At 42.5% G+C, this 72,089-nt stretch overlaps 1 protein-coding gene and 1 long non-coding RNA gene across 2 annotated transcripts; one reads left to right on the top strand and one right to left on the bottom strand.

The window, feature by feature from the left end:
- Positions 1 to 22,065: 22,065 nt before the first annotated feature.
- LOC109945540 (uncharacterized) lies at positions 22,066 to 23,030 on the bottom strand. The gene is made up of 2 exons (XR_002268755.1): positions 22,580 to 23,030; positions 22,066 to 22,461 (listed from the first exon to the last, which is right to left on the bottom strand). It is a non-coding gene; the product is annotated as an uncharacterized lncRNA (long non-coding RNA).
- A 1,217-nt stretch (positions 23,031 to 24,247) lies between these two features.
- LOC103655431 (uncharacterized) lies at positions 24,248 to 41,903 on the top strand. Its single transcript, XM_020552131.1, has 5 exons — positions 24,248 to 24,283; positions 24,776 to 24,868; positions 24,962 to 25,072; positions 25,154 to 25,378; positions 41,862 to 41,903. Exons 1-5 carry the CDS (start codon positions 24,248 to 24,250, stop codon positions 41,901 to 41,903), a joined length of 507 nt encoding a protein of 168 aa, XP_020407720.1.
- The last annotated feature ends 30,186 nt before the right edge of the window (positions 41,904 to 72,089 follow it).

Below are 72,089 nucleotides of genomic sequence, written 5' to 3'. Positions count from 1 at the left end.
TGCACAGACGTCCCCTCGATCACACAAAATCTCCTCAAAAGCTTCGGCTTCACCACTGATCTACTCGATAACGCCCTCAGGGTCGCCTCGTATGAAGTTGTCTTCGCTTGAGTAGGCTAGCCTTCATATTTTTCACGCACTCCACAGATTTTTCAAAACACCTTTCTTTGGATGCACGAAGCTCTACAACTGTCTTTTGAAAATAATTTTTCCAGTATTCGCTGGCACCTCGATCAGCTTCAGCAACAACGCATTTTACTTTGGCTTCAGCCAATTGTCTCTGAAGGTCTTCAATTTCACTCTTTTGGGCCTCGGATTGATTTTTGAAGCTAACTTCATCCTCCTTTACTTTATCCACCAATGAAAGTAGAATCTTGTCTTTTTCCGTGGCCTCGTTTCTCAACTTGATAACCTCTGATCGAAGGTTATTGAGAGCTATAGTGCAACTTTCATCTTCATCATTCTTTTGCGCCCTTAGAGCGTTGCTAAGTATTAAGCCCTGCGAAGACAAAATAAAGGATTAACATCAGAAAAAACTCCATTGTAGAGTCCACAAGCTTCAAAGTTCACAACTTTTGTACCTTCAGACTGTTGTATGCAAGACTATCTGCGAGATCGCCCTTCGTCATGGCATAAAGGCCAGCTTCGAGCTTCGGAAAGCCCATACTTCTAGCCATCTCTCGGCAGACGGATAATTCTTCGTTGTCCAGGAGGCAGTACAAGAAATCATCTTCATCCGTACCGTTAAACACCAAGGCCCCTTCGGGTACTTCAGTTCTCGGGCATAGTGTTTAGCTTCAAAATTTTCTTCTTCGGATAATTTCTTTCCCGAAGCATGTCGAATGACATAACCAAGATCTTCGGAGAGTGTTTCAGGAGCAAGGGATTCGACCTCTTTGGCCGCACTCTTCTCAAAACATATATTAATATCTGGAGTTATTCCTTCGGCCTTCTGCTCGGTGGCGGCAAGCTTCGTCTCAGTAGGCAATGTGGGCTCTGCCTCGGCTTCAGCCTGGGTTATTGTAGTCTCGACTTCTATTTGCATAGTATCAGCTTTGGGTTGCGTTTTGTCAACTTCAGCAACCTTCTTCAAAGGAGCAGGGCATTTGGAATCCGATGTGTCCAAAATATCTAATACATTGACCATCCTTTTTCTCCTAGGCGTTGTGACAGAACTTTTTTCTGTCTTCGACACTGCTACTTCTACCGAAGGGCTTAAAATTTCTAACATTTTTGTTCCTTCAATTTTCGGCTCTTCAGCCTTATCTTTATCGGTCTTTGACTCAACAACCTTGGATGAAGGTATCTTCGGCATTATAGTCGGATCTTCAGCCTCCTACGTAGGAGGAATGGGCTCCTTTGGTTCAATAGCTGAAGAAGTCTCCCCGCCAAATTCAGACACCACGGCCGGCTCAATATAACGTGGCCGGTGGGTAAGGACCTTCAACTTCTTGCTCTTCGGTGCAGGCTCATCTAGAGTGGCCGAAGCAGCAGGCTTGGCCGAGGCAGCAGTCTTGGTTGAAGCAGCAGTTTTCCTCTTCTTTCCTCGTCCCTGCAGCGGGTAGCAGTAGTCGGGGTAAACAAAACCAATGGCATCGAAAACTCTATTCAATCTCTTTTTCCCCGGCCACCAAAGGATGCGGATAATGCATTATCTTCTGCTTTGGAATATGGCCCAAGTAGTTCATCACTTGTAGCTTCGATACATTTTAGCCAGTCATCATTCGGTTCATCAAATTTATCTCCGTACCTCAAGGTGTATTTCAGTCGAACTAGCTCACCTTCGCCAGACTTGGTGACAGTTTCCTTCGGCATTTCCCAGTTCTCTACAAGTGGCCATACTCTGAAGGCTATATGCTCCTGGATTAAATCTCTTGTACCAATAAAAAAGCAGACAGTACCAAAAGCTTTTTGGCATGCTTCGGCGGCTTCGTCAATCTTAACCTTTGGCCTTCGAAGGCCGAAGCGGAACAAATGGGGCGCATAATAACTTCTTTGATATCTTCTCTTGCCTTCAAGTCATTCTTCACGTAAAACCATTCTTCCATCCACGCTCCAGGCCACCTTTTTCAGTATGTTGGCACTGGATAACTTGTGTTGGGGCGGGCAGTAAATCCATAACAGCCAAAGTTATTGTGATATTGTTCCTTGCCCATGGCCTTCGTCTCATATGCAAGTTCATGCATGCTGCAAAAACATTTCGCGCTTGGCTCCACTCCCTGGCTTCTCACAGCCCAAACAAAAATTCCCATTCTAATAATAGCTTCGGGAGTTATCTGATGAAGGAAGATCTGATAAATTTTCAACACTTCGACCACAAACCTCCTCAATGGAAACCGAAGCCCAGCTTTGAAGAAGCTTCGGTAAATCATAACTTCGTCTTCCTCAAGGGCAGGGACGTTGTTGTCTCCGCCAGCTCTTACAATAGACATATCCCGCAAGTATCTTCCTCTCATGCTCTCAAGATGATTTTGCTTGATGGTCGATTTTCCGAAAATCGAATGACTTGGCCTCCAAGGCCGGTCCTCAGAATCTTCACCCCCACTTTCAGCATCATAACTATCACTATCACCAGTATCTTCAGACAGGCCTTCCAATATCTCTTTTGTAATCTTCTCTGTATTTGATTTTGCCATTGATTCTAAAAACCCAACTATATAATCATTAACAGCCTTCTTCTGCTCAAAGAGCTTCTCCTCTTCGGTGAGCTTCGTCTCAGCAGCAACTTTCTTGTCTTGAGACGTCTTTTCTTCAAAAATGACGAAAATGTGTCCTTCAAACCAAAGCTTAGAAAGCTTGAGAAAATAAGCAAGCGTTGGTGAGCAAGAGCTATAAAATTGAGCAAACAAAGCAAGTGGCAAAAACAGCGTACCAAATGTGGTCAGGGTGAGTTCTTATTTATACGCTCGGCGCGTTCCAAATTGAAGGGTCCCATCTGTCATTGACTGTTGCTATTCTAGCAAAGGGAAGGTGTTTTTTCGGACCTTCGGCTTAAGGCCTTTGTCCATGTCGCAGTCTGAATTCGTTATCCTAAAACAAATCAATACTGTGAGGGGCTACTATTGGGCCTTCGTCCTCCGAAGGTCCTCAAAAATGTAATTTAACAGTGTTTGTCAAGCATGATTTATAAACAGGTACCTTCGTATTCAAGATTAAAGGCATATACGATGAGGACATGATCGTGACGAAGGTTGCCGCTACTTAGAAGCTATGCACAAAGGAGCTTCGGCTCAATCTCGGGAAAAGGAACCGACTTAAAGGGGAAAAGGCTATCTAGTCCTCATAGATTTTTATATAAGCCAATAGTAAATGTAAAGGGCATGACTGTAATTTCTCATAGGCTGTGCCATGTGCCTATAAATAGGTGAAAAGTACCCTCGTACTGTTCACGCTGACTTGTACCTGCTTTTTGCGTCACGCTTATACTTTCTTGCCTTCTGTCGAGCCGAAGGTACTTTTTGTAATTCAGTATTGTTTCTGTCTTTCCACGATTATATAATTAAGAATGATTCAATAATATTATATGATTGTTTATGTTGTTTCTTATATGTAATATGCTTCTTCTTATATTTAACATATACTGCAATAATGAAGGTATGTCCTTCATGACCTTCGTCTGAAGATCATTATATCCTAAGGGAGATAATGTTTCGAAGGACGAAGGGTTTTGATATTTAATATTTTGTGTTGCCTTGTTCTTAATTCATAGTATTTGAGAACAAGTCCCCAACAAATATATTACAAGTTATTGACAAATTTGCAGAGCATTGTTTGATTTCTAAATTACAATATTTTTACAAGGATAATCCAAAAAATTCTCTAGGGCTCTTTTGCAGCAGATTCATCACTTCATCATTACTCATTAAGCTTCGGCTTACTGATCTTCGGCTTCGTCATCCTGTACATAACAAAGCGGTATAAGGAAAGTGCAAATTTCAAGGAGAAGGTAAAGCAGCAGGCACAAGTTTATTACCGGTTTGAGGTGGCTTCGAGCTTTGTCACCAGCCAAGTTTCGCCCGCCCTTTGCCGAGATTTGAGTAACGAATCTGTTTCCGATGCTTCGGGCCAGGTCGGGGATGTCATCCAAGTCTGCTGGTGACATGTTGAAGTTTGGTCTGTTTACAATATTTCCATGTGTACAGCCAGCCTTCATGAAAGCAACATTTGTGCCTCGAGAAGCTAGCAGAGCATTAAAGTCACCATGTCCAGCTATAACTTCGTCGAGAGCATCAACTTCACCTTCAATATGATCAAATGTGCCCGACAGGTCTTTAACCGAAGGTTTAAACTTTTCAGAACTGGCTCCAACTGAGTTGAAGACCTGCTTCAGCCGTTGAATGCACCGGGTGCTGAAGCCTAAACATCTTTCTTGAAGATCTTTCACTGATTTCTGCAGATTTGAACTTTTTTCAACTTCAGCTTCGAGTTTTGTTTCGAAATCTTTCTTCTCTTGCTCAAAGCTTTTTGACTTCATAGAAAGTTCACTGTTCAATCTGGTGATCTCGGCTCGAGCTTCTGCCAGTGAACCTTCCATTGTTTGAAGCACGAAGTCTTTCTTTTCTAGGGCAACTTCATGATCTTTAATCTTGTTCTCTAAGCCCTCAATTATAACTTCGTTTTTCTTGTCCTCGAGGTCTTGTTGCATCCTCAAGGTTTTGCTTAGTAGTAGGCTCTAACAAAATAACCTTCATTAGAAAACATCTTCACATCAAAACAATAAAAAAGTTAAGGGAAGAATTTTTACCTTAAAGTTAGAATAAAACAAGCTACCGACGTTATGCTGTCGTCGGTATCTGCTGAGATCGGTTTCAAGCTTTGGGAAACCAACACTTTTCGATAAAGTGCTGACAACTTTCGCCCCAGTCCGGTCTCGAAGGCAACCTAAGCTCTCTTCGTCTATACCACTGAAGAGCAGCGCCCCTGGATAATACCCGCAAGATATAGCATAGTCCTTCAACTCTTCTTTTTCAGCTTTAGACAAATCTTGCCCAATTATGTTTTGAAAGTTGAAATTTCTTTCTTCCGAAGCATCTTCGGCAAGCTCCTTCTCTTTTCCAGGCATCTTCTCCCTTTTTTCAGGCACTGCAGTCGGGGTTTCCTCAGCAGCTGCAGCAGTTTCTTCCTCAGCCATATTCAAAATCATTTCATCAATGTCAGAAAGTGTGTTTTCCAAATTTGTGGCTTCGGCTGCTGCAGCTTCGGAAGTAGAAGCTTCGGCAGGAGCAGCTTCGGCTGCTGTTGCTTTCGGCACTGAGGCCGACGGCAGTGTTTCTTCAATAGCCTCAATGACAGTAATAATCCTTCGCTTTTTTGGTTCAGCGGGCTTCTCGGCAACCGAAGGCTCCTTCTTCTATAAAAGCTTCATCAGTTCTGGTCCCAGCGGACTTAGCTTATTTGGTAGAGATTCGGTCATTACCTTTAAAATTTCTTCTGTGTCAGCGACAGAAGGTGTTGAGGGAATTTCTTCTTCCAAATCAGCTTCTGGCTTTGGTGCTGTAGCTTTTCTTTTCTTCGAAATGGCCACCTTCGGCTCAGGGCTGGATTTTTTCTTTTTTGCTAAATTTTCATCTTCTTTGCATAACACTGACCGCTCTTTTTCATTTTGGCCCTTTGGCACCTTTGCTTAACCGTTCATAGTCTGGGTATTCAAATTTCAGAGTGTCCATTACTCGGTTCAGCATTCGTTTCGGTCGGGTGTCGAAGGCTACCGTCATTAATTGATCTTCTTTCTTCGTATAATTGCCCAAGATTTCATTGCACATAGCTTCAATCGTATCCAACCATTCTTGGCAGGGTTCTTTGAAGTGTTTCTTGAACTTAAAATGATAGGGCAGTTGAACAAGTTCATTCTTTTTCTTCTCTCCCTTAAGCTTTGGCATACTCCATTCCTTTAACGTTGGGAATACTCTATTGGCTAAGTATTCCTGAACCAAATCCCTAGTATCGATATGCTCAGACACAACTCTAAATTCGCCCACAGCATCTGGGCATGATGACCCCGGCGTCATGCAGCACTGGGGCCTAGTTAACCCGAAGGTTAGGTCCAGTGGGCTTTCAACTAGCTTCTCCTTTTTCTCATCAACCTTAACATAAAACCATTCAGTTTTCCAACCGGTTGGCCATTTGGTGTGGTAGCTAACCACCGGTGTCTTCATGTCTTTGCGGTAGGCAAAATTATAGCAGTCGAAGTTCTCGTCTAGCCCATCTTCCCTAGCCTTCGTCTGATAGTGAAGCTCGTGCACCCGGCAAAAAGCTTCGGCAAGCGGTTCCACTCCTTGGCTTTGGAGAGCCCAGATAAAGACGCTAAGCCTAACGATAGCGTTAGGAGTCAGCTGATGAAGATAAATTTTGAAATTTTCCAAAACATCCGCAATCATCCCATGCAGAGGAAACCTCAATCCTGCTTTAAAGAAACTTCTGAAAACTACCACCTCATCATTTTTTGGCTTCGGAGTGGTTTCTTCTTTGCCAAAACGAATCAGCTTCTTCTCGGCTTCCCCGAAGTAGCCTAACTTTGTCATCATGGGCATATCAGCCTCGGAGACAGTAGACTTTCCAAATTCCAGGTGGCTGGGTTTAGATGGCATGACAGAATAATCTATCTCTTCATCAGCCTCACCTTCTTCAATGTCAGCCTGCTCAGCTTCGGCAGCAGGTGCACCTTCGTCAGAAGCACCCTCTGACATAACCAGGCCTGATTGTCTCATTACTTCGGAGATTGGGGCAGTCTCGGCAGCTTCGGCCTCCTCCCCGTCGCGTGTGACTCTAGTAGTTGAACGCACCCTGGCCATTTGATGCTGAATTTCTTGCGGTTTTGACGAAGTTGATTACTTTTTGATTTTGCCAAAGCTCCCTCTTATGACGAAGCTAAAAAAACAAGATGATGCTCTAATTGAGAATACGAAGAGCAAGCTTCGGCTATGGTCAAATTTTTCAGCAGCACAACAGTACGATAGTAATGAATGCTGTGGTAACTTCACACCTACCCGTCTGTTCATATAGTGCTGCAGGTGGGAAGGTGAATCGTTAAGCCACCTGCACCCGCCGAACTGTCGCTCGCATTCACTGAACGGTGGACCGCAGGGCGCGAGAGGGAGAATCACCAGATCGTGTGTACCCGTCCTATGGTGGGACCACCTCGCACTCAGAATATTTAAATCGTTTCTCGACAACGAGCTCAGGGAAGGTGTTTTTCGGACCTTCGGCATTCTGAAGCCTAAAAGATTTTTTCACGGGTCGAGCTCGTTACGAAAAACGATCTAGCACAGTGAAGGGGCTAATGTTGGGGGTTTGCTTCGTCGCCGAAGGTCCTATGAGAAGACACACCTTCAGAGGGCCAGAACAGGAACAATGCCGAAGCTACCAATTAGGGAGCTTCGTAGCGTAGTTCCAGATATACCGACTTAAAGATGAAATGACCAATTGGCCCATGATAACCTATGTTATGATTGTAATTATTTGTAGAGGCCATGAATGTAAATTCACACAGGCTGTGCCCTGTGCCTATAAATAGGTGAACAGTACCCCCATACTGTTCACGCTTTTCGCATCTTACTTTTGTCTTGGCCTTCTGTCAAGCTCAAGGTACAAATGTAATTAGATATTGCTTTCATGTACTCATGATTATTTAATAATAGATATTTATATTATGATGTCATATAATTGTTTATGTTGTTTTCCTATGTTTCATAAGCTTCATCGTCTGTTCATATATGTCATACTTATGAAGGTATGTCCTTCATAACCTTCGTCCGAAGATCATTATGCCCTAAGGGAAATAATGCTTTGAAGGACGAAGGGTCTTAACCTTTAACATTTTGTGTTGCCTTGTTCTTAATTCGTAGCAATTGAGAACAAGTCCCCAACATGCCCCAAGAAAGTTTTTGTCGACAACAATATTATACAACATCTGTGCTAAAGAAAGGTTTTTTCTTTACGAAGCATGAAAAGAAGGGAAGGTGTTTTTTCGCCGAAGGCTCAAAAATGGTATGTACACAAATTTTATGCATCGCAAAGAAATATATTACATTAATATACACATAGATATACAATGTTTAACTCATGTACGAATATTACATTCTCCAAATACTACATTTCTTAAGTACACAAAAATCTAGTCTTCTTTTAAGATCTTCTCTGCAGCTTCGTTTAGAAGTTTGTTGACAGCTTCATCAACAGCTTCTTCGACAATTCTTATTGTTTCTAGTGCCGCTTTCAAGGCTGGATCGGCCTCAGGATCATATGGCTTGGGTGGCGATGAAAGTTCAGCTGCAGTAAAGTAGCGCGTTGTTAATCCGAAGCCAGGAAAAATACCGAAGCTAAGATTCAATAAAAATACCTATACACCTTGCACGCTCAACAACCTCTTCGGTTCGCTTGGCTTCTTCTCAGGCTTCATGGGATTCTTTTTCGTTCTTCTTTATAGCTTCGTCGGCTATCTCACGGTCGCCCTTCATCCAAACGTTGGAATAGAATTTCCCGCCCATCAGAGTAGCCTTAGCCGAAGGATCCTTTGTGTTGTCTACAGAGAAGATGGTTTCCGTCTGGGTTGCAGCTTTAAGATGTTCACAGCCAGATTTCTCTAAAATTGCTGCAACCCTTGTGACACTGGCAAAGGCGCAAAAATCTCCATGGTCGCTAAGTATTTCGTCGAAAGCTTTAGCTTCTTCGCTGATCCATTCGATGATTCCTTTGGGATCGCCTCTAATAAATTTTTGCTCAGATGAGTATGCACCCACCTTTGCAAAACTATCGTTCAATTTCTTAGCACAATCCAAGGACTTTTTGTAATAACTCTCCTTCAATTCCCGAAGCTCGTCTACATTCTTTTGCAATCTTGCTCTAGTCCATTTACTTATTTCCTGTTTTGCTTTAGCCACTTCAAAATCTTCATTCTTCTCGGCAAGCTTTTTCTTTAAGTTTTCAATTTCGACTCTATAAGCTTCGGACTGTGCAGCAAGATTGGCTTCGCTAGCCTTTACTCTGTCTACCAGGGAAAGCAGATTTTTATCCTTCTGTGCGGCTTCATTCCTCAGTTTGATAACCTCTGACCGAAGGTTCCCGAGGGCCATTTGGCAGCTTTCATCCTCAGCATTTTTTTGTGTCCTTAAAGCATTGCTCAAGATTAAGCCCTACAAATAAGGGGGAGGAGGATCAGCACAATGGTAAAAGATAAAAAAATAATCTGCTCATAAGTCAAAACATCTGTACCTTCAGACTGTTGTAAGCGAGGCTGTCTGCAAGGTCATCCTTCGACATGGCAGAGAGGCCAACTTCGAGCTTCGGAAACCCTATGTTCCTCGCCATCTCTCGACAAATAGATATTTCCTTGTTGTCAGAAGGCAGTACAGAAAGTCATCTTCATTAGTGCCATTATACACCAAGTATCCTTTTGGGTACTTTAGTTCCCTGGCATAGTGTTTAGCTTCGGCAATCTCCTCTTCCGACAACTATTTACCCGAAGCGTGTCGAATGATAAAGTCTACCTCTTCAGTAGACGCTTCGGGAGTAGGCGATTTAACCTTCTTGGGTGCGCTTTCTTTTTCCAAGACCAGAGCGGCATCCAAAGGTCTTTGTTCAGAATCCTTTTCAATAGTTTCAACGGGCCCTGGTTCGGCGGGAACTGAGGGCCCAGCTTCGACTTCAACACGAGTTGTAGCAGCTTCGGCGGCCTCCTTTGCAGAGGCAGGAGTTGGTGCCCTTGTCAACTCCAAGACAGTGTCCATCACGCTAGCCATCCTTTTCCTCTTGGGAGTTATTGCAGGAGCTTTGGACACCTTCGGCAACTCCGGCTCTAGTGGCAGGCTCAGGATTTTTGGCAATCCTGTCAACTCCTCTACCTCTAGCTCTTCGACCAATTTTTCTTTGGCTTCAGCGCTTCGGCCGACTCGGCTTTCTCCTGTCCCATTACTTTTGGCACTTCAGCCGATTCTCCCTTGGCACCGGGGTTTTCCGGCTCAGCGACGGAAGAAGACCCATTAGCAAGCTTCGGCACCCTGGCCGTTTTAATGTACCTAGGCCGGTGCGTCAAAACCTTGATCTTTTTACCCTTCGGCGTAGCAGAGATAGCTGAAGTAGCAGCTTTTCTTTTCATTCCCTGCTTTCACGAGGGATAGCAATAGTCTCGGTATACGAAACCAATTACATCGAAGACTCTGTTTAATATTTTCTTGCCTCGTCCTCCTAAGGCTAAGGTCATGTCATCATCTTTGGCCCTTGTGTAGGCCCCAAGCAACTCATCATTAGTTGCCTCAATACAGTTCAGCCAGTCATCATTCGGCTCATCAAACTCATCTATGTATCTGAAGGTGTATTTCAGATAAACCAAGTCTCCTTGACTGGACCCGGCAGCAGTCTCTTTCGGCATCTCCCAGTCATTCACAAGAGGCCACACTCTGTAAGCAATGTGCTCTTGGACTAGGTCTCTTGTGCCAATAAAGGTGCATACACTATTAAAAGCCTTCTGGCATGCTTCGATATCATTTTCAAGAGCAGTGGCTGGCCTTCTGATGCCGAAGCGAGACCAAATAGGGCGTTGGATGATCCTCTTTATATCTTCTCTTTCAATCAAGTTGTTCTTTACATAAAACCATTCTTCCATCCAAGCTCCTGGCCACCTCTTCCGAAAAGTCCGAACTGGATAGCTCATATCAGAGCGAGGCACGAAGCCGTAACAACCAAAATTATTGTGATACTGCTCCTTGCTAGTAGCATTTGTCTCATAGGATAGCTTATGCATGTTGCAGAAGCATTTTGCACTCGGCTCTAGTCCATGGCTCCTCACGGCCCAAACAAAATTCCCTATCCTGATGATAGCTTTGGGTGTAATCTGATGAAGGAAAATCTCAAAAGTCTTCAGGACCTCTACTAAAAATTTTCTCAAGGGAAACCGAAGCCCTGCCTTCTTGAAACTCATGTAGACAACAACCTTGTCTACTTCGGGTGCAGAGGCAGCGTTATCTCCTCCAGCCCTCACAATGGAAATATAGTGCAAATATCTCCCTTTCGTAGCATCAATCTGACTTTGCTTGATGGATGACTTTCTGAAGATGGTATGACTTGGCCGCCAGGACCGATCTTCGGCATCTTTGTTTCCACTTTCCAAATCAAAACTTTCGCTATTGCTAGAATCTTCAAACAATCTAGCTAGCATTTCATTAGTGATCTTCTCTGTGTTCGTCTTTTCCATAGCCTCGTAAAACCTAGCTAGTGCAGGGTCAACAACCTTATTCCCTTCAGCCATTTAGTCAGCACTTGTGCAAATGTCGAAGCTCACAAATCAATCAAAATCTGGTAGAGCAAGAAAATCCAAGCTCGAAAAGATAGCACAAGCAGTTGAAATGGTACATCAAACGATATCAATGTGACCCCCTATTTATACGCCCAGCACACCACAACTTGGTGGGCCCTATATGTCAGTGTCTTTCGCTATTCTAGCGAAGGGAAGGTGTTTTTTTGGACCTTCGGCTAAATGCCTTCGTTCACGTCGCAGTCTGAATTTGTTAATATAAAAACAAATTTATACTGCGAGGGGCTACTATTGTGGACCTTCCTCTTCCGAAGGTCCTCAAAAACGTGACTAACATGATTTTCAGTATAACATAGACTGTTACAGGAGGCTTCGGCTTTGAAACGAAGGTATGCGTGACATGAAGGTATGATCTGAAGATAGGATGAACGAGCACCGAAGTTGTGGCTGAAGGAGCTTCGGTTTAGTATGATGATGAAGGTGGAAGATGAAACCGACCTAAAAGGGAAAATACTACTCAGTCCTTGATAGCTCGCCTTATGATTAGCAGTAAATGTCAGAGATATGTATGTAATTTTGCCCGGGTTGTATCCCATGCCTATAAATAGATGAATAGTAATATCGTACTGTTCACGCTGCATTGTAATCGCTCTCACGTCACTCACATTTTCACCTTCTGACAAGCCGAAGGTATCAATGTAATACAAAAATTGTGAATATTTACTCACATTTATGAAATAAGAATGTAAATAATTTGTCCTTATGTCATCATTATTCACATTCTTTCGTATTTTATGCACCTGCATTTGTATTTATTTACTGAGATGATGTAGGTATGCCCTTCATTCCCTTCGTCGAAGGATCATTATACCCGAAAGGAGATAATTTTTTGAAAGATGAAGGTTTTTAATCATTAACAATTGTGTTGCTTTGTTCTTGATGTATAGCATCTGAGAACAAGGACCAACAGCCGGTGCCCGAGGGGTTGCAGCAGTTTTGGAGAAAACTGGCTGTGAACATGTTAAAGTTGTAGCCCAGGCAAAAGTTACCTTCTCTATAGATGATACAAAGGAACCTTCAGTCGAAGCTACTCTGATGGGTGGGAAATTTTATTCCGATGTTTGGATGAAGGGCGGCCACGATATAGCCGACGAAGCAATAAAGAAAAATGAAAAAGAATCCCATGATGCCCGAGTAGAAGCAAAGGAAGCTGAAGAAGCTGTCGAACGTGCATTGATTATAGGTACTTATATTTAATGTCCTTTTGCTTTATTATTCGTTTATGGCTTCGAATCCCTAACTATCATATACTTTGCTACAGCCGGCCTTTCGCCACCTCCGGAGCCATTCAATCCTGAGGCTAACCCCGTCAGAAAAGAAGCCTTGGATGTGATGGAGGTCGCCAATACAATCGTTGATGAAGTTGTTGACAGGCTACTGAATGAAGCTGCCGATAGAATACTCAAAGAAGACTAGATTCTTGTTAGCTAGGAGATGTAATAATGATATATGGGTCAAACATCAGACATTTGTATATATATATATATGAATGTATTTTCTTTGCGATGTATGAAATTTGTGTACATACCACTTTTGAGCCTTCGGCGAAAAAACACATTCCCTTCTTTTCATGCTTCGCAAAGAATTAAAACTTCTATGCCATAGCTGTTGTTCAATATCGTTGTTGACGAAGATTTCCTTGGTGTGTAACTGTTGTGTAAATTTATGTCTGTCGAAGGTATACTTCATGCTTCAACACATTGTTTCGTAATCGACATATCTTCATAGGATCATTTTCCCTTTCCACAATTTTCTTGATGATGCAATATGATGTATGATGTAATGTTATCCAAAATGATGTTATGGTATGATGCAGCATGATGTTTATGCCGATAGCACACACCCACACAAGAACACATCCAGACTCTGCATTCCCTTAGGAACGACTTTGGAGTCTCTTCACCTTTACTTAGGTGGTATTTCAGCTCTGCATCCCCTTAGGAACGACTTTGGAGCTAAGCTCTGCATCCCCGTAGGAACGACTTTGGAGCTTCTTCACCTCTGATTTAGGTGGTATTTTAGCTCTACATACCTTAGGAACGACTTTGGAGCTAAGCTTTGCATCCCCGTAGGAACGACTTTGGAGCTTCTTCACCTCTAATTTAGGTGGTATTTTTGTGGCAGAACCGCCCGAATTATTCTAGCTTAAGTGCCTAAGTCACGCCTCAGGGGCTGTAACACACTTAAATCGGAATAACCCGTCAGTTCCTCAGATCTAGTCTGATAAAGCCACTTAACCAGGATCAAATACCACAATCTCACACGAAGGTGAGTCACAGCTGAAACACAATAAAACAGGAAACCTCAAATTAAGCACTGAATTATTACATAGATCGAAGTTTTTCAAGTAGCGAATAAAAGTTCTCAAAATAAAATGCAGCGGATAATCGATGTCGTCGATAGCGAGGAAATGGGCAAGGCCTAGCCCACTACTCCTCCTGCTCCTCTCCCGTGGAAGCAGCATCCCACTCAACCGTCCAACCCGGTGGCAGGGTGGTAGGCCAAGTCACACCATCAACCATCCTGCAATGTACCTGCAAAATTATGCCACAAGCAAGGCTGAGTATACTAATACTCAGCTAGACTTACCCGGTGTGAGGAAACTACTCCTCTACCACTAGGCCATGCAGCTGTTTGGCTGAGAGGTTTGGTTTGCCAAAAGCACTAGCTGAGTCTAAATTCAAGTTTTAGCTTTTCAATTTCTAGCATCATTAGCTTTACTAAGTTTGCTCCTTCTAAGCATACATGGTAGCAAGCATTTAGTACAATCAACAAATTATCTCATGTAACCTTCTTTAACTTCTTATTCAATGTAGTACAAGGGGTCAAGCAGTCTCTTTAGCTGCGAGAAGCAGACGATTCGAATCGAGTTTTTATCCTTGCAAGGTAAACCTAAACACACGACATGTCAAGGTACTCCGACCCCTACATGTCAACCGTCCCCATCGATTCCCCGTTTGCGGCCAGGGCTCACCGCCTTGGCATACAATGCTCCACTGACTCCGGCTGCCGTCGTGCAGTGACCGCACTTGTACCCACCATAGCTACCATGGGAGACCCAGTCTCAGGACGAGTGAGGGATAAAGTCTGTGCGCGGCTTCACTCAGGTACTAGGTTTACCGGTTACCATATTTCCCGACATGTGCTTAGTACGTTCAAATGCTTGACTCAGGTATCCACACATTAATCCTTAATTCTTTTTCCCGTCTCATGGACAAGGCATCCTCCCTGGATCCAAGTCCATAGACTAACATAGATCCCGTTATCAAGATGAATACAATCAATTCCTGACCTCGCGCGAGTGCTAGAAAAATCACTCGACTTCTACCGAGATCTTGATTAGCAAAGCAGCTACTCGATCTAGCATACTAGTATCCATCTCAAAAAGGAATCCTAAGTTCATGCAACTAGAGGTTTCAGGCAACTCCTACACTTAAGTGCACATTAAAATCCTACAAGCATTAAGTGTAGTAAAGTAGCGTATATAAATACGGTTATGCATAAAAATCGGTGCTTGCCTTCAAAAGCTGAGGCTGCGGGGACACTACACCACGACACAATTTTAGTGTCAAACATCTGACGGTAAAAATAGATGTTTGGCAACAACGAGTATGTCACAAAATAATACCATCACAATATCTGTCGGTAATTATTGCGTTGGCGTCAACAAATCTGTCGGCAATAATATCGAGCTATTGTGACGATTTATCCGTCGGTATAAATGATTATGCGTGGCACACCGACTGTCAGGAAAACATAGCATCAGATCATCTGTCGGTACATGAATGTCTTGAGTAATTAATAAATTTCAACTAAAATATTTATATAAGTGTATATGCTGTCCAAGCCCACGCACGCTGCAAGCCTATAAGGCAATAAAAAGAAAGCGACACTAGGATTCGAACCTAGCACAATTAGTTCTGAAGCAATGACTCAAACCAGTTGAGCTACGTTTGTGTTATATTGCCAAGAAACATGTTTTAGAAGTAAGATCTATAGGAAAAAATTGATGAATCGTTTTTCCTGGCCGAAGCGCTCTCTCTTATTCCAGTACGCGCGTCTTCTCCGATTCGACATTCTTCACATCCGCCGTGCACTGCCAAAAACCTAAATCACCACGCCGCCACCCCCGACGCCGTCTGTGCTGTGGTGCGCTGCCGCCCCCGACGCCGTCTATGTTGTGGTGCGCCGCCGCCCCCGACACCGTCTGTCCTGTGGTGCGCCGCTACCCCCAACGTCGTCTGATCCATGAGATTCCTTCATATCGCCCCTGTACTTGCCCCTTGAGACTCGGACCTCTAGTCGCCTGTCCTGTGGTGCGTAGACATGTTCTTGTTGCTCGGCTAATCGAAAGAAGCGCCGCCATCTCTAGGCTTCGACCACAGGTCACTGCGGACGCCCTACGCCGACGCGTCCTCCTCAGGTCCCTCCCCCATCGACCACCGCAGCACCGCCCAACGCTGTGCCTTGTGACCGTGCGGTGGTGTAGTCTGCTGCTGGTGACCAAGACTAAATAAAGGTAGTTCAGGTTTCAGAATGTTTATTAGTGCCATTGTAAATTTGTGATAAAAAAATTATGGTGAAGAACTGAAGATATTTATTTGTGTTTGGCATAAGTCTGTTGTTGCTGCTCGTGAGGACGAGGGTGGGCGCCAGACCACTAGAAGGAGAAGTGCGTGAACAACGCTTGGATGACATCCATTGAATAGTGGTAATCTTTACTTGTTACTTTTCCATCTCCTGTTGATTAGAACTATTTGCATCGGAAACAACTAATTAATTCAGCTTTTGTCTTTGATACTTGTAATGATTCCTCCTTTTCCACCCTTTTTGCACTTACATTATGAAGCTGTGAAGGATACATTTCATCTTATTATTTGTTAAGATACAACATGGATAAAAGGTGGATGAATGAACCTAGGTATATTTCTAACAATGTACTATAAACCATTATTTTGTAGTAATCACCTTTGACAAACATATCGTTTTGTACCTAATATTTATAGGCACACGAAGGTCTACATAGATGGGGTAGCTAGATTTATTGAGTTTGCGTTTAGAAATTCTATAGGTGGAAACAAAATTCTATGTCCATGTAGAAAATGTGTTAATTCTCTATGGAAAGATGAAAATGAAGTTCGTGCGCACTTGATATGTGATGGCTTTCAAGAGGGATACAAAAGGTGGACTTATCATGGAGAAAGAGACTCTGTGCCTATTAATAGTCATGACTACAGTGATATAGAGGTTGTAAACAATTCAGATGAAGATGACATAGCCAATTTGGTTCATGACTTAGCTGGTGGTCTAGATGATAAAGGGGATTTTGAAGTATCTGATGGTTCAGATGAAACTGATGTAGATTTAGAAGCCATCAATTAGTTAGCGATAGATAATACCCAAGAGCTATACCCAGGGTGTAAGAAGTTCTCAAAGTTGCATTTCTTAATAAGAATTCTTCACTTGAAATTGCTTGGAGGGTGGATAGATAAAAGTTTTGATATGCTACTAGATCTACTAATGGAGGCTTTCCCTGATGGCTTGGCATTGCCAAAATATTTCAATGAAGCAAAGAAAGTAATTAGGTGTCTAGGACTTGGGTATATCAAAATTGATGCATGTGAAAATGATTGTATTTTGTTTAGGAAGGAGTATGCTAAGTATGATGCATGTCCCACATGTGAAAGGTCACGCTGGAAATCAAAAAGGATAAGTTTAAATGGAAAACGTGTACACAAGGTTCCATGCAAAGTTCTTCGTTATTTTCCAATAAAAAGAAGGCTTCAGAGATTATTTCTGTCATCTAAGATAGCAAGTGACATGAGGTGGCATGATGAGGAGCGTATACAAGATGGATTACTAAGGCATTCTGCAGATTCACCTCTCTGGAAGGATTTTGACCAAAAGCACCCAGTGTTTGCTTCTGACAGTCGCAACATTAGACTTGCTTTAGCTACAGATGGTTTTAATCCGTTTAGGTCCATGAATGTTAGCTATAGCATTTGGCCTGTTATTCTCATCCCATATAACTTTGCACCATGGTTGTGTATGAAGCAAACAAATTTCATTATCTCATTGCTCATTCCGGGCCGTAGATCTCCTGGTAGTGATATAGATGTTTATTTTGAGCCACTAATTGATGATCTGCTAGATATGTTTGTTGAAGGGGTGAGAACTTACGATTCTGCAAAGCATGAGTATTTTCAATTACGTGCTGCAATAATATGGACCATATCTGATTATCCAGGCCTAGGGTACATTGCAGCATGTACTACATCAGGTGAAGTAGCATGTATTGAATGCCACTCATATACATGTTCTCTACAATTGAAACAAGGTACAAAAAACTGTTATATGGGACACCGTAGATTCCTGGGCCCAAACCATCCATATAGATTTGATCTAGATTCGTTTGATGGTAAAGTTGAGAACAGGCCAGCGCCTAGACCACTTTCTGGAGAGGAAGTTTTATTGCAAACAGAGAATATGCACACAGTGCATGGGAAAGGTTGCCAACATAAAAAGAAAGCAAAAAAGAAGGAAGGGGAGCCTACTATCATATGGAAAAGGAGGTCTATTTTTTTAGGCTTCCATATTGGAAGGATTTAATGTTACGACATAATTTAGATGTCATGCATATCGAGAAGAATGTGTGTGATAACATTGTCAACACCCTCCTAGGCATTCAACGAAAGTCCAAGGATAACTTGAAATATTGTTTGGATCTTCAGTCCCTAGGCATTCGAACTGAGCTTCATCCTATTCCAGTGGGTGACAAGTTATATTTACCACCAGCATCATATACAATGAGTGCGTCTGAGAAGACGTTATTTTGTGAGGCACTGAAAGGAGTAAAATTTCCAGATGGATATGCATCAGATATAAGAAACCATGTGGATATGAAGGAGAAGAAGCTTGTTGGGCTAAAGAGCCATGATAACCATGTTTTGATACAGTATTTACTCCCACTTGCTGTGAGAAGGATTTTACCAGAAATAGTTAGTGCTGCACTGATTCGTGTGAGCAATTTTTTCAAGCAAATATATTCGCCAGTTATTCGTATAAGCGATATGCATAAGCTAGAGTCAGAAATAGCTGAGACTCTAAGCATTCTTGAGACTATATTCTTGCCATCCTTTTTTGATATTATGGTACACTTAATGGTTCATCTCCCTACTCAAGTCAGAATTGCTGGCCCTGTTCAATTTCGTAATATGTACCCAGTGGAGAGGTAAATTTTAATATATTTTAGCAATAAATTAAACTTAGTTTTACTCAAAGGAAGGTTTAACATATATGCCATTTCTCCTTTATAGGTTTTTAATGAGATGTAAGGGGCCATGTTCGCACTAGGAGTCACCCAGAGGGGTCAATTGCAAAAAGTTATCTATTTAATGAGAGTCTCACATCCTGTTCTCGCTATTTACATGGTGAAACTAGATTTAACCGGAAAAAAAAAGAAATGATGATGGCTTGAATGTTGATTTAATCAATACCACCCCTTTCTTCCATAACATAGGTCGTGGATTGGTTGGTAAGCGTAGTGTCACATTAGACCACAAAACATGGCTTCAAGCACATAGATATGTCTTGTTCAACTATGACCATATAGAGCCTTACTTGAAGTAAGTTGAACATTATATTTTATAATCAGTATCATCCATTTATTTCATGATTACTAAATTATAATGTTTGTTTAGTAAACATATAGAATACATTTACTCTGTTGGTCATCAAAATCAAAGAGCAATCAGTCGTTTACACTATGAGACTTTTCACGAGTGGTTTAAGTCACACGTAAGTATCTAGGAAAATGTTTATATAGAGTATAGTTCCACATTATTTTTTTAGTGCAATAACAATCTTCAATATCATCAGGTGGAAACAACGAGTGAGGAAGTACCTGAGGAGATAACAATATTAGCTAAGGAGCCTAACATGGTTGCACATTCTTATGATAGTTATTCTATAAATGGGATAAATTTCCATACACATTCTTATGATGTGGGTAGGTTAGTGCAGTGTAGTGGTGTAGCCCTAGTTGCACATGCAACAAGTTTTGATGGGACAAACAATAATAACCCAGTATCAATGAGCAAAACTTATTATGGTGTTATAAAAGACATTCTTGAGCTGAACTACCATCACCAGGGAAAAATAGTATTGTTCAAATGTGATTGGATTGATAACCGAGTACGAGACAAATGGGTCAAAATAGACAAGTTTGGGGTGACAATGGTCAACTTCAAGCATTTATTCAATACCAGTGACAAGGAATTAGATGAGCCATTTATTTTTGCATCTCAGGCAACTCAAGTTTACTATGTGCAAGATCCTATTGATGCTGATTGGTTTGCTGTTTTAAAGTCAAAACAATGTGACATGTATGATATGGAAGAAAGGCTAGACAATAGTACAGAAATAGGTTCTTTCTTGCCAGATTTGGATGCACACACACAAGTTAATGTATCTATTGGTGGTAGTTGTGTTAGGGCTGATATAGATGGAATAATGATTGCCAAAAACCAACCTAGCAAGTAAGATATGTTTATATCTGTTTACGCAAAAACGTTTCATTTTACGTTGTAATCTCTTTGTCTTGAATCTTGATTGTAATCTCTTTATGTCTTGATTCAGGAGGAAAGTTTGTAAGAGGAAGAGGAATGAGTAAAGAAACGGAGGTCAATGAATATGAACTACAAAGGGCTGCCAACATAAAAGAAAATTTGAAGAGGATGAGATCTCTTAATCTCCATGTACCTAGTACTATGGTTAATGAAGAAGCAAATGGATCACATCGAGCCAATAAGAAACATAAGGTTAATGTATTTCCCTATTTAATAAGTTCATGTTTTTTACATTTAATTTAATAGTACCACAATCTATCTCAATATATGCGGAACTAGAATTTTCTTTCTTGTAGAAGGAACTAGAATTATAGAAGGAACTAGAATTTTCTGCCATAGGCATATAAATTCACCTGTGCATTCTGCAGTCTCTACTTCTTGTACTGTTTTCAATATTTTAGTTTCAGACTTTCAGTTCTTGTACTGTTGTCTCTAGACCAGCACTAGTGAGCAGTGACGAAGAACAGTGACCAGCACCAGTTAGCATTACTGCTTGTAATTTCATTCTCAGTCGTCCATGCCAGTTAAAACTTAAGGTTCAGACTTTCATTTTGGTTCAGACTTTCATTTCATGCCAATTCCAAACCACCTCAAATTGGCTTGATATGTACCAAGAATATAATGTGCCTTTGCAGTTTTCAGTCTTGCATACTAATAATACTGAAAAAGATTACATCGGCTATATGAAGCCGTCCACCTCCCCCGTTGCACGTCGCCCCCCTTCATCGCCATATTTCTAGGATCAGCGACTAGGACTTGCTCCGGTCGTGATATACGGGATTCTTACTTAATTCTATTGCAGACTTGTTATCCACGAGCAAATTGGAGTAACAGTTGCTCAAAATTTGACTGTCAGGTGGTTGGTGACTTAGTTTATTCAGAACTGAAAGTCTGAAATCAATATTTTTAGTGCAGTTTTGAAGCTGTGTAGTGCCTGTTCTAGGTGGTTTTAAACCGAAGTTTCTGTAGCAAGTTTGAAGACCATGTGTTATAGAACAACTTCCTTTAAGTGAGTTGGGCTTGACCCCACACACAAAGTGGTGTAAAGACTACCCAAAGATGGACTCTCAGTTGCAGAGACTGAATTTCATTCAGCTGCCTGAAAACTGAATTTGTAGTGTGTGGTGTCAGTTTGGGGAACACTTTTGTGACCATTCCATCTGGTTTTAGATTAGGAACTATATAACAAAGTTGGATACCAAGTGATGAGGAACAAGTATCCTAAAGTGAGATGGACTTGGTGTTGTATAAACTTTGGAGTAAAATGCACCAATACCTCCTCTGTCAGGCTGTCTATGGGCTATTTCAGTTAACTGAAACAAATATTCAAGGAGCTGGGTTCATTTTGAGCCCATGCAGTTTCTGTTCTGGGTAATTTCGACCTAGGATTGTTGAAGCAACCTGATAGAACTATGTTTAGAGAATAACTTTAGAAAGGGAGATTGGTCTGTTGCCATATAAAATTGTGAGGTCCAAAGGCTTAAACAGGGAGGTGTGCAATGGGGCAGCAGGGCTGGTGCAAGTGATCAGTGTTGATGTAGGATTCTGAAGTAGGTCCCTATCTCCATGTTCTACTTCATATGGTAGTATAAATTGAGATAGAGTTGATGTGCCTAACTGAGGTCTATAAGCCTTACTCTCTATTGAAAATACCCAGGTTTTTGGACCGTTCTGTGGGCAGTGAATACTTGTCTGTTGGTCCCTTGACAGTATGAGCAAGAACAAATTCAGTGTTGGCCTGCAACCTGGAATAATATCCTAATGCACTATTAAATGGTTGTTGTTGTTGACCAGTGGGGTTGGGGATAACTGAAGACGTCTGTGGGGGTAAGGATAGAATTAAAGCTTTAAATATCTGAAACTAGAAGGGTCTGAAACCTATCCACAAGTGGAGACCACGTCTGTTTGGTTTACTATCTTCAAAACTGGACAAAAGGGATATGTGTGTTGAAGCATGAGCTGGAGAGATATGTGTGCATGTTTGCCGTGTGGGTCAGCCATGCACTGCTGGCACTTAATAGCTCCTCTCCACCACATGTTGAACTAATTCAGTTAACGGAACCTTGGATCATATTTGGGGTGCAGAAAACGTCTGGATCATGGAACTCACGAAAACTAGAACTTCTGAGATTAAATTGCCCTCAGAGTTAGTTCCATGCTTATTCAGAGTAAAACTTCAATAGACACAGCTTGTATAGATTCTGAAAAAGGAGCAAAATTCATCTGTAGAAAAATGAACCATACTAAGACAGGATTAATAAAAGATCGCCCGAGAAGAGGATGATCATCAAAGGTAATATTTTGCCCGCAAGGATAGTACAAAGTACACTACAGAACATTGTGAAACAAATGTGTGTGCACATAAACTCCTCAACTCAGCTTCTGCAGCGGTAGACAGCAGTATCTTCCCAATTTAGTGATGGTGAACTTGATCATAACGGAGACCACAGTACTTGCACACATTAGGTGCCTCCAAATCAAGGCAGATGTACTCGATTGGGTGGCCAAGTCCAACACCTTCAGAAGCTAAAATGATGCAGCAAGCATACGGGTAAGTCAGTTTTACATAAGATGTATGATATAGTCATCAGTTTGAGAATGTGCAAAACAAAATAGAGTATGCATATTCAGCTTTGGTGCCTACCCCTTCACAGACGGCAATGCGACCATCAACCTTGATTGGAGGTACCTCGTTGATCAGTTCCATTGGCGACTTCTTGCTCGTGTCCTAAAACAAATAAAATTAATGAAAGAAAAATAAGTTGGGAAGAAAAGTGATCCATATGAAAAGGGATAAAAAGAGAAAAGGTTTGCAACTCAGCAAACATCATAGCAACCAAAAAGCAAAAACTTTATCACGGTCTCTCAATGATAAACTGAATGAGGACTCAGGTAGTCAGGTGGCAAGACTCTTCTCATGTGTGCCTGGCCTAGGGTTGAAATCCTGGTTTTACTTTCCAATACAAACAAGAACAAATAACTGATGCTATCCACAAATCCTGAGGTAGTTCCAAGTTTCAAGGATATTTATTGAAAACTACAGAATTAATAAATCATTTCCAGTAGTCATTTTGTTTTTACTACCAAGAAACTTTGGTCTTCACTCAATAAATCATGTTAGGAACATTCAACCTTCAGGATAGTGCTTGATGTTAAGTCATCATAATACTAAATGAAAAACAAAATATGAGAGCCATGTTGAGAACCGGCTTGCTCTGCAACAACCACCAAGCTTTCCAAAGTGAAAAAACTTGTTTCACGTGATCAACAATGGAAACTCATCTCAACACACAAAAACATAATAACCTACAGGACATGTTAAACATGTGGCACTAAACTGTGCAGTTCAAACATTTGATGTTGAGCTCCCATTCATCAGCTGAAACCTATACACATTGCATCAAGATGATAGCTTCCTTAAGAACCGTCTAAATAAAACCTAAATCTCATCCAAGCATAACTAAAGTCTGCAAACCTATATAAAATAAATTACTTACTTCAGAAAACAGTATTTATATTTTATATTACCCAAAGGTGCACCCTTCGAATTCAGCTAAATAAAACTTAAACCTAAACCAAGCATAACTGAATTCAGGGGTTCGCATACTCTAACAATATAATGGTGCCTGATAAATCTAAAAGACAAGACCTACACATCTAACAAAGAAGAGACAGAAACGTCAACATGGAACAAGCACCTAGAAGCCTGATGATCAGGACTCATCACGCCAATTCAAGATGTCTCGACAACATCAAGACCTGCAATATAGTATTACTGTTGTCCTACTAGACAGCTATAGTGTATTGCTGTCCTGCAATATAGTATTACGGTTGTCCTGCTAGACAGGTATAGTGTATTGCTGTCATGCTACAGCTATATTATATTACAGCTATATTACTGCTTGAAATTTCTGCTGCTTCACTGGCAATTGGTTGACTGCTTTAATTTCTGAACCTTAAGTTTTAATGTTTTCATTTCTTTGAGTGTAGACAAGGATATTAGCAGCTTCAACTAATGGACCCACTTTGCGATCAAGGACTGAAAGGGATATTGTTGATGAAGAATCTAAAAATAGTTACGAAGAATCTGAAAATCCCATCAATGATGAAGGTAAAAATCAAACAAACTTTAAATTTATTGTAGCAATTTTGAAAATAGTTATGAACAAAGGTTTTCATCTGTTTTATCTCCTGTAATAAGCAGAGCAACCTATTGGGCATCAAAATATAAGGAAAGGAAGGGGCCCAACCTTGAAGAAGAACATATATTTAAGTAGTGGTGGGCCTAAAATCTGCATTACCCTTAATGAATATGGACAACCAGTTGGTAGGAACAGCAAAGAGTTTGGTAATTTCATAGGAACTTTGGTGAGGAAAAATATCCCTGTTTCTTGTGAGGATTGGAGACTAGTTGATTCTAAAAATAAGTTTGAGTTATGGACAAAAGTGAAGGTAATCTAATTTAGTGAGATAATTTGTCTTAGCCTATTGTCAGTAGATTTGGTAAGCAACTACATTTTTGTTGAAACAGGAATACTATGAAGTGGATGAATCTGGTATAGATTATGTTATAACATCTGCAGCAAAAAGTGGAGAGAGTTTAAGGCTGACCTAAAGAACAAATATTTTGATGAAACATTGAGTTTTGAAGAGCTTATTGCTAAAAGGGATGAAAGGGTGAAAGAATCTGATTGGGAGTGGTTGATAACTTATTGGATGTCTCTAGAAGCCGAGGTACATGCTAATGTTTTGAATTCTTTTTTGAGATATAAACCTTCATTAAACTATTGTATGAATGAATTTGTATTATTGTTTTGATATATTCATATTTATGTTGTAGGTTCGTACAAACAGAGGTAAAGATAATCGTTCAAAGCTGACTATGTCGCATGCAGCTGGCAGCAAGAGTTATGCTCGTGTGGGGCATGAACTGGTAAAAAAAATTATAATCACTAGTTTGTATAATCATTAGTTTAATTTATGAAAAATCTAGTCAATTACTGGACCAAATCATTTTTACTTGTAGGCCGAGCAACAAGGACGCCCTGCGAGAAGAGATGAAATATATGTTAGAACACACACGCGTAAGAACAAAGAAGGGGATATTGTGCCTCTACCTGGAGCAGAAATATTCATTGTGAGTACACACATATTTTTGATTTATGTAATAATTAAAATATAAGTGAATAAAATATAATATATATGCGGTCCTCTTAAGAATAAATTTGAAGAAGCTGTTGCTGAGAACCCAGAACTGAAGGACAGAAGTATTGAAGATGGTGATTTATATGCACATGTTTTTGGAGAGAAAGAACCAAGAGGTCGTATTCGTGGTTTAGGCTTAGGACCAACTCCACAAGATGTAGGCACCCCTGGAACTCAAATGAAAATATCAACAAAGCTTCAAATGGCTTTGCAAGCTCGCTGTCAGTCTGAGCAAGAGGTTAGAACCTTAAGACAGGATATGAATCAAATGAAAGAAAAAATGGATCAAATTTATCAAATGATGGTAGCAGCTCAAGGGGTGAAACATATAGAAAGCCCATCACAACATGGGTCTAATTCTCGACAGGTGATATAATATTGCATATGTTTAGTCAGTGTAGCATATATCGAGCAGTTCGCCGTCTATCCTGTTAATTAGGCTTGTTTCCTTTATCTCACTAACACTTTTTCCCTTTTTTATTTTTCTTTAGAACTCAAGGGTGCATCGGTCAGATGAGGTGGCACATGATTACAATGGTAATGACCATTCACAAAATATGGTTGAAGATGACTTGCAACTTACTAGGCGAGTTGCAAGCATTGTGGGTCGTCTAAGGAATCATGAAGATGTTAATACTATTGAAGAGCAAAGTCGCAGGCGAGACATTGCAACAATGGTACCTCAAAGAAATCATGGATCATCTCAAAATGCAGATGATAATCCTGTAAATTTCTCATCTATCACTTCATATTTATGTTTCATTATTTGTACATTGTAATCTTACTTCGCATATTTTATTAGGTTGGTAAAGAAGTGACATTATATTCTATGATGAGATCATAAGTTCCTGTTGCAATAGCAAATATTATCTCGACCGACCCAACCACTAAGGTGGGAGATGTTCCTCTTGGAAGGGAGTTCACACAGGTTTTTGTGACTCGCGTGCTAAAAAGGGAAAGTACTCTGCCATGACCATACTTAGGTGTAGAGAGTATGGGGGATGCTCTTTTTATGCCCGTTGCATGGCCAACAAATAAGGTAATACTACAACCTTGTATTTTATTTATGTAATTAATGGAACAAGCTTCTAATGTTCTATATTTTTAGATGGGTCGTAACAAAAAATCAACGTTGACCTAAGGTTCTACAGCAGCAGGTAAATATTTTCTTCATATATAGTTGTGTATAAGTGTAGAGTTGGATTAAAAACAGAGTGAATGGTACTACTGTGCATTCAAGCACCTACATGATTGCAATATAATTAGGTAGCATTTAGGTAGCATTTCAGCAGATTATGACAGTCTTCTACGATCTGTGTAAAGGAGAAAATAAGCAGTTATGCTCATGAATAAATTCAGAAGTCACAATAAGATTGAAAGAACAAAGAAAACACATAGCTTGATTATTAAGACAAATATATTGAGATGTGTGCTATGAGTAGTGTTGGAGACTTGTTCTCAAATGCTAAGAGTTAAGAACAAGGCAACATAAAAAGTGTTAAATGTTAGAGTCCTTCGTCCTTCAAGACATTATGTCCCTTCGGATATAATGAATTCCGGACGAAGGTTATGAAGGAAAAGACCTTCGTGACCTCGATAGATAATAAAGAAGAATACATGTATGAAATACGAATAATAATACAGATATTATCATCAACTTATTTTTATTTGCATTATTAAATTCATAATGACAAATTATAAATGTACCTTTGGATTGACGAAAAGTAAAGGTACAAGCGTGATGCGAAAAGCGAATGCCAAGTCAGCGTGAACAGTACGGGAGTACTGTTCACCTATTTATAGGCACGGGACACAGCCCGTGTAGAATTACATTAATGCCCTTTACATTTATCAATAACTCTATAGTAGTTCTTCAGGGTCTAATTTGGCTTTTCATCTTTAAGTCGGTTCCCCTTTTCTGCTGTCATGCCGAAGCTTTTCTATGCATAGCTTCGTGATCATCTTATCCTTCATCATGATCGCCTTCCATCCCACTCAAACTTCGTCTTGACCATACTCTTGTATACCCATGACCCGATTCCGAAGATACCTGTTCACATATTTCACTTAAAAAACATTGTCAAATCATGTTTTTGAGGACCTTCGGAAGCCGAAGGCCCCCAACAGTAGCCCCTCGCAATATTAATTTGCTGGAATGATAAATTCATATTGTGACATGGACGAAGGCTTTAAGCCGAAGGTCCGAAAAATCACCTTCCCTTTGCTAGAATAGCAACAATCTTTGACAAGCGGGACCCTCCAGTTTTCAACGCACTAGGTGTATAAATTAGAGCTCACCACGAGTTTATTTGGCACGCTCTCTTGCCATCTGCTCTTACTCACCCAACTTTTAGCCTATGCGCAACAACACTTGCTTGGCTTTTTAAATTTTTAAGCTTCGGTTTTGAGAGCACTTTCTCAGCGTTTGCGAAGATGTCTGAAGATAAGAAAGCTGTTGGTGATTCGAAGCTGAGCCTTTCTGAGGAGATGCATCTGGGCTTTCTTTAATCAATATCAAAGACTAATACAGAGAAGATTACTAAGGAGATTTTGGAGGGTTTATCTGAAGATACTGGTGAGAGTGATAGTTATGATGTGGATAGTGGTGGTGAAGACTCCGAAGATCGACCTTGGCGACCAAGCCATGCGGTTTTTGGTAAATCCAGTATTAAAGAAAGTCATCTTGTCAATATGAGGGGCAGATATTTTCGGGATTTGTCTGTTGTGAGGGCTGACGAAGGAGAGAAGACTTGCCCGACTCCCGAGGAAAATGAAGTCGTGATATTCCGAAGCTTCCTAAAAGCTGGACTGCGATTTCCCTTGAGCAGTTTTGTCGTGGAAATACTGAAGATATTTGAAATCTACCTTCATCAACTTACCCCCGAAGCAATCATAAGGATGGGCATCTTTGTGTGGGCCGTGAGGAGCCAAGGTTTAGAACCTAATGCAAAAAGTTTCTGCAACATACATGAGCTATTGTATGAGACAAAACCCTGGGGTAAAGAGCAGTATCACAACAATTTTGGCTGCTACAGCTTTGGTGCCCGGTCTGGGTCAAGCTGCCCCGTGCCAACCTTTCGAAAGAGGTGGCCCGACGACTGGATGACGGAATGGTTTTATGTGAAGAATGACTTGAAAACACGGGAGGATATTAAATATATCATAATGCGCCCTATCTGGCAACGCTTCGGCCTCCGGAGGACGAAGGTGGAAATGAATGAAGCAGCCGAAGAATGCCAGAGAGCCTTCGGCGTGGTTTGCTCTTTTATTGGAACAAGGGATTTGGTCCAAGAACACATTGCCTTCAGAGTATGGCCACTTGTAGAAAAGTGGGAAATGCCGAAGGAAACCGTTAAAGAAACTGACGAAGGTGGATTAGTTAAGCTAAAATACACATTCCAATATGGAGATAAATTCGTCGAGCCAGATGACGACTGGCTAAAAAGCATTGAGACCGTAAGTGATGAATTGCTTGGGGTATACTCAAAGGCCGAAGATACTGCATTATCAGCGGCCTTCGGAGGCCGAAAGAAGAAGAGACTTGTTGGAGACTTGTTCTCAAATGCTATGAATCAAGAACAAGGCAACATAAAATGTTAAATATTGAAGCCCTTCGTCCTTCAAATCATTATTTCCCTTCGGATATAACGAGTCTAGGACGAAGGTCATGAAGGACATACCTTCATGATCATGATAAAAGATGGAGAACATTCATATAAAGTACATAAAGTAACATAATTTCTGTAAACATTATTATTAATCTATTTCCATTTTATATTACTTATGTAAACAATGGTAAATTACAAATGTACCTTCGGCTTGAAGGAATGAGAATACAGGTGTGAGGCAAAAGCGAATGTCCAGTCAGCGTGAACAGTACGGGAATAATGTTCACCTATTTATAGGCACAGGTCGCAGCCCATGCAAAATTACATTAATGCCCTTTACACTTATCAATAACTCTATAGTAATTCTTCAAGGTCTAGTTTGGCTTTTCATCTTTAAGTCGGTTTCCCCTTCCCGCCATGATGCCGAAGCTCTTCTGCATATAGCTTCATGATCATCTTATCCTTCGTCGTGATCGCCGTCCTAGTCAAGCTTCGTCTTGACCATGCTTTTGCGTACCCGCAACCTGATTCCTGATTCCGAAGATACCTGATCGCATACTTAGAAAACATTGTCACATCACGTTTTTGAGGACCTTCGGAAGCCGAAGGCCCCCAACAGTAGCCCCTCGCAATATTAATTTGCTGTACTGATGAATTCATATTGCGATATGGACGAAGGCCTTAAGCCGAAGGTCCGAAAAAACACCTTCCCTTTGCTAGAATAGCAACCAGCCTTTGACAAGCGGGACCCTCCAGTTTTCAACGCTCTGGGCGTATAAATAAGAGTTCATCCCGAGTCATTTGGTACGCTCTCTTGCCAACCGTTTTTACTCACCCAACCTTTAGCCTACGCGTAACAACACTTGCTTGGCCTTTTAGATTTTAAAGCTTCGGTTTAGAGAGCGCTTTTCAGCGTTTGCAAAGATGTCTGAAGGTAAAAAAGTTGTTGGTGATTCGGGTGATTCGAAGCTAAGTCTTTCTGAGGAGATGCATCTGGGTTTTCTTCAATCAATGTCGAAGACTAATACAGAGAAGAATACAGCTTCGGCTCCCAGTCTGGGTCAAGCTGCCCAGTGCCGACCTTTCGAAAGAGGTGGCCTGGCGACTGGATGACAGAATGGTTTTACGTGAAGAATGACTTGATATCACGAGAAGATATAAAGAAGATCATTATGCGTCCCATCTGGCAACGCTTCGGCCTGTGGAGGCCGAAGGTGGAAATGACTGAAGCAGCCGAAGAATGCCAGAGAGCCTTCGGAGTTGTTTGCTCTTTTATTGGGACAAGGGACTTGGTCCAGGAACATATTGCCTTCAGAATATGGCCGCTTGTGGAAAAATGGGAAATGCCACAGGAAACCATTAAAGAGGCTGACGAAGGTGAACTAGTCAGGCTGAAGTACACCTTTAAGTTTGGAGATAAATTCGTTGAGCCAGATGATGACTGGCTAAAAAGCATTGAAACTGTAAGTGATGAGCTGCTTGGAGTATATTCAAAGGCCGAAGACACTGCAATGTCAGCAGCCTTCGGAGGCCGAAAAAAGAAAAGACTGAACCGAGTTTTTGATGCAATTGGGTTCGTGTACCCCGACTACCATTATCCAGTGCGGGGTCAAAAAAGGAAGAACACTTCTTCTGCGAAAGAACCTGCTTCAGCCGCTCCTAGTGAGCCAGTGCCGAAGAGGAAAAGGGTAAAGGTTCTTACACACCGGCCACGTTACATTGAACTGGCCACAGTGCCTGAGTTCACCGGTGAGACCTCTTCGGCCACCGAAGCCAAAGAACCAACCCTGTTGTTAGAAGTCAAAGAGTTGGCCGAAGTGCCAACAACAGGAAAGTTGGAAGAACCAAAGACTCTGCTGCCAGAAATCAAAGGGCTGGCCGAAGTGCCAGCAATAGAGAAGATGGAAGAACCAAGGACTGAAAAAGTAAAAACATCAGAGGTTTTAAGTCCTTCAGTAAAGATTGAGGCAGGAAAGAGCCAGAAAGGTCCAACCGTAACCCCAAAAAGAAAACGAATGGTTAATGTATTAGATGTTTTAGAAACAATTGAATCTTCGAGCATAACTCCAAAGAAAACTGTTGAAACTTCTGAGGTGTCTACTGAAGCCATTGGTGCTGAAGCTTCGAAGCAGCAATTTGAAACTGAAGCTGGGCCTTCAGAGCCCTCCAAAGAACAACCTTTGGAAACCGAAGAAACAACGGTTACAAAGGCAGCATTGGAAACCGAAAAAATAAAAATGACAGAGCCAATTTCGGTTGAAGAAATTGATACTGCTGCCCCCGAAGCACCTTCCGATATACAAGATTACATTGTGCGTCATGCTTCGGGGAAAAAACTATCTGAAGAAGAAATTTATGAAGCTAGTCACTATGCTAGAGAATTGAAATACCCGAAGGGGGCACTAGTGTTCAATGGAACAGACGAAGATGACTTCCTATACTGTCTTCCTGACAACAAAGAATTATCCGTCTGCCGGGAGATGGCTAGGAGTATGGGGTTTCCGAAGCTTGAAGCTGGATTATGCGCTATGACGAAGGAGGATCTTGCGGATAGCCTTGCATACAATAGCCTGAAGGTATGAGAACTGCATGCTTGGAAATTTTATAATTTGTAAATTATTCTTTTATTCTTATGCCAACTCTTTCTACATATAGGGTTTAATACTAAGCAACGCGTTAAGAGCGCAAAAGAATGTTGAAGACGAGAGCTATGATATTGCTTTCAACAACCTACGATCAGAGGTCATTAAGCTGAGAAACAAAGCTCTAGAAAAGGATAAAATTCTGCTTACACTGGTGGACAAGATAAAAGAGGACGAAGCTGCCTCAAAGGCCCAGGCTGAAGCCCAAAAACGCGAGATAAAGGATCTTCAGAAGCAGCTAGCTAGAGCTAAAGAGGAACGTATACTTGAAGAGACAAAACGAGAGCTTAGTGATCAATGGGCCAATCATTTAGAAATAAATGTTAAAGAGCTTCGTGCATCCCAGAGAAGATGCTATGTTAAATCCATAGAATGTGTTAAAAAGATAAAATCCAGCTTCGCCAATGTTGGCGCATTCTCTAGCGAAGAGAATTTCTCAAGGGGCAATCCTGAAGGTCCGATGGAATGGATCAGTCACGAAGCAGAGGCCTTCGAAGAAATCCTAAATAGCTGTGGTGACATATGCGCTTTTTCGGGTGCTAGAGGAATTGCTACTGTTTTGGAGAGGAAAGGTTGCGAACATGTGAAATCCTTAGCACAGTCCGAAGCTGCCTTGTCCTCCGAAGACATCAAAGACCCCTCAGCCGAAGCAAGCATGGTTGGCGGAAAATTCTTCACTGATATCTGGGACAATGGCGGCCGAGAAATGGCGCAAGAAATTATTCAAAAGAGTGATAAAGGCATCCACGATGCCAGGAAGGTGACAGAAGCTGCCGAGAAAAGTACAGAGCTCGAAGGGCAAATAGGTATTAATTAGTGGTTTTTACTGTGTTGTAATTTTTAATTCCAGACTCTGTTCGCGGTTTGTAATAGTAATATAGCCGTATCTTCTCTTCCCTCAAAACCTGCTGAGGCATCTCCGAGCCCCCACCCGAAGGGGGACGATGAAATTAGAAAAATGGCCGAAGCCATTATGGACAAGGTTGTCGACCAGCTACTAAACGAAGCTGCAGAGATAGTTCTCAAGGAGGATTAAACACTATTGTAGAAATATTTGGAACATAACATGTGTAATATATTGTATCTTTGAATGTAATATATAATCTATTTATAATTTAATTCTTTACGATGCATGAAATTATGCATACATACCAATTTTTTAGCCTTCGGCGAAAAAACACCTTCCCTTCTTTTCATGCTTCGTGAAGAAAATCTTTTCTATATCACAAAGTTTTGCATACTTCTCTGATGAAGATTATCCAAGCTTCGTGAAGAAAATCTCCGAAGTTATAAAAAAGTTTTGTGTTGCCTCTCCAATGAAGCCACACTTCATCTCGATTTATCTTGTGCCTTAGTATGATTTTCTCTTTTTCAAAATATTCTCCGAAGATCAACATTGTATTCCCTTCTTGTTCCACATGCAATATGCTGTATGATGCTTATGTTATGCAAAAATGATGTGATGATGTTATGTTATGCAAAATGATATTTGTGCTGCAGATACATGTCCCTGTAATAGAGCACACATACTTTTTATATCAGCGCTGACTTTTCGCTGTAAGCCTCCCTTAGGAGCTTCTTCGCCTTTTACTTTCAGCGGAATCAGCGTTTATTTTTCGTTGTAAGCCTCCCTTAGGAGCTTCTTCGCCTTTTACTTTCAGCGGAATCAGCGTTTATGTTTCGCTGTAAGCCTCCCTTAGGAGCTTCTTCGCCTTTTACTTTCAGCGGAATCAGCGTTTATTTTTCGCTGTAAGTTCAGAAAACTTACGCTGCGCTCCCTTAGGAACGACTTTTCACTGTTTTGAACAATTTGCACTGTGTCCGTTAAAACAATTTTTTGATAATACAAAGGTCCTTCATGCCACCATAAACTCGTATGCTTCGGCAACTCAAGCCTATGGAAAAGACATATTTTTATTATGGTAAAAGACGAAAGTGCTACAAGAAATTGGAAAACGATAAAAAACACTTAAACTTCTCATAATTGTTCCTTATTAACAAAAAGGTAATACTGAATGTAAAAAGGCAAAAAAATTGTTGTTGAGGTAGGATATTTATCAATAAATGTGCTTTGACTCTGGCACAGTGCTATTGACTGTGCGAGCTTCGGACTCCTCTCTGAAGTCTCTCTGAAGGTGATTGTTCTGACTCCCTTTTGGATGTTGTCCTCGCTGCGTCGGCGGTGGTGGTGGAGGGTGCTGCCAAGATGCTTGGGGTTGGCTTGTCGAAGCAACAGAAGCTGCGGGGTGGTTGCCTACATATTTTGGGATATAAGGCGAATGATACGAAGCAGTATGCATGACCTGCTTCGGCTGACTTTGTTGCGCAGCTGCTTCTGCTATCTCCTTCTGCTTCTGGATGGTAACATGACACATCCTGGTGGTATGGCCCTTGTCTTCACCACAGAATAGGCAATAAATTTTTCTTGGTTGATCTCCAAACCTTCCCCCGAAGCCCCTGGCGCCTCTGCCCCTTGGCGCTGGCGGCCGAAAAGAACTTTGCTGCTGGCCTGAAGCTTGTGAAGAGTATTGTGGCCTTTGCTGCTGACTCCCTCGATCATCAGTTTGAGTAGAGTTATGAATTGACCTAACGTGCCTCGGGTGAAATCTTCCTCTGAAGCCCCTGGTCATTTCAGAGAACCTGAATGCTTCCTCCCTTCTTTGGCGGAAGTCATTGTCAGCTCGAATGTATTCGTCCATCTTCTGGAGCAGCTTCTCCAACGTTTGTGGTGGCTTCCTGGCAAAGTACTGTGCTGAAGGTCCCGGCCGAAGCCCCTTAATCATGGCCTCAATGACAATTTCATTGGGCACTGTTGGCGCTTGTGCCCTCAGACGCAGAAACCTTCGGACGTACGCCTAGAGGTATTCTTCGTGGTCCTGGGTACACTGAAACAAAGCTTGAGCAGTGACTGGCTTCGTCTGAAACCCTTGGAAGCTAGTTATCAGCATATCCTTCAACTTCTGCCAAGAAGTGATTGTCCCTGGCCGAAGGGAAGAGTACCAGGTCTGAGCAACGCTCTTGACGGCCATGACAAAAGATTTTGCCATGACTGCAGTATTGCCACCATACGAAGATATGGTTGCCTCATAGCTCATCAAGAATTGCTTCGGGTCTGTGTGACCGTCATACATGGGGAGCTGGGGTGGCTTGTAAGACTGGGGCCATGGTGTAGCCTGCAATTCTGTTGAGAGAGGAGAAGCATCATCGAAAGCAAAGTTTCCATGATGAAAATCTTCATACCAGTCGTCCTCATTGTGGAAGCCTTCCTGATGGAGCTCTCTGCGTGGAGGCCTTCGGCTCTGATCATCTTGCACAAGATGGCGAACCTCTTCAGAAGCTTCGTCTATCTGTCTTTGAAGGTCAGCTAGACGAGCCATCTTCTCCTTCTTGCGCTGCACCTGTTGCTGAAGGATTTCCAGGTTTTGGATCTCCTGATCCAAGTCATCTTCCGGAGGTGTTGGACTAACAGCCTTCCTCTTCTGGCTTCGGGCCTCTCTAAGAGAAAGGACGTCCTGATTGGGGTCCAGCGGCTGTAAAGTACCAGCCCCTGTCGCTGAAGCTTTTTTCGGCGACATGACGAAGGTGATGCTTGCCGAAAGTATTCAAGACTCAAAAAATGGAAGTGAGTTCACCGGAGGTGGGCGCCAATGTTGGAGACTTGTTCTCAAATGCTATGAATCAAGAACAAGGCAACATAAAATGTTAAATATTGAAGCCCTTCGTCCTTCAAATCATTATTTCCCTTCGGATATAACGAGTCTAGGACGAAGGTCATGAAGGACATACCTTCATGATCATGATAAAAGATGGAAAACATTCATATAAAGTACATAAAATAACATAATTTCTGTAAACATTATTATTAATCTATTTCCATTTTATATTACTTATGTAAACAATGGTAAATTACAAATGTACCTTCGGCTTGAAGGAATGAGAATACAGGTGTGAGGCAAAAGCGAATGTCCAGTCAGCGTGAACAGTACGGGAATACTGTTCACCTATTTATAGGCACAGGTCGCAGCCCATGCAAAATTACATTAATGCCCTTTACATTTATCAATAACTCTATAGTAATTCTTCAAGGTCTAGTTTGGCTTTTCATCTTTAAGTCGGTTTCCCCTTCCCACCATGATGCCGAAGCTCTTCTGCATATAGCTTCATGATCATCTTATCCTTCGTCGTGATCGCCGTCCCAGTCAAGCTTCGTCTTGACCATGCTTTTGCGTACCCGCAACCTGATTCCTGATTCCGAAGATACCTGATCGCATACTTAGAAAACATTGTCACATCACGTTTTTTAGGACCTTCGGAAGCCGAAGGCCCCCAACAAGACTCAACCGAGTATTTGATGCAATTGGATTTGTCTACCCCGACTACCGTTATCCAACGCGGGGTCAGAAAAGAAAGAATACAACTTCTGCGAAGGAAACTGCTTCAGCCGCTCCTAGCGAGCCGGCGCCGAAGAGGAAAAGGGTAAAGGTTCTCACACACCGGCCACGTTATGTTGAACCGGCCACAGTGCCTGAGTACGTCGGTGAGACCTCTTCGGCCACCAAAGCTAAAGAGCCAACGCCCCTGCCAAATATTGAAGGGCTGGCCGAAGAGCCAGCGACGGAAAAAATAGAAGAACCGAGGGCTGAAGAAACAAAGACATCAGAAGTTTTAAGTCCCTCAACAAAAATTGAGGCAACAAAAAGTCGAAAGGGTCCAGCAGTGACCCCCAAAAGAAAAAGGATGGTTAATGTGCTAGATATATTGGAGACAATTAAGTCTTCAAGCACGACTCCGAAGAAAATTGTTGAAACTTTCGAGGTGCACACTGAAGCCTTTGTTGCCGAAGCTTCAAAGAACCAGGCAGAAACTGAAGCTGGGCCCTCCGAGCCCGCCAAGGTGAAACCCTTGGAAACCGAAGAAACAGAAACGACAGAACAAATTTTGGCCGAAGAAACTGGCACTGCTGCCCCCGAAGCATCTTCCGTAGTACTTGATTATATTGTACGCCATGCTTCGGGAAAAATATTATCTGAAGAAGAGATTTTTGAAGCTAATCACTATGCCCGAGAACTGAAGTATCCAAAGGGGGCCTTAGTATTCAATGGCACAGACGAAGATAATTTCTTATACTGTCTCCCAGACAAAAAAGAATTATCTGTCTGTCGGGAGATGGCTAGAAGTATGGGGTTCCCGAAGCTTGAAGCTGGCCTCTGCGCTATGACAAAGGACGATCTTGCAGATAGCCTTGCATATAAAAGCCTGAAGGTATGAAAATTGTATATTTGGAAATTTATAATTTTTGAATTGTTCTTTTATTCTTATACTAATTCTTTTAATATAGGGTTTAATACTTTGCAACGCTTTGAGAGCGCAAAAGAATGCTGAAGACGAGAGCTATAATATTGCTTTCAACAACCTACGAACAGAGGTTATTAAGCTGAGGAACGAAGCTTTGGAAAAAGATAAAATTCTGCTTACATTGGTGGATAAGATAAAGGAAGACGAAGCTACTTCTAAAGCTCAAGCTAAGGCTCAGAAGCGCGAAATCGAGGATCTTCGGAAACAGTTAGCCAGAGCTAAAGAAGAGCGCATACTTGAAGAGACGAAACGAGAACTTAGCGATCAGTGGGCAAATCATTTAGAAGGAAACGTTGAAGAGCTTCGAGCATCCAAGAAAAGGTGCTATGACAAATCTATAGAATGCGCTAAGAAAATAAAAACTAGCTTCGCCAGCGTTGGCGCATTCTCGAGCGAGGAAAACTTCACAAGGGGTAACCCCGAAGGCCCGATTGAATGGATCAGTCACGAAGCTGAGGCCTTTGAGGAAATTTTGAATAGCCGCGGAGACATTTGTGCTTTTTCGGGTGCCAGGGGGATTGCTACTATTTTGGAGAGGAAAGGTTGTGAGCATGTAAAATCTTTGGCACAATCCGAGACTGCCTTATCCTCCGAAGATATAAAAGACCCCTCGGCCGAAGCAAACCTGGTCGGTGGAAAATTTTTCACCGACATCTGGGACAATGGTGGCCGGGGAATGGCCCAAGAAATTATTCAAAAAAGCGAAAAAGGCATTCATGATGCTAGAAAAGTAGCAGAGGCCACTGAGAAAAGCGCAGAGCCCGAAGGGCAAATAGGTATTAACTAGTGGTTTTTGACTCTTTGTTGTAATTTTTTGATTTCGAACTTGTTCACGGTTTGTAATAGTGATAAATCCGTATCTACTCTTTCCTCAGAACCTGCTGAGCCATCTCCGGGCCCCCACACGAAGGGGGATGACGAAATTAGACAAATGGCCGAAGCCATCATGGATAAAGTTGTTGATCAGCTTCTAAACGAAGCTGCAGAAGTAATCCTAAGGGAAGATTAGATGCTGTTGTAAAAACATTTAGAATGTAATGTTTGTTGAGAATCATGTGTAATATTGTGTAACTTTGGATGTAATATATTAGCTGTTTATAGTTCTATTCTTTACGATGCATGAAACATCATATACATACCGTTTTTGAGCCTTCAGCGAAAAAACACCTTCCCTTCTTTTCATGCTTCGTAAATAATATCCGTGTTCTCATAAAATTAGTAACCAATCCTCGTAAAATCAATAATCAATAGATCTTTCCATTTCAGAGTTTGACGAAGATATAACTCTTCAATGGCTATTGTTTGTGCCGTGTCACTATTTCTTCAAAACGATCTTCAAAAATCAATATTGAGACCCCCCTTCTTGCGTTGTTGATGCACTATGATGTATGATGTTATGCTATGCAAATGATGTAATGATGTGATGTTATGCAAAATGATATTTGCCGAAGGTTGACATTTATTTTTCACTGTAAGCCTTCCTTAGGAGCTTCTTCGCCTTTTACTTCAGCGGAATCAGCGTTTATTTTTCGCTGTAAGCCTCCCTTAGGAGCTTCTTCGCCTTTTACTTTCAGCGGAATCAGCGTTTATTTTTCGCTGTAAGCCTCCCTTAGGAGCTTCTTCGCCTTTTACTTTCAGCGGAATCAGTGTTTATTTTTCGCTGTAAGCCTCCCTTAGGAGCTTCTTCGCCTTTTACTTTCAGCGGAATCAGCGCTTATTTTTCACTTTAAGCTCTGCATTCCCTTCGGAACGACTTTTGAGCAGAAAACTTACACTGCGCTCCCTTAGGAACGACTTTTTGCTGCTTCGAAGAAATTGCACTGCGTTCCTTAGAATAAATTTTTGATAATTCGAAGGTCCTTCGTGCCACCATAAATTCTCATTCTTCGGCAACTCAAGCCTATGGAAAAGATATATTTTCATATGGTAAAAAGAAACTATTACAAGAGATTGAAAAATGATAAAAAGCACTTAAACTTCTCATAATTGTTCCTTATTAAAAAGAAAGTAATACTGAATGCGAAAATGCGAAAAGCTGCTGTCGAGGTAGGATATTTGTCAGTAAATATGCTTCGACTCTAGCACAGTGCTATTGACTGTGCGAGCTTCGGACTCCTCTCTGAAGTCCCGCTGGAGGTGAGTGTGCTGACTCCCTTCTAGCTACTGACCTCGTTGTGTTGGTGGTGGCGGTGGAGGCTGTTGCCAAGATGCTTGGGGTTGACTTGCCAAAGCAACAGAAGCTGCAGGGTGATTGCCTACATATTCTGGAATGTAAGGCGAATGGTACGAAGCAGTATGCATGACTTGCTTCGGCTGACTCTGTTGCGCTGCAGCTTCTGCTATCTCCTTTTGCTTCTGGATGGTAACATGGCACATCCTGGTGGTATGGCCCTTGTCTTCACCACAGAATAGGCAGTAAATTTTTCTTGGCTGATCCCCAAATCTTCCCCCGAAGCCCCTGGCGCCTCTGCCCCTTGGCGCTGGCGGCTAGAAAGAGCTTTGCTGCTGCCCCAAAGCTTGCGAGGAGTACTGTGGCCTTTGCTGTTGACTCCCTCTATCATCACTTTGAGTAGAGTTGTGAATTGACCTGACGTGCCTCGGGTGAAATCTTCCTCCGAAGCCCCTGGTCATTTCAGAGAACCTGAATGCTTCCTCCCTTCTTTGGCGAAAGTCATTGTCAGCTCGAATATACTCGTCCATCTTCTGGAGCAGCTTCTCCAAAGTTTGAGGAGGCTTCCTGGCAAAGTATTGCGCTGAAGGTCCCGGCCGAAGTCCCTTAATCATGGCCTCAATGACAATTTCATTGGGCACTGTTGGTGCCTGTGCCCTCAGACGCAGGAACCTTCGGACATACGCCTGAAGGTATTCTTCGTGATCCTGGGTGCACTGGAATAAAGCTTGAGCAGTGACCGGCTTCGTCTGGAACCCTTGGAAGCTGGTTATCAACATGTCCTTCAGCTTTTGCCATGAGGTGATTGTTCCTGGCCGAAGAGAGGAGTACCAGGTTTGTGCAACACTCTTGACGGCCATGAAAAGAATTAGTATAAGAATTGCTTCATAGCTCATCAAGAATTGCTTCAGGTCTGAATGACCGTCGTACATGGGGAGCTGGGGTGGCTTGTAAGACTGGGGCCATGGTATAGCCTACAGTTCTGTTGACAGAGGAGAAGCATCATCAAAAGCAAAATTTCCATGATGGAAATCTTCATACCAGTCGTCCTCATTGTAGAAGCCCTCCTGATGAAGCTCTCTGCGCGGAGGCCTTCGGTTCTGGTCATCTTGATCAAGATGACGAACTTCTTCCGAAGCTTCATCTATCTGCCTCTGTAGGTCAGCTAGACGAGCCATCTTTTCCTTCTTTCATTGAACCTGTTGATGGAGCATCTCCAGGTTTTGGATTTCTTGATCCAAGTCGTCCTCTGGAGGCGTTGGACTGGTGGCCTTCCTCTTCTGGCTTTGGGCCTCCCTAAGAGAAAGGACATCCTGATTGGGATCCAGCGGCTGCAGAGTGGCAGCCCCTGTGGCTGAAGCTTTCTTCGGCGACATGACGAAGGTGATGCTTGCCGAAGGTGTTCAAAACTCAAAAAATGGACGTGAGTTCACCGGAGGTGGGCGCCAATGTTAGAGACTTGTTCTCAAATGCTAAGAGTTAAGAACAAGGCAACATAAAAAGTGTTAAATGTTAGAGTCCTTCGTCCTTCAAGACATTATGTCCCATTCGGATATAATGAATTCCGGACGAAGGTTATGAAGGAAAAGACCTTCGTGACCTCGATAGATAATAAAGAAGAATACATGTATGAAATACGAATAATAATACAGATATTATCATCAACTTATTTTTATTTGCATTATTAAATTCATAATGACAAATTATAAATGTACCTTTGGATTAACGAGAAGTAAAGGTACAAGCGTGATGCGAAAAGCGAATGCCAAGTCAGCGTGAACAGTACGGGAGTACTGTTCACCTATTTATAGGCATGGGACGCAGCCCATGTAGAATTACATTAATGCCCTTTACATTTATCAATAACTCTATAGTAGTTCTTCAGGGTCTAATTTGGCTTTTCATCTTTAAGTCGGTTCCCCTTTTCTGCTGTCATGCCGAAGCTTTTCTACGCATAGCTTCGTGATCATCTTATCCTTCGTCATGATCGCCTTCCGTCCTACTCAAGCTTCGTCTTGACCATACTCTTGTATACCCATGACCCGATTCCGAAGATACCTGTTCACATATTTCACTTGGAAAACATTGTCAAATCATGTTTTTGAGGACCTTCGGAAGCCGAAGGCCCCCAACAAGTAGAAAATGTAGTGCATAATGATAATAGAAGGTCCCATTAGCTAATCAGAAAACATGAAAAATGAAGTACTAATTATCCTACTTTTACTGCACAGTCTTGTACAACATATTGTTACATTAACCGAACTGGTCAAGCATCTGACCGTGTGGGATCTAACCGTGTGGGATTAAAGTAATGCACATTGATAGCATCTGACCGTGTTTCTCGCCTTCTATATATGTACATTGATAGGCCAACGAATTATCAATGTTCCAAATTCAGAGTAATGCATCTGTCCACAGATTAAAGTAAGCTTATGTCAGAGTAATGCATCTGACCGTGTGGGATTAAAGTAAGATTAAAGTAATGCATCTGTCCATAGAGTAATGCATCTGACCGTGTGGGATGAGCTCTCAGATTAAAGTAATGCATCTGTCCACAGATTCTTTATGCAAGAATCAGTGTTTCTGTTTTGTCTGTCTATTTAACAACAGATTCTTTATATGTCTAGAGAAGTCCATTTGTGTTCCTGCTGTCCATGATTCAATTGGGAGTCTGTTTCTTGCCGTTGTTATGATGACCGCGATTCAGTCCATGATGCCTTCGTTATGATGTTTAGGATTCAGTCCATGATACCTTTGTTATGATAAATTTTCTACCCGCTCAAGTTATGATTCATGTTCTATTTCTTTGTAATCATGTGCATTCAGTACATAAATATATGTTTTAATAAACCTTTATTATTGCACTTTCAGTTTGTATTTTCTGTTGGGAGTTTATATATGGACCTGCTGATACAGTAATTGACATATTTTTAAAATATTTTGTAGGAAGAGGAGCTGGAAGCAAGGATCAGATTGCTTGAAGTGTGAAAAAATGATTACATGTATGCATGGTAGCTGTTGGCGTAACACCTAGGTGATGGAGAGAATTTAGTTTGCTAGATGAATCTTTATACTTTTGCATGTAATAGAACTGAAAGATCACTTCAAAATTTAGGAAACATGTATGCTATTATTTTTATATGTTCATCACAGAAAACGTGTTCTAAACAAATATATGTTGGAATCCAAACATATATTCTGGGCTACATATTATTTAAGTTGTCCTGCAATTCTTTTAGTAATCAAATTTCATATATTCTGAGCTACATATTATTCAAGTTGTCCTGCAATGTGCATCATAATCAGTTTATTATTTGTTTCATTAGCATATATTTGTATGTATGTATTCTTTTTTTAACTACACATAGGAAATAACATCAGACAATCTATCAGCATATAGACTTTTAACGACAAACAAGCCGTCGACACAAGAATATGTTGACAAAAGCCTGTCCGACGGTAAAGATATGTCTGTCGGCAAAATATAACCATTGCCGACAGATAGTATGTCGATACATCTATGTCTGCCGGTAAAGATTATTGCCGACAGGACTTTTGCCGACACACATTATCTGTCGCCAAAACTCTTTACCGACAAACCGTACGACGCTATTTAGGTGTTTTACCATCAGACTGTCTGTGGGCAATATTGTGTCATGGTGTAGTGGGAGATCCTCAGTGGCAGTCTCGGGAGCTGGCTCCTGGTCCTCCTCTTGGACAGTTCCTTGCTCGGGGATGAGCACGCACTCTCTGTCAGCTAGATTGCAGTCTAATGAATGCAACGAGTAAGATATATGCATGATATGATAAGTGCTTTAGTAATTAGACTTGATGGTGAACGATTCACTTAAATTAGATAGGGTTTACTCTCGCTACTAAAGATTCTTGTGGTATATTTAGTAATTTAGATCACACTCAGTTAAATGAAGTGGTAAGTCTATCTCGGTGTTCCACTGAATTCTTTTTAAGCCTTAGTGAGAATTTAATAGGATTTCTAGTTGAGCTTATTGGAGTGAGGTTTATTTTTCCTTTCTTCTTATTTCCTTTATGCTTTTAAGAAAGGTTTGAACTACAAGTTATATCAATAAATTTCCAAAAATTCTAAAAAACATTCAGTAGCTTTTTACTGGTGTATAATCCTCTGTCTCAAAATTTGAGGTTTAAAAAGTAAGTAGTTCTTTCTGGATAAAATTATTAAATATTAGGGCAGAAGGGGTGGTTTGAACTACAACTACCATTTAACAGAAGGTTATTCCTTAAAACATATTTTTGCTGGCATCTAGATGTTACAACATGACATTGCACAAATTTCTAGCCATTAATACTTAACAGCTATTTTGTTATGATTTTCCAAATTTTCAAGCCAAAGGGGTGCTTTCTACTACCACTATATTTGAAAAATATCAAACAACAGATTTCTAATTTTTCCTAGCTTCTATTTTGTGCAAGAGCAATCATTTTGAAGTTTGGCATCTTTTTGCTTAAGGGAAAGGTGGTAGGACATATTTGGATTAAATGGCCTTTTTCATGAGGTGTTGGCAATAGTTATTATTCTATATCTTTCAAATGGATTTGCATTTTTCTATGGTGGCCTATCTCATTATTGATCTAGCAAAATTTTGTTTGCCCAAAATTGCATTACTTTAGGGTTGCTCATGATTTATTTGGAATAGGACCCAATATCAAATTTTATTTATTTACCCTACTTAAAATGATGGGCTGGGGTGGTTATCATTTTTGTAGTGGGGTTCTATTGGTCACAAGTCTTCTAGATTTTTATCAACAAGTTTGGGTCTGTTTTTATAATTCCAATAATTGTTTTTTAGTTGGAATAATGCTAAATAAAACATTTCACTTTAATTTTGTTCTGTACTAGTGGTATTTTTATTTTTTTCTAGGTTCTCTGTTACTTAAGTGGGCTAGGAAAAATAATTGCACTCACTGTTCATTACCTTCTAATGCCTTTCTGATTTTCCTAAGTTTTGGGCAAAATGGTCTTTAATAAATATCTCTACTTAAATTTTCAATACTGGGGTTCCTACTATTTTTAAACAGTGTTTAATTGAGGTTTGAACATCTACAAATTTTCTCAAGCCTAGCACAGAAGTATAACAATTTTCTTTAATTAAATAGGGTTTGGCCAGTTTCTGTATTTAATTACAAACTCTAAAAATTAGAACAGAAGCATGGGGTTCAGTATTTTTAATTGATAGTCCATAATATTTAGAATCCAGCAAAATTAGTTTGACAAATTTTGGTTAGGTATTTCTCAAGTTATAAATTTCCTAAGTCTTCAGCTGAATAATAAAATTAGAAATGGTTTAAAGAAAAACTATTTTGCGCTAGGGTCCCTGGCGAAAGTTCTTAAAAGAATTAAAGACAGGTCCCCGGGGCACTATTCATTTGAGTCTACGGCTCTGCAGAAAACCCCCTAGGGTTTCTGGAAATCGAACCCGCGGTCTTGTCCCTAATTAAATAGTACCCGTGGCGGAGAAAAGGGTGGAGGGGCTTACCGGCGGCGAGGTTGCTCTAGTGAGGTGGTCGAGAACGTAGGGGAGGTCTCGGGGATCACGGTGATGTGCGGGTCGCCGTCGGGGATGTTCGGAGTCGGCTGGTCCGCGTGTGCAGGCGGAGATGCTCGTTGGTGGCGAGGAATCCAGCCTACTCACGACGCAATAGGGCAATTGAATGGGTCAGAGAGCTTCACTGGGTGCTAGGGACGACGTGGGTGCAAGGAATTTGAAAATGGCTTACCGGAGAGCTCGGTCCACGCGCTGCAGCGGGTGACCGAAGTCCGACGAGGGCGATCTCGGGCTTCCGGTGAAGTTCTACCGAGTCTAAGGACTTGGAAAGCTTCACCGGCTAATGGCGAAGCTAACCGAGGTTGGAGGGAGCTGGCCACGGCGGACGAGGCTCGGAAAGCTTGGCGGGCGGTGGCGCGGCGTGCTCAGGGCAAATTCCGGTGATCTTTGGCTTGGGCAAGACTTGTGAGCACGCGGGGAGGTATGGCCGAGGCTCGGGGCTGCTTTATAGGCACGGCGCGGTGCACGGGCACCCGTGGACCGGCGAGCGCGCGCGGGCGTGAGCTGGGAGCGCGGGTGCGCGAACGGGCGTGAACCAGGGGTGTCAGCCACGGTCGAACACGTGGAATCATTGCCTCTGCCCAAGTTCTAACGCTGATTGGGCACAAATCTTCGTGAATTTGGTCAAGATCGCTGTGAAGGATTTGTTCTCCTGACATTTCTTTGTCTTTTGCATATGGACGTCGCGCGGTTTTAGGCTAGGGACATGGAGTTGTAGCGTCACCAAGGTGCCAGTGTCAGAATGCTTGGTCCCGAGGTCAAACTGCGCCAAAACCGTGTCAAATGAATTTGGTTTGAGTTCAAAATTTTCCGGAGCATGTTCAAGGAAATTTGGCACAACTTTGATATTTGGACTTCCTGGTTTTGAGTTTCAAAAAACAGAGAACGCAATTGATCTTTGGAAAGGGTTCTGAAATTCTGAATTCTGAATTCTGAATTTCCCCATTGGACCATGGTTCAAGGGTTGATTTGGGGGTTTTGGAAAAACCAAATGGCCAAACTTTCTTACTATGACTTGTTAGTTATTTGGTGAGCTAAAACTTTGTAATTTGGTCTTTTCTAAAATTTGTATTTTTCCCCCAAGATTTCTCCCAATTACCCTTTATGCTTAATTTGTTCACTTAGGATTTATTAGGGTTTGAGAGTCTTCCTTCTTAAGGTTCATGACAAGATTAAGGAGAATTTGAGGAGACTCATTATAAATCTTTGTTCTTAATCTTTGATGTTCATTCCTTTACTAGGTTTACATGTGATAATAGGTTGGGGTTAGCTTAAGGAAGAAACCCTAGGTGACACTGGGGTGTCACAGCCTTCCCCCCTTAAAGGAATCTCGTCCCGATATTTGGGTCGGAGTCCTACCGGGGTGAAGCGAAGGGTAAGACTTACTTGAAGTGGATGCTTTCTTTATTAAGGCAAACAGTTCTTCGAATGTCATTCTCTTTGCAACTTCAAAAGGAAGTCCTTTAGAATTTTGGTTTTATAACTTATTCTTTTCAATTCAAGATTATTTTACTGAAATTTAGATTCGAAGGGCAGTAGGAGGGGCTGGACATGAATACGTACCAATTTCCTTAGGTAGATAATCAGGAAAGTTGGAACACATAAATTCTTCAGTCTCCCAAGTAGCCTCTTCCTCTGAGTGATTACTCCATTGGATCTTATACATCTTGATCGATTTTGCCCGAGTTGATCTTTCTTTGCAATCTAGAATCTTGGAAGGGTACTCTTGGTACGATAGATCTGGTTCTATCTCCAATTCTGGTTCTGCTATGATCTCAGTCGGCAATCGAACACACTTCTTCAGTTGAGATACATGGAACACACTGTGGATGGCAGACATTTTTGGAGGTAACTTCAACTTGTATGCCACGGGTCCACATGCTTCTATGATCTCATAAGGTCCAATGTAGCGAGGGGCTAACTTGCCTTTGATCCCAAATATCTGCACTCCCTTGGTGGGTGATACTTTGAGATAAACGAAATCTCCCACCTCGAACTGGAGAGGTTTCCTTCTCTTATCATGGTAACTCTTTTGCCTGGCCTGAGCAGCTTCTAGATTCTTCCTGATTAGTTTGACCTTCCTTTCGGCTTCAGTCACTAAGTCAGGTCCGAAAACTTCTCTTTCTCCAGGCTGAGACCAATTGAGTGGTGTTCTGCATCTTCTCCCATAGAGAGCTTCGAAAGGTGCCATCTTTAGACTGGATTCATAACTGTTGTTATAAGCAAACTCTGCCAAGGAGAGGTGCTTATCCCAGTTCTTGCCACAATCGATTGCACAAGCCCTCATCATATCTTCAAGAATTTTATTTACCCTCTCAGTCTTACCATCAGTCTGTGGGTGGTAAGCCGAACTTCTGATCAGGTTGGTTCCCAAAGACTCTTGCAGTTGTTCCCAAAATCTGGCAACAAACAGGGCTCCTCGGTCAAAAACAATGGTCATGGGCAATCCGTGCAAACACACGATCCGATCAATGTACAACTCTGCATACTTTTGAGCCTTATCAGTGGTGTGCATAGGGAGAACATGTGCCACTTTCGTCAGTCGGTCCACAATAACCCAAATCGAATCATGATGATGAGAGGTGTTGGGCAGACCCACTATGAAATCCATGCTGATGTCATCCCATTTCCACGAAGGTATGGACAGTGTTGGGGCCCTTCGGCTTCCGAAGGTCCTCAAAAACATGATTTAACAATGTTTCTGGAGTATAATGTGTGAACAGGTATCTTCGGACTCGAATTGGTACCACAGTGGGAGAAGCCTAAAGAATACGAAGGTTGACACAGCGCCGAAGCTGTGAGCAGGAAAGCTTCGGCGTGATAGCAGAAAAGGAAACCGACTTAAAGATGAAAAGGCTATTCAGACCTCGGTGGATTACTATAGAATTACTACCAAATGTAAAGGGCATGGATGTAATTTTATATGAGCTATGTCCCGTGCCTATAAATAGGTGAACAGTGCCCCCGTACTGTTCACGCGGACTTGGCATTTACTTTTGCGTCACGCTTGTATTTTTACCTTCTTTCAAGCCGAAGGTACATTTGTAATTTGATATCATTTCTATTTTTCCATAATAATAATATAGAAATGAGTTGATAATTATACATAATTGTTTACGTTATATTCCATATGATTCCTTCTTCATTATTATATGTTGTGTTGATGAAGGTATGTCCTTCATAACCTTCGTCTGGAAATCATTATATCCCAAGGGAAAGAATGCTCCAAAGGACGAAGGACTTTAACGTTTAACATTTTTTGTGTTGCCTTGTTCTTAACTTATAGCATTTGAGAACAAGTCCCCAACATTGGCGCCCACCTCCGGTGAACTCACTTCCACTCTTTGAGTTTTGAACACCTTTGGCAATCATAAACCTTCGCTATGGCGCCAAAGAAAGCTTTAGCAACTGGGGCTGCAGCTCTGCAACCGCTGGACCCCAATCAGGAGACTCTCTCCCTTCGGGAGGCCCGAAGCCAGCAGAGGAAGGCTGTCAGCCCGACACTGCAAGAGGATGAGCTAGACCAAGAAATCAGAGACATGGAGATGCTTCATCAACAGGTGCAGAGGAAGAAGGAAAAGATGGCCAGGCTAGCTGAACTGCAAAGGCAGATAGACGTAGCCTCTGAAGAAGTTCGTCATCTTACTCAGGATGAGCAGAACCGAAGACCTCAGCACAAAGACCTTCATCAGGAGGATTTCTTCAACGAAGATGACTGGTATGAGAATTTCCACCATGGAAATTTTGCTTTTGATGATGCTTCTCCTCTGTCCGCTGAGCTGCAGGCTACACCTTGGCCTCCGTCCTACAAACCGCCCCAGCTTCCTATATTTGACGGCCATTCAGACCCGAAGCAGTTTTTGATGAGCTATGAAGCAACAGTATCTTCGTATGGTGGCAATACTGCAGTCATGGCAAAATCTTTTGTTATGGCTGTCAGGAGTGTTGCTCAAACCTGGTATTCCTCCCTTTGACCAGGAACGATCACTTCATGGCAAAAGCTGAAGGACATGTTGTTAACCAGCTTCCAAGGGTTTCAGACGAAGTCGGTCACTGCTCAAGCTCTATTCCAGTGCACCCAGGATCACGAAGAATACCTTCAAGCGTATGTCCGGAGGTTCTTGCGTTTGAGGGCACAGGCGCCAACAGTGCCCAACGAAATTGTCATTGAGGCCATGATCAAGGGACTTCGGCCAGGACCTTCAGCTCAGTACTTTGCTAGGAAGCCTCCTCAAACTTTGGAGAAGCTGCTCCAGAAGATGGACGAGTATATTCGGGCCGACAATGATTTTCGTCAAAGAAGGGAGGAGGCTTTCAGGTTTTCCGAAATGACCAGGGGCTTCGGAGGAAGATTTTATCCGAGGCACGTCAGGTCAATTCACAACTCTACTCAAAATGATGATAAGGGAAGTCAGCAGCAAAGGCCACAGTGCTCTTCACAGGCTTCGGGGCAACAGCAAAGCTCCTTCCGGCCGCCAGCTCCAAGAGGCAGAGGCGCCAGGGGCTTCGGCGGAAGATTTGGAGATCAACCAAGGAGAACATTTTGCTTGTTCTGTGGTGAAAACAAGGGCCATACCACCAGGATGTGCCATGTTACCATCCAGAAGCAAAAAGAGATAGCCGAAGCTGCAGCACAACAGGGTCAGCCGAAGCAGATCATGCACACTGCTTCGTATCATTCGCCTTATATCCCAGAATATGTAGGCAACCACCCTGCAGTTCCTGTAGCTTCGGCGAGTCAACCTCAAGCTTCCTGGCAACAGCCTCCGCCTCCACCACCGCTGCAACAAGGCCAGCAGCCAGAAGGGGGCCAATATGCTCAACACCAAAGGGACTTCAGAGAACAGTCCGAAGCTCGCACAGTCAATAGCACTGTGCTAGAGTCGAAGCACATTTATTGACAAATATCCTACCTTGAAAGTAGTCTTTTCCATTCAGTTTATTTTCTGTGTAATAAAGGACACTTTTTAAATCTCACGTAATGGTTTCGTTGTTTGCCACAAGGAAAATATATCTCCTCTACAGGCTTAAGTTGTTGAAGCTTAAAGATTTGCGATAGCAAGAAGGACCTTCGAATTATCAAGAGTTTATTTTAAAAGGCACGGCATGAATTCTTCGAAGCAACAAGAAGACGTTCCAAGGAACGCAGAGTAAGTTTGCTGAAGTTACAAAAAGTCGTTCCAAAGGGAGCGCAGTGTAAGTTTTCTGCTCAAAAGTCGTTCCAAAGGGAATGCAGAGCTTACAGCGAAAAATAAACGCTGATACCGCCTAAGTAAAAGGCGAAGCGTGAAAAGTCAACGCGAATACCGCCGAAAGTAAAAGGCGAAGAAGCTCCTAAGGGAGGCTTACAGCGAAAAATAAACGCTGATTCCGCTAAAGTAAAAGGCGAAGAAGCTCCTAAGGGAGGCTTACAGCGAAAAGTCAACGCTGATTTAAAAAGATTATGTGTTTTATTGCAGGGATGTGCGTGTATCTTCGGAATAAATACCATTTTACATAGCATAACATCATCATATCATTTCGCATAGCATAAGCATCATACATCATGCTGCATATGGCACAAGAAGGGGACACAATATTGATCTTCGGAAGAATGCTTTGAAAAAGGGAAAATCATGCTAAGTCACAACGAGATACAATATTGTTCTTCGGAGTGTAGCTTCGGAAAATATTTTCACGAAGCTTGGATGTTCTTCATCAGAACACTATGGATATCGTTGTGATAAATGAAAATTCTTCTTCACGAAGCATGAAAAGAAGGGAAGGTGTTTTTTCGTCAAAGACTCAAAAACGGTACGTATGTAAATTTCATGCATCGTAAAGAATTGAACCATAAAAAACAAGTATATTACATGCAGGGTTACAAGATATTACACATATTACATTTCAGATGTTTTTACAATAGCACCTAGTCTTCCCTAAGTACTATTTCCGCAGCTTCGTTCAGGAGTTGATTGACAACTTGATCCATGATAGCTTCAGCCATCTTTTTAATTTCATCATCATCTTTCGGGTGAGGGCCCGGAGGCGCTTCAGTAGGATCTGAGGGAGGACAGGATACGGCTACATTGCTATTACAAATTGCGAACGAAGTTTAAAATCAAAAATTATAACACAATAAAAACCATTAGTTAATACCTATTTGCCCTTCGGGCTCTACGCTTTTCTCAACAGCCTCTGCTACTTTTCTAGCATCATGGATGCCTTTTTCGCTTTTCTGGATAATTTCTCGGGCCATTTCTCGACCACCATTGTCCCAGATATCGGTGAAAAATTTTCCACCAACCTTGCTAGCTTCGGCTGAAGGATTTTTTACATCTTCGAAGGACAAAGTAGCTTCAGATTGCGCTAAAATCTTTATATGCTCACAGCCCTTTCTCTCCAAAATGGTGGCAATCCCCCTGGCACCCGAAAAAGCGCATATGTCTCCGCGGCTATTTAAAATTTCCTCAAAGGCCTCAGCTTCGTGATTAATCCATTCGATGGGACCTTCGGGGTTGCCTCTTGTAAAGTTTTCTTCGCTCGAGAATGCGCCAACGCTGGCGAAGCTAGCTTTCATTTTCTTAACACACTCCATGGATTTGTCATAGCATCTTTTCTTGGACAAACGAAGCTCTTCAACAGTTCCTTCTAAATGATTTGCCCATTGGTCGCTAAGTTCTCGCTTCGTTTCTTCAAGTATGCGTTCTTCTTTAGCTCGGGCTAATTGCTTCCGAAGATCGTCAATCTCATCCTTTTGAGCTGCAGCTTGTGCTTTAGAGGCAGCTTCATCCTCCTTTATTTTATCCACCAATGTAACTAGAATTTTGTCCTTTTCCAAGGCTTCGTTTCTTAGTTTGATAACCTCTGTTCGAAGGTTGTTGAAAGCAATTTCATAGCTCTCGTCTTCGGCATTCTTTTGTGCTCTCAGCGCGTTGCTTAGTATTAAACCCTATATATATAAAAGAGTTGGTATAAGAATAAAAGAATAGATTTCAAATCATAAAGTTTCCAAATGCGCAGATCTCGTACCTTCAGGCTATTATACGCAAGGCTGTCCGCAAGATCGTCCTTTGTCATCGCGCAGAGGCCAGCCTCCAGTTTCGAAAACCCCATGCTTCGGGCCATTTCCCGGCAGACGAGTAATTCTTTGTTATCCGGGAGGCAATATAGGAAATCTTCTTCATTTGTACCATTGAACACTAGTGCCCCCTTCGGATATTTCAATTCTTTGGCATAGTGTTTAGCTTCAAAAACTTCTTCTTCTGATAATTTTTTCCCCGAAGCATGTCGAACAATATAATCAAGGACTTTGGGGGATGCTTCGGGGGCAACAGCATTGATTTCTTCAACAAGAATTGGCTCTGTCAGTTTTTCTTCCTCGGTTTCCAAGGATTTTACCTTCGTGGGCTCTGAAGGCCCAGCTTCAGTCTCAGCTTGTTGCTTTGGAGCTTTAGTATCAAAGATTTCAGTTTCCACTTCGGAAGTTTCAACAGTCTTCTTCGGAGTCGTGCTTGAGGACTTAATTGTCTCCAGTACATCTAGCACATTGACCATTCTTTTTCTTTTCGGGGTCACTGCTGGGCCCTTTTGGTTTTTTATTGTCTCAACACTTGCTGAAGGACTTAAAATTTCCAATATTTTCGTTCCTTCAGCTCTCGGTTTTTCTGCTTTCTCTGCTGAGGGTGCTTCAGTTTTTTCTTCGATCTTCGACACTGAAGTTGGTTCTTTAATATCGGTGGCCGAAGAGGTTTCACCGGCGAACTCAGGCACTGTAGCTGGTTCAATGTAGTGTGGCCGGTGTGTGAGAACCTTTACCCTTTGTCTCTTCAGCGCTGGCTCGCTGGGAGCGGCTGAAGCAGTTTCCTGTGCAGAAGTTGCGCTTTTTCTTTTTTGGCCCCGCGCTGGATAGTGATAGTCGGGGTACACGAACCCAATTGCGTCAAACACTCGGTTCAGTCTTTTCTTTTTCCGGCCTCCGAAGGCTGCTGACAATGCAGTATCTTCGGCCTTTGAATAAACCCCAAGTAGTTCATCACTTAAATTTTCAATGCTTTTTAGCCAGTCATCATCTGGCTCAACGAATTTATCTCCGAACTTGAAAGCATACTTCAGCCTGATAAGTCCACCTTCGTCAGCCTCTTTTATGGTTTCTTGCGGCATTTCCCATTTTTCCGCAAGCGGTCATACTCTGAAGGCAATATGCTCTTGGACCAGATCCCTCGTTCCAATAAAAGAGCAAATAACTCCGAAGGCTCTCTGGCATTCTTCGGCAGCTTCATTCATTTCAACCTTCGGCCTCCGTAGGCCGAAGCGTTGCCAAATAGGGCACATAATTATACCTTTAATATCTTCCCGTGTTTTCAGGTCATTCTTCACATAAAACCATTCTTTCATCCAGTCGCCGGGCCATCTCTTCCGAAAGGTTGGCACAGGACAGCTTGACCCAGACCGAGAGACGAAACTGTAGCAGCCAAAATTATTGTGATATTGCTCCTTACCCCAGGGTTTTGTCTCGTATAACAATTCGTGTATGTTGCAGAAACTTTTCGCATCAGGTTCTAGACCTTGGCTTCTCACGGCCCACACGAAGATATTCATCTTTATGATTGCTTTGGGGGTAAGTTGGTGAAGATAGATTTCAAATATTTTCAGCACCTCTACGACAAAGCTGCTCAGGGGAAATCGTAATCCAGCTTTCAAAAAGCTTCGGAACACTACGACTTCATTTTCCTCAGGGGTCGGACAAGTCTTCTCTCCTTCGTCGGCCCTCACAACGGACAAGTCCCGGAAATATCTCCCCCTCATGTTGACAAGATGATTTTCTTTGATACTTGATTTGCCGAAAACCGCATGGCTTGGTCGCCAAGGGCGATCTTCGGAGTCTTCATCACCGCTATCCGCATCATAAATGTCGCTGTCATCAGTATCTTCAGATAAACCTTCTAAAATCTCTTTGGTGATCTTTTCTGTGTTGGTTTTCGACATTGCTTCAAGAAACCCCAGGTTTTTCTCTTCAGAGAGACTCAGCTTCATCTTGATAGCGGCCTTTTTGTCTTCAGACATCTTCGAAAATGCTAAAAAACTGTTTTCAAAGCCGAAGCTTAAAAACTTAAAAATCCAAGCAAGTGTTGGTGCGCAAGAGCTAAAAATTGAGTAAGCAAGAACAGATGGCAAGAAAGCGTACCAAGTGAGCTCGTGGTATGCTCTTATTTATACGCCCAGTGCATTGAAAATTGGAAAACCCCGCTTGTCAGTGAATGTTGCTATTCTAGCAAAGGAAAGGTGTTTTTTCGGACCTTCGGCTTAAGGCCTTCGTCCATGTCGCAATCTAAATTTATTATTCTAACAAATTAATATTGCGAGGGGCTACTGTTGGGGGCCTTCGGCTTCCGAAGGTCCTCAAAAACATGATTTAACGATGTTTCTGGAGTATAATGTGTGAACAGGTATCTTCGGACTCGAATCGGTACCACAGTGGGAGAAGCCCAAAGAATACGAAGGTTGACACAGCACCGAAGCTGTGAGCAGGAAAGCTTCGGCGTGATAGCAGAAAAGGAAACTGACTTAAAGATGAAAAGGCTATTCAGACCTCGGTGGATTACTATAGAATTACTACCAAATGTAAAGGGCATGGATGTAATTTTATATGAGCTATGTCTCGTGCCTATAAATAGGTGAACAGTGCCCTCGTACTATTCACGCGGACTTGGCATTTACTTTTGCGTCACGCTTGTATTTTTACCTTCTTTCAAGCCGAAGGTACATTTGTAATTTGATATCATTTCTATTTTTCCATAATAATAATATAGAAATGAGTTGATAATTATACATAATTGTTTACGTTATATTCCATATGATTCCTTCTTCATTATTATATGTTGTGTTGATGAAGGTATGTCCTTCATAACCTTGTCTGGAAATCATTATATCCCAAGGGAAATAATGCTCCGAAGGACAAAGGACTTTAACGTTTAACATTTTTTGTGTTGCCTTGTTCTTAACTTATAGTATTTGAGAACAAGTCCCCAACAGACAGGGGCTGCAAAGCTCCAGCTGATTTCAAGTGGCTTGCCTTTATCCTCTGACAGGTGTCACTTTCTGATACATATCGGGCTATCTCCCTCTTCATTCTGGTCCACCAATACAAGGGCTTCAGATCGTGGTACATTTTGGTGCTCCCTAGATGCATGGAGAATTTGGAGAGATGAGCCTCATCCAAGATTCTCTTCTTGAGATCCTCATTTTTAGGAACCACCAATCTGCTTCCAAACCACAATATACCCTTTCCATCATGGCGAAAACATTTATACTTCTCAGTCTTCTGATGGAGATTCTCCTTGATAATCTGCACTCCCTTATCACTGAGTTGGGCCATGATGATCTAGTCTTGCAAAGCTGGTTCAACAGAAATGTGAGACAAAGCACTAGAAGGAATTACTTCAATCTTCATTTTTCACAACTCATCACACAAGGTGTCAATATGAGAATCCATCAGAACACAATTGCACTGCAACTTCCGACTCAAGGCATCTGCTACCACATTGGCCTTTCCTGGGTGATAATGTACGTCTAGGTCATAATCCTTGATCAGCTCTAGCCATCTTCCCTGCCTCATGTTGAGATCAGCCTGAGTAAAGATATAATTAAGGCTCTTATGATCAGTGAAGATGTTGCAGTGGGTTCCCATCAAATAGTGCCTCCACATTTTTAATGCATGAACCACCGCTGCTAGCTCCAGGTCATGAGTAGGATAATTCTGCTCGTGAGGTCTGAGTGCTCTTGATGCATAAGCAATGACTCGGTTGTCTTGCATCAAGACACAACCTAGTCCAGTGCCAGAGGCATCACAGTACACATCAAATGGCTTGTTGCTGTCGGGTTGTGCTAACACTGGTGCTGTGGTCAGATGTTGCCTCAATGCATGGAAGGCATCTTCACACTTCTGACCCCAAACAAACTTGGCTTCTTTCTTCAACAGCTCAGTTATGGGCTTCGCAATTCGAGAGAAATCCGGAATGAATCTTCGGTAATAACCAGCTAATCCCAGAAAACTCTGAATTTGACGGACAATCGTGGGTGGCTTCCAGTTCATCACCTCTTGCACTTTATCAGGATCAACAGCTATGCTTGCCTGAGAGATAGTGTGACCCAAGAATTTGATCTCCTTTAGCCAAAAATCACATTTTGACAACTTGGCATAAAGGTGGTGCTCTCGCAGACGTTGAAGCACTATATGCAAATGCCCGGCATGCTCTTCTTCGTTCTTTGAGTACACCAAGATATCATTGATGAAAACCACTACGAATTTGTCCAATTCAGGCATGAAAACAGAATTCATCAGATACATAAAATATGCTGGTGCATTCGTCAGTCCAAAAGACATCACCAAGAATTCATATAGCCCATATCTGGTTGAGAAAGCCGTCTTCGGAATATCACTTGCCCGTATCTTGATCTGATGATAGCCGGAGCGAAGATCTATCTTGGAAAACACTTTGGCTCCGACCAACTGATCGAAAAGAACATCAATACGAGGCAAAGGATACTTGTTCTTGATAGTCGCCGCATTAAGAGGGCGGTAATCTATACATATCCTCAAGCTTTCATCCTTCTTCTTCACAAACAAGGCTGGACATCCCCAAGGTGAAGTACTTGGGCGAATAAATCCCTTGTCCAGCAACTCTTGTAATTGCTTCTTCAATTCTGCCAACTCAGCGGGTGGCATCCAGTAAGGCCTCTTGGAAATAGGTGTTGTTCCTGGTTGCAACTCGATGGCAAATTCAATGTCCCGGTCTGGTGGCATTCCTGGCAATTCATCAGGAAAGACATCTGCATACTCACAGACCACGAGAATCTTCTTCAGAGGTAACTCCATCATAGAGAAAGCACATGACTAAGTAGAACCTTGACTGGGCAGAATTAAGGTGAAACTCCCACAGAATGGGGAATTGACTTCCACGATGCGGCTGGCCACATCAAGCACTACTTGGTGCAGGTTCATCCAATTAGTACCCAGAATAATATCCACACTTTCTAAACCCAACACGAGAAGGGTGGTTTTGATAATGTGGCTTCCCAGTTGAATAGGCACACTTCGGATTAATTGGTTGGTTACAGTTTTACCCCTAGGTGTGGTTATCATAAATGACCCTTTTGCATGACAGAAGGGCAATTGGCATTTAGCACTGAACTTCTGGCTAATGAAACTATGAGATGCACCAGAATCAAACAAAATTAATACAGGTTGATTAAAAACTGAAAAGGTACCAGTCATGATGGGGGCTCCCTCAGGTAACTCCTCTAGAGTAGTGAAGTTGAGCTTCCCTTGTCTGACTTGCACCTTCTGCTTCCTCCCCTTGTCTTGACTTGGTACTGGCATCTGCCTCTGCTGATTTCTGGGGCAGTTCTTGGCATAGTGGCCCACATTGCCACAAGTGAAGCACTTGTTCCCATTGCCCTGGCGGAACTGTTGCTGCTGCGAAGGCTGATTGTTCCTTGAGGCGGGAGCTGGAAAGCGGTTGGGTGTCGGCTGTTGTTGCTGAGGTGGCCTGATCACCCATCTGCCTGCATGCTGCTGAAAACCCCTGCTCTGATTGTGAGAAACAATCCTGAACCTCTGGGCCTGAGCGGATGGCGCTGCCATTGATGCCTTCCTCTTGTTCTCTGCCCAGTGAGCTACAATACATTCCTCCTGTGAGATGGCCAGGTTGACCAACTCATTGAAGCTATCAGCCCGGACAGTGTTGAGACGTTCCCACAGCTTGGTGTTGAGACCCCTGCGGAAGCAGTCTCTCTTCTTCTCATCAGAATCAACATGGTAACCTGCATACTGGCACAGGTCATTGAAGGCCTGAGCATACTGCAAGACCGTGCGGGTTCCTTGGTTAAGTGCCAGAAATTCATTCAACTTGCGATCAAGAATTCCAGCTGGGATGTGCTGCCCTCTAAGGGCTTGTTCGGTTATTTTCAATCCATATGGATTGGAGGGGATTGATACAGATTGAGATGGATTTTGACTTACTAGGGATTGCAACCCCCTCAATCCCCCTCGATCCATATGGATTGGGGTAGAACCGAACAAGCCCTAAAAGCGGTCTTGAATTCCTCCCAAGACACTTCACGATCAGCGGGTAGCATAGCACAGAAGTGGTCCCACCATGTTCGAGCAGGGCCACGAAGCTGCTGCGCGGCAAAGCGAGCCTTGCCATCATCAGGGCAGTCTCTCGTGAGGAGGGAAAACTTGGATTCAATGACGCGAAGCCATACGTCCGCGTCCAACGGATCCTCTGCCTTGGTGAACAAGGGTGGCTGCGTGCTCAGGAACTCCTGGTAGGTTGCCGCTGCCGGAGGTCGCTGATGCTTGCCTCCACCATGCTGCTGAGGGTGGGGCTGGCGCTGCAAGAGCTGCCGCAGAATCTCATTCTGCTGGGCCATCAGCCCCCGCACTGTGGGAGCTGGAGGAGGTGGCGGGGGAACCTGCTCGTTATGCCCGCAACGCTGCCTAGCTGCCATCTGAAAACAGAGATTGTTGCCAATGTTATCCCAACTCACAATTTCGAATGACAAGCTATATCTCATATGGGAAGAAAATACCATAATCATAATATTAAGTTTGAATGAAGATAACATCCTACAGATCTCAAAAGTTCTCAAGGGTTACATCAATTAGGGGAAGTACCCGTAAGCCTAGTCCAAAATCTGTCATTAACTAAGCTCGCGTAGGTTTCTATCTGCCTAAAACATCAAAGCGACTGATCAACCCTGAGCGGTGGAAGCGACACTGGATGCGGGTGAAGGGGGCATCGCGAAGGTAGTCCCATTGGCACCAGGGGCTGGTCCTAACTCCTCGGGAGCCTCTTCTCCCTCGCTTCTGGCTTCATTGGCCTCCATCTTCATGTGGTGCATGTCCAAGTGGTCATTACCTTCTTCGAGTTCCCGCTGCACATCGTGGAGCTGGTTCTCCAAGACATCAATAGTGTTGTCTCGGATCTCCACCTGCTGCTCCAAGGTGGTGATACGCTAGCTCAGCCTTTCCACCTGCAGATCCTTCTCCACCAACTCGGAGGACAAGTCGACAACAAAATCTTCTCGGCTATCAAGGGTGAGCTTGGTAGTTTGAGCGATGTTAGCAAGATGTGCCATAGCGTCGCTCTGAAGGGACTGAAGGCGGTACAGCGCACTCATGCACTGAATAGTGACCCTCCCAACCAAGTCAGGATACATTGCCCACACGTCCTTCACGTGGCTCACACGGTTACACCACATGGGGTCATCCTTCTTCTCAGCAGGTAAAAGTCCCAAGGGGTGCATCACCATCTCCAGGGGATGGTAGCCACAGAAAGTCGTCAGAGTCTTCATGGCTGCTGCTTCAGTGGTATCGTCCGCCCTGAATCCAATCGTCTCGGAGTCAAGAGAACACCAACCCGGCTGAAGGGGATGAGCCTCCAAAGTCAGCCAGACTCGGCAATGAGGTACCCAATGCTCCTCATAAAAATGCACCATGTACAAAGGGGGCGTAGGGTAACCGGCGGAGTTAAGCACTTCCCACAAGATGGAAGGAAAGCCATCGTGAGAAAGGAAGTCAGAGCTAAATCGAGTGTCTCCTCTGCTGGCGGGGGTGGGTGAATTCATCTGCGGAAGGGTATCAAATGTAAAGATTATGGTGGAAGGAAGAAAATAAAAGAGCCTGGATGGTTTGAAAAGAAGTGGGTTAACTTGAATTTTTACTTCTTTAATTCTTGATCCTTCAAATTTTATAATGCATGCATGCTGAAAAGAATAACGACTCCTCTCCGAAATAAAGGGTGCTCCTAAGGCATCCTTCAAGAATCTAAGTGCTAGCCCACAGGGCCTACTTACTTAGCCACCTATTCTCCCACTATCCCTAAGGCCTTTCGTCCTAGGTCTAGCGGTCTAGTCCTGACGATTCTTAGCAGTTTTCTAAGCAAGTTTTAGATTTTGAAAATTGGTATTCATGGTTTATTGTCCTTCTCTGTGGTGATATTTGCTCCGATACCAGCTGCGGCAGAACCGCCCGAATTATTCCAGCTTAAGTGTGTAAGTCACGCCTCAGGGGCCGTAACACACTTAAATCGGAATAACCCGTCAGTTCCTTAGATCTAGTCTGATAAAGCCACTTAACCATAATCAAATACCACAATCTCACATGAAGGTGAGTCACAGCAGAAACACAATAAAACAGGAAACCTCAAATTAAGCATTGAATTATTACATAGATCGGAGTTTTTCAAGTAGCGAATAAAAGTTCTCAAAATAAAATACAGCGGATAATCGATGTCGTCGATAGCGAGGAAATGGGCAAGGCCTAGCCCACTACTCCTCCTGCTCCTCTCCCGTGGAAGCAGCATCCCACTCGACCGTCCAACCCGGTGGCAGGGTGGTAGGCCAAGTCACACCATCAACCATATCCTCCAACGTACCTGCAAAATTATGCCACAAGCAAGGCTGAGTATACTAATACTCAGCTAGACTTACCCAGTGTGAGGAAACTACTCTTCTACCTCTAGACCATGCAGCTGTTTGACTGAGGGGTTTGGTTTGCCAAAAGCACTAGCTGAGTCTAAATTCAAGTTTTAGCTTTTCAATTTCTAACATCATTAGCTTTACTAAGTTTGCTCCTTCTAAGCATACATGGTAGCAAGCATTTAGTACAATCAACAAATTTTCTCATGTAACCTTCTTTCACTTCTTACTCAATGTAGTACAAGGGGTCAAGCAGTCTCTTTAGCTGCGAGAAGCAGACGATTCGAATCGAGTTTTTATCCATGCAAGGTAAACCTAAACACACGACATGTCAAGGTACTCCGACCCCACACATGTCAACCGTCCCCATCGATTCCCCGTTCGCGGCCAGGGCTCACCGCCTTGGCATACAATGCTCCACTGACCCCGGCTGCCGCCGTGCAGTTACCGCACTTGTACCCACCATAGCTAGTATGGGAGACCCAGTCTCAGGATGAGTGAGGGATAAATTCCACGCCCGGCTTCACTCAGGTACTAGGTTTACCAGTTACCATATTTCCCTACATGTGCTTAGTACGTTCAAACGCTTGACTCAGGTATCCACACATTAATCCTTAATTCTTTTTCCCGTCTCATGGACAAGGCATCCTCCCTGGATCCAAGTCCATAGATTAACATAGATTTCGTTATCAAGATAAATACAATCAATTCCTGACCTCATGCGAATGCTAGAAAAATCACTCGACTTCTACCGAGATCCTGATTAGCAAAGCAGCTACTCGACCTAGCATACTAGTATCCATCTTAAAAAGGAATCCTAAGTTCATGCAACTAGAGGTTTCAGGCAACTCCTACACTTAAGTGCACATTAAAATCCTACAAGCATTAAGTGTATTAAAGTAGCGTATATAAATACGGTTATGCATAAAAACCGGGGCTTGCCTTCAAAAGCTGGGGCTACGGGGAGATCCTCAGTGGCAGTCTCGGGAGCTGGCTCCTGGTCCTCCTCTTGAACAGTTCCTTGCTCGGGGATGAGCACGTACTCTCCATCAGCTAGATTGTAGTCTAATGAATGCAACGAGTAAGATATATGCATGATATGATAAGTGCTTTAGTAATTAGACTTGATGGTGAACGATTCACTTAAATTAGATAGGGTTTACTCTCGCTACTAAAGATTCTTGTGGTGTATTTAGTAATTTAGATCACACTCAGTTAAATGAAGTGGTAAGTCTATCTCGGTGTTCCACTGAATTCTTTTTAAGCCTCACTGAGAATTTAATAGGATTTCTAGTTGAGCTTATTGGAGTGAGGTTTATTTTTCCTTTCTTCTTCTTATTTCATTTATGCTTTTAAGATAGGTTTGAACTACAAGTTATATCAATAAATTTCCAAAAACTCTGAAAGAATTACAGTAGCTTTTTACTGGTGTATAATCCTCTGTCTCAAAATTTGGGGTTTAAAAAGTAAGTAGTTCTTTCTGGATAAAATTATTAAATATTAGGGCAGAAGGGGTGGTTTGAACTACAACTTCCATTTAACAGAAGGTTATTCCTTAAGACATATTTTTGCTGGCATCTAGATGTTACAATATGACTTTGCACAAATTTCTAGCCATTAATACTTACCAGTTATTTTGTTATGATTTTCCAAAGTTTCTAGCCAAAGGGGTGCTTTCTACTACCACTATATTTGAAAAATATCAAACAATAGATTTCTGATTTTTCCTAGCTTCTATTTTGTGCAAGAGCAATCATTTTGAAGTTTGGCATCTTTTTGCTTAAGGGAAAGGTGGTAGGAATTATTTGGATTAAATGGCCTTTTTCATGAGGTGTTGGCAATAGTTATTATTCTACATCTTTCAAATGGATTTGCATTTTTCTCTGGTGGCCTATCTCATTGTTGATCTAGAAAAATTTTGTTTGCCCAAAATTGCATTACTTTAGGGTTGCTCATGATTTATTTGGAATAGGACCCAATATCAAGTTTTATTTGTTTACCCTACTTAAAATGATGGGCTGGGGTGGTTATCATTTTTGTAGTGGGGTTCTAGTGGTCACAAGTCTACTGGATTTTTATCAACAAGTTTGGGTCTGTTTTTATAATCCCAATAATTGTTTTCTAGTTGGAATAATGCTAAATAAAACATTTCACTTTAATTCTGTTCTGGACTAGTGGTCTTTTTATTTTTGCTAGGTATTCTGTTACTTAAGTGGGCTAGGAAAAATAATTGCACTCACTATTCATTACCTTCTAATGCCTTTCTGATTTTCCTAAGTTTTGAGCAAAAATGGCCTTTGATAGATATCCCTCCTTAAATTTTCAATACTGGGGTTTCTACTATTTTTAAACAGTGTTTAATTGAGATTTGAACATCTACAAATTTTCTCAAGCCTAGCACAGAAGTATAACAATTTTCTTTAATTAAATAGGGTTTGGTTAGTTTCTGTATTTAATTACAAACTCTAAAAATTAGAACAGAAAGCATGGGGTTCAGTATTTTTAGTTGATAGTCCATAATATTTAGAATCCAGCAAAATTGGTTTGACAAATTTTGGTTAGGTATTTCTCAAGTTATGAATTTCCTAAGTCTTCTTCTAAATAATAAAAGATTAATTCGAAATGGTTTAAAGAAAAACTGTTTTGCGCTGGGGTCCCTGGCGAAAGTTCTTAAAAGAATTACAGACAGGTCCCCGGGGCACTATTCATTTGAGTCTACGACTCTGCAGAAAACCCCCTAGGGTTTCTGGAAATCGAACCCTCGGTCCTGTCCCCAATTAAACAGTACCCTTGTTGGAGAAAAGGGTGGAGGGGCTTACCGACAGCGAGGTTGCTCCGGTGAGGTGGTTGAGGACGTAGGGGAGGTCTTGGGGATCACGGCGATGTGCGGGTCACCGTCGGGGATGGTCGGAGTCGGCCAGTCCGCATGCGCAGGCGGAGATGCTCATCGGCGGCGAGGAATCCGGCCTACTCACGGCGCAATAGGTTAATTGAACGGGTCAGAGAGCTTCACTAGGTGCTAGGGACGACGTGGGTGCAAGGAATTTGAAAATGGCTTACCGGAGAGCTCGGTCCATGCGCGGCGGCGGGCGACCGAAGTCCGGCGAGGGCGATCTCGGGCTTCCGGTGATGTTCTGCCAGGTCCGAGGACTTGGAAAGCTTCACGGGCTAATGGCAAAGCTAATCGAGGGGTTGGCGTGGCTTGGACGCGACTGGAGGGAGCTGGCCACGGCGGCCGAGGCTCGGAAAGCTTGGCGGGGCGGTGGCGCGGCGTGCTCGGGGCAAATTCCGGTGATCTCTGGCTTGGGCAAGACTTGTGAGCACGCGGGGAGGTATGGCCGAGGCTCGGGGCTGCTTTATAGGCACGGCGCGGTGCACGGGCGGCCGTGGACCAGCGAGCGCGCGCGGGCATGCGCTGGGGAGCGTGGGTGCGCGAACGGGCGTGAACCAAGGGTGTCAGCCACGGTCGAACACGTGGAACCATTGCCTCTGCCCATGTTCTAACGCCGATTGGGCGCAAATCTTCACGAATTTGGGCAAGATTGCTGTGAAGGATTTGTTCTCCTGACATTGCTTTGTCTTTTGCGTATGGACGTCGCACGGTTTTAGGCTAGGGACAGGGAGTTGTAGCGTCAAGGTGCTAGTGTCAGAATGCCTGGTCCCGAGGTCAAACTGCGTCGAAACCGTGTCAAATGAATTTGGTTTGAGTTCAAAATTTTCCAGAGCGTGTTCAAGGAAATTTGGCACAACTTTGATATTTGGACTTCTTGGTTTTGAGTTTTGAAAAACAGAGAACGCAATTGATCTTTACAAAGGGTTCTAAAATTCAGAATTCTGAATTTCCCCATGGGACCATGGTTCAAGGGCTGATTTGGGGGTTTTGGAAACTTTCTTACTATGACTTGTTAGTTATTTGGTGAGCTAAAACTTTGTAATTTGGTATTTTCTAAAATTTGTATTTTCCCCCAAGATTTCTCCCAATTACCCTTTATGCTTAATTTGTTCACTTAGGATTTATTAGGGTTTGAGAGTCTTCCTTCTTAAGGTTCATGACAAGATTAAGGAGAATTTGAGTAGACTCATTATAAATCTTTGTTCTTAATCTTTGATGTTCATTCCTTTACTAGGTTTACATGTGATAATAGGTTGGGGTTAGCTTAAGGAAGAAACCCTAGGTGACACTGGGGTGTCACAATTTTAGCTCTGCATTCCCTTAGGAACGACTTTGGAGCTTCAGAACTTACTCTGCGCTCTCTTAGGAACGACTTTGTAGCTTCGGAACTTACTCTGCGCTCTCTTAGTAATGACTTTGTAGCTTTGGAACTTACTCTGCGCTCCCTTAGGAACGACTTTGTGGCTTTGGAATTTACTCTGTGCTCCCTTAGAAACGACTTCGACAACCGATGGTGTAACCAAAGTATTATTATTACATCAAATTGGATATTAATTCTTCCTGAATTGTCTTTCGTGCAAGAAAATATAAAGGTAGAAAAATTTAAGATACATCAGATCAGGATGTTCTTTATTGGCACCATTGTAGCCTCTTTAGTAAATGTGTTTTTATTTAGGCACAGTGATATTGACTATGTGAGCTTCGGACTCCTTCTGAAGGTCGCGTTGCTGCTGAGCATGGTGTTGCCCTTCTGGCTGCTGACTATGACCCAAGACAGGTGCTAGCAGTGGTGATGGTGGCAGCTGGGCCCAGGAAGCTTGAGAATGGCTTGCCGAAGCGACAGAAGTCATAAGCTGTTGGTTACCCACATACTCCGGGACATAGGGAGAATAGCACGAAGCAGTGTGCTTCGGCTGACTCTGTCGCGCTTCAGCTTCAGCAATTTCCTTCTGCTTCTAAATGGTAACATGGCATGTCCTTGTTGTTTGGCCCTTGTCCTCGCCACAAAAAAGGCAGTACAACTTTTGGGGTTGATTGCCAAACCTTCCACCACTAAAACTTTTTCCTCCTCTACCTCTCGGAGCTGGTGGTCTGAAGGAAGTCTGTTGCATGCTCGAAGTCTGAGAACTATGATGGCTATGTTGAGCATTGCTGGCCCTGTCATCGTTGGTGTTGGAGTTGTTGATTGATCGGACATGCCTGGGGTGAAGTCTTCCTCTGAAGCCCCTGGTCATCTCAGAAAACCTGTAGGCCTCCTCCCTTCTTTGGCGAAAATCGTTGTCAGCCCGAATGTACTCATCCATCTTCCGAAGAAGCTTCTCTAGAGTTTGTGGAGGCTTCCTGGCAAAATATTGAGCTATAGGTCCAAGCCGAAGCCCCTTGATCATGGCCTCAATGAAAATTTCATTGGGCACTGTGGGCGCTTGTGCTCTTAAGCACAAAAACCTTCGGACATACACATGAAGGTATTCCTCATGGTCCTGTGTACATTGAAACAAAGCTTGAGCTGTGACTGGCTTCGTCTAAAAGCCTTGGAAGCTAGTGACCAGCATGTCCTTGAGCTTCTGCCACGACGTAATTATTCCTGGCCGGAGAGAAGAATACCAAGTTTGGGCCACATTTTGGACTGCCATGACGAAGGACTTTGCCATGATGGCAGCATTACCCCCGTACGAAGATATTGTTGCTTCATAACTCATCAATAATTGCTTTGGATCCGAGTGCCCATCATACATGGGCAACTGAGGTGGCTTGTAGGATTGCAGCTGTCACGGAACCTCCCAAGGTATTAGGCCCACCTACAGATGTCCTTGTCCTAAGGACCTCAGACAACCATGTAGATGCACATAATCACTTGACAAGTTCAGTCTTCTGTATCAACATCATACCGCCCAAGAGCGCTTAACCCATCATGCAGACATTACATCACATCGGAGAATAGAATAAGCGGAAGTGGATTACAACAACTTAATTTACATTCATAAAATATAGAGAGAGGGATTATTACCACAGTACTGGGTGTTATGAGTGCATAAAATATTATTACATACCAGGGAGGCAAAACACCCTCCCGCACAAAAGTTTAGTGTTTTCAAACTGGGAGGCAAACATCCTCCCGCCTACAAGATCACTGATTTGGCTCCTCCTTTGGTACCACCTTCGAGCAGAAACAGCAAAACTCCGATGTTTCATCGCCTACAACAACATGGGTTCGAAAACCCTGAGTATGGAGTGTACTTTCGCAAGTCTTACCCGACAAAGGAAAAGACTCTCAAGGATATGTTGGCTTGTGGGATTCAAGGTAAAGCTTGTCAAGATTCAAAGACTATGTTTGCAGAAATGCTTACTATCAGTGGATCCTTAAAAATCCAGTTTTATTATCAGGTTAAGTAAAGTTACCTACATCTAAAGTTCTTTCTATCCTAGTTCAAGCAATTGGCCTACACTAGTTGTCTTTTATCAGCCCTTCAGTTCACTGGATTGCTACGTGTAAGTTAGTGACCAAGTCTTCATGTCCGAGAAGTAACGGTGATCCAAATTGATTAATACTCAGCTGAGGATCTCCAACCACACGACATATGTAGCACTTAACCCTTGCATATGTCAACTCGCCACCGGGTTTCTCAAGACCAGACCGGGTTCACGCCAACCGAGAGCACAGATACACCACCGTCTAGCCTCTTGCCATGGAGGGTACATGCTACTCTCACCATCTCTCCACTCCCATTGTGTGGTGGTCTTCCTGGTATTGGTCCGACCGAGGCAAAGCTTGCCCATGACAAGGCATGTGGCCAGTTAAAAGGTCCTCGATCATCAAGCCTACATCAGTACGGTCCTTAATCGACTTAGACGGAGACACTACACCGAGACTTACTTCTCGTGCAAGTCGCCCGCCTGGTCTCGTCTTTATCATTTTAACCCAAAGTTTGGTACCTGACAGAGGTACATCTTTCCAGATGTTGAACCCATCATGGCCATGATGGATCCATCATCGAGTCTTTTCTTTGAAAACTTCCCATCCCATTATGAAGCATCATCTTTGTTTAAAACAAAACATTTTGTTTTCTAAGGCAAGGCTAAGCATCAGAAAACTTTTAAGTAAAACAGGTATCAAGGAATGGTATACAGTTCCAAGGAAGGAAATGCAGCAATTGTTTATCACTCAACTCCTATGACCTAATGCATCATTTCAAGTGATAAAGAGTTTAAAACAACAAGGAAGGGGTAAATACACCGGGGCTTGCCTTGTGTTGTAGGAGGCTCAGGATCTGTTCCACGGATATCAAAGTAGAAGTTGTTCTCGACAGGTGGAATTTCAGCTTGCGATGCAACTTCTTCTTCAACTACTACTTCTTCTTTGTTTTCTATACATAACAATACATGTACATGAATGCTTATGTGATGCTATGAATATGCAGTTACAATAGAACACACTAAGTTGTATCTTGAATATAACTTTCCTTCACGGTACACCTGAGTCACTAGGGTTTCCTAGCTTAATGCTCTATTAGGGTTAGGCATTTAAATCCAAGAAAGCTAGTTTCTTGGGTTTGGGATCAAACAATATCCAAAAGATAACAAGGGTTCTAACTATCATACTACACTCACCCAAAAGAATTTACTATTTTTGGAGCTACCAATTTAATTCTAAAATCCTAAAAGACTAGGTTTAGGCTTACTTAAATGCTAAATAATTCATGGTTAGGACTAAAAATGTTGGAACTACTTTTATTAAATACTAGCGGAATTTAGGAGTCTAGTAAAATTAGTCCCATGATTTTATCATTTTTATAGAATTTTCTATAAATTTCCTAAGCCTGGCAGAAAAAGAAAAAAGAAAAGAATGAATAGTGTTGGGCTGAATCCAGCCCAAGCCAGCCCACAAACGGGGAACGCGCGCGCGCCCGCGCTGGTGACTTTGTGTATAGGCCCTAGGACTTTTGAATAACCGGTAAAGAGACCGCGGTACTATCATGTGTCTCTCTAACATTCGCACTTAAGCCCTTTTACTTCTATTTCTTCACCGCACACGGTCCACGACGGTGAACGGCGATGAGCGCGCCCTCCGGTGAACTTGTACTGGCCGGGATGCGCAACGACCGGTGCCCTCACTTGGTTAACACCTAATTCCAATTCTGGCGATCCTAATCCAACCCTCAATTGCACGAATCCGGCCCGGAGTTCATCTATTCACGACGACGACGAGACCCGAGGGAAAACTGAGGTGTTCTAGGTGACTCAACGCGGTCTAGTTCAATCAATGGGGTCTACGAGCAACAGAAGACTTAAGGGATGCTAAAACACCAAGCAGAGAGGCATGAACCAACCTGTAGATAGCTGGCCACGGTGAGAAGCTCACAGCGGCGCGGAAAACCGATTTGGGTGAAATCCCAAATTAAGGCGCTACAGTGGACGATTGGAGGCGAGGAGCGATGCACTGGGCGCATAACAACCTAGCGGAGCTAGCTATGCACTCCATTTATAAAGATCAACAGCGGTGGTGTCCAATTTGGGGAAGGCACGCTAGCGGCCGGAGAGAGGGGGTAAGTTACTGGCGCGAGCTACCGTGGCGGTCACTGGCTAATGAGCTACGGCGGTCACTGGTTACTCTCCACGACTCGCGACGACGTGGTAAAACAGCCTAAGGCGTGGCGCGACCGAGGTAAACGGCGGCACGACGACAGCGGTCGCATGGACACGTCGCCGGTGCAAGTGGGTACGGTGAAGCCGGCTCAATCCACTCCCCTTCCGATCTTTTCATATCCACGGTAATATCATGCCCGAGCTGAACACGAATCGCGGCGAACAGCACGGATCACAGCGCGGAGGTCACCGGCGGCGAAGTGCAGTGTTGGGACCATGCTTCGTCGCCGAAGGTCCTGCAGGAAGAAACAGCTTCGACAAAAGCTGCTTATACGTGATGCCGAAGCTATCACTCATGAAGCTTCGGTGTTATAGCGTATCCGAAGATGAAGGATCGAACCGACTTAAAGATGGAATGACCTTTTAGCCCATAAGGGTCTGAGTCATTGTTGTAAACTTTTATAAGGGGTATGATTGTAATTCCTTACAGGCTGTGTCCTGTGCCTATAAATAGTGAATAGTATTCCTTTACTGTTCACGCAATCCTGTAATTGCAAACGCATTGCTCGGGAATTATTATTTTCTGCCAAGGCAAAGGTATAAATGTACCTAAACATTATGTTTTGATATTTAAATTCATATAATAAAATATGTGAATAATGTTATCTATTTTTGGTACATCTTTCTCTAATGTTTCATGTTTTATATTTTATTTCATATTATTTTGTAAGTCTGATCACGAAGGTGTGACCTTCGTGATATTCTACTCATGGTCTTCGTCTGAAGTTCATTAAATCCTTGGGGAGATAATGCTTCAGCGGACGAAGGGCATTAATATTTAACACTTTATATTGCCTTGTTCTTAATTCATAGCATTTGAGAACAAGTCCCCAACATGCAGTGTATCTGCTGATCTTTGTCAGGCTATTGTACCATCAGAACCTTCATCAGTCTATCTGACAAAGCATCTTTAGAGATGTTTTTCACAAATTTTTATGTGGCAAATCCCTAATCCGTCTTTAACAAAGTTACTCTCCTATACCAACTCCAATTCTACCATAGGAACCTGGGTCATTTACTCACTCGATTAGGCTTAAATCAACTCCAAAGTCTCTCAGAACTCACTGTTAATCCAAATTCAGTCTCAGGGCTCACTAACAACCAGACTTTGGGTCCATTTTTCTTCAAATTTTGTACAGCACCAATGCTTTGTCACTTAATCAAAGTTGTACTCCTATCATAGATCTACAAGATTGATGTATTGACCTAGGGCAAAATCCTCATGAATTAAAAAATACAAGGCTCCAAAGTTGGCTCAATCTCACTGAAATTCAAACTTAGCCACATAGTTGTCCTTACGACCTTTTTGCAATTAAGTCCAAATTACTCCACACTACTTGAAAATCTCCCGATGTAAAAGTTGCTTGGTTTTTTATGTTCTACCACTTTGATATTTACATTTTTGTCCAAAAGTGTATAGAATTTGAATTCACCCCTAGGGTACAAATTAGGGTTTTCTAGGGTTCCTTTTAGGGTTTTGAGCACACTAGGGTTTTTGTGCCACTCAAATCCATCAATCTTGATCTCTTATGAATATTTCCAATGGCTTTTGAGGTAATACTCCATTTGGCTTAATATTTACCCATATGCCCTAATCTTAGGGTTAAGCACCCTACCCTAGGGTTAAGAATACTTCAAATCATCACATCACACTTGTTTTAAAGTTTTACCTAGTAGATGCATTCTAGGTGTAACAAACAACATGAAATGTCAATGCATATGATGTTATGCTCAAGTTTTAGTGCCAGTAACACCAGGGGTGTTACATCCTTCCCCCCATAAAAGAATCTCGTCCCGAGATTTAAGGTCCTAGGGTAAGTAGTGGAAAAGGAAACACGTCACATCTTTATTTCCTTATTTATCTTACAGGGCAGGGGTGGTATGGGGTTTATTCCAACTTTACTATCAGATGTACATATCTTACAAGTTACATTAAGCTAAAAACCTAGGAAAATTTTTCTCCAAGAAATCTTGAGTCTCCTAGGTAGCTTCGTCTTCGGTGTGTTGGTTCCATTGTACTTTATAGAATTTAAGAGTCCTTTTTCGGGTGATTTTGTCTTTCTGATCCAGAACTCGAATAGGATATTCCGAGTAAGTCAAGTCTGGTTCTAAAGTGACATCCACCACATTGCTGGTTTGATCAGGAATTCGAAGGCACTTCATTAATTGAGATACATGGAACACGTTATGTACCGCAGATAATGATTCAGGCAGTTGAAGTCTGTACACCACTAGTCCATATCGTTCAAGAATGGGAAATGGACCAATATATTGGGGTGCCAACTTTCCTTTTACCCCGTATCGATTAACACCCTTCATTGGTGATACTTTCAGGTATACATGATCGTCGACTTGAAAGACCAAAGGTTGGCGTCGTTTATCAGCATAGCTTTTCTGTCGAGCTTGAGCTTCTTTCAAGTGGTGTCTTATCCGTTGAACTTTTTCCTCTGTTTCTTTGACCAAATCAGGCCTGAAAAACCACCTTTCTCCGGGTTCTGACCAATTTAAGGGTGTCCGGCATCGTCGTCCGTACAGTGCTTCAAACGGTGACATCTTAATGTTTTCTTGATAGCTATTATTATAAGAGAATTCTGCCAATGGCACACAGTCATCCCATTTTTGTGGGAACTCTAGGACACATGCCCGTAGCATATCTTCAAGTATCTGATTTACTATCTCAGTTTATCCACTTGTTTGAGGATGATAAGCTGAACTGTGGAGTAATTCAGTACCCAAGGATTTGTGCAGTTCTTCCCAAAACTTGGATACAAATTGCGGTCCTCAGTCCGACACTATTGTTTTCGGAACTCCGTGCAAACTGAGAATACGAGCCACATATATCTGAGCATAAGGAATGACCGGATAATACGTTTTGACTAGTAGAAAATGAACTATCTTTGTAAGCCGATCAATTATGACCCAGATAGAGTCAAAACCTTTATCTGTCCTGGGTAATCCCATAATGAAGTCCATGCTAATATCTTCCCACTTCCAAGTTGGGATTGGCAAAGATTGTAATGGCCCAGCAGCCTTCATATGTATGGCCTTGACACGCCTACAGGTGTCACATCTTGCCACATAGCGTGCGATTTCAATCTTCATTTTTGTCCACCAATAATGTTGCTTTAAGTCTTGATACATCTTAGTGCTCCCAGGATGAATGGAATATCGACTAAGATGAGCTTCGTCCAGGATTTGTTAGCGGACTTTAGCATTCTTTGGCACAACTATGCGATCTTTATACCATATTACTCCTTGGTCTTCTTTCCTAAAGCAATTTGCTTTGTCGGCTTCTATTTTCTCATGAATATGCTTCATACCCTTATCGGTTCTTTGGGCATCAATAATTCGCTGCAGAAGAACTGACTCAAGCTTCAACTGTGTCAAAGTCCCGTGTTGTATCATACCTAGGTTCAACTTTTCTATTTCTTGACATAGAGTGGTGTCAAGTGTTCTTATTGTAAGACAATGACAGGAAGCTTTGTGACTCAATGCATCTGCCACCACATTGGCTTTTCCTGGGTGATAATGGATCTCCAAGTCATAATCTTTAATTAGCTCAAGCCATCTTCTCTGCCTCATGTTCAGTTC

The sequence above is a fragment of the Zea mays genome, chromosome 4, assembly GCF_902167145.1.
Source record: "Zea mays cultivar B73 chromosome 4, Zm-B73-REFERENCE-NAM-5.0, whole genome shotgun sequence".
Classification (NCBI taxonomy): Eukaryota; Viridiplantae; Streptophyta; class Magnoliopsida; order Poales; family Poaceae; genus Zea; species Zea mays.
The sequence above is the reverse complement of the archived record's forward strand: the minus strand, read 5'-3'. Positions and strand labels throughout refer to the sequence as shown.

Excerpts from the sequence above, each read along its gene's own strand:
- LOC103655431 (XM_020552131.1), top strand. The coding sequence starts at position 24,248 with ATGGACAACCAGTTGGTAGGAACAGCAAAGAGTTTG. Across the intron at positions 24,869-24,961 it reads CTCGTGTGGGGCATGAACTG|GCCGAGCAACAAGGACGCCC; the intron begins GTAAAAAAAATT and ends TTTTACTTGTAG. Across the intron at positions 25,379-41,861 it reads GCTGTCAGTCTGAGCAAGAG|GAAGAGGAGCTGGAAGCAAG; the intron begins GTTAGAACCTTA and ends AATATTTTGTAG.